This window comes from Aegilops tauschii, chromosome 5 (assembly GCF_002575655.3).
Source record: "Aegilops tauschii subsp. strangulata cultivar AL8/78 chromosome 5, Aet v6.0, whole genome shotgun sequence".
Lineage (NCBI taxonomy): Eukaryota > Viridiplantae > Streptophyta > Magnoliopsida > Poales > Poaceae > Aegilops > Aegilops tauschii.
In genome coordinates this window covers 91,071,219-91,143,307 of record NC_053039.3, presented here as the reverse complement: position 1 = coordinate 91,143,307, position 72,089 = coordinate 91,071,219, and the positions used below count along the sequence as shown (strand labels likewise).

General features: G+C 43.9%; 1 protein-coding gene and 4 long non-coding RNA genes across 13 annotated transcripts; 1 reads left to right on the top strand and 4 right to left on the bottom strand.

The window, feature by feature from the left end:
• Window positions 1-39,676: 39,676 nt before the first annotated feature.
• Window positions 39,677-40,405, bottom strand: LOC141022329 (uncharacterized). The gene is made up of 3 exons (XR_012183614.1): window positions 40,231-40,405; window positions 40,079-40,154; window positions 39,677-40,004 (listed from the first exon to the last, which is right to left on the bottom strand). It is a non-coding gene; the product is annotated as an uncharacterized lncRNA (long non-coding RNA).
• A 77-nt stretch (window positions 40,406-40,482) lies between these two features.
• Window positions 40,483-41,622, bottom strand: LOC141022330 (uncharacterized). Its single transcript, XR_012183615.1, has 3 exons — window positions 41,583-41,622; window positions 41,384-41,459; window positions 40,483-41,301 (listed from the first exon to the last, which is right to left on the bottom strand). It is a non-coding gene; the product is annotated as an uncharacterized lncRNA (long non-coding RNA).
• Window positions 41,623-42,261: 639 nt separating this feature from the next.
• Window positions 42,262-49,898, bottom strand: LOC120964576 (uncharacterized). Its single transcript, XM_040389356.2, has 15 exons — window positions 49,826-49,898; window positions 49,612-49,731; window positions 49,469-49,513; window positions 48,811-48,957; window positions 48,706-48,726; window positions 48,519-48,587; window positions 48,154-48,433; window positions 47,438-47,583; window positions 47,125-47,349; window positions 45,293-47,019; window positions 44,962-45,148; window positions 44,201-44,841; window positions 43,764-43,841; window positions 42,558-42,710; window positions 42,262-42,441 (listed from the first exon to the last, which is right to left on the bottom strand). The coding sequence occupies exons 1-15, from the start codon at window positions 49,896-49,898 to the stop codon at window positions 42,262-42,264; spliced, it is 4,092 nt and encodes a 1,363-aa protein (XP_040245290.2).
• Window positions 49,899-51,371: 1,473 nt separating this feature from the next.
• On the top strand, window positions 51,372-54,054 carry LOC120964368 (uncharacterized). Its single transcript, XR_005756350.3, has 3 exons — window positions 51,372-51,771; window positions 53,394-53,498; window positions 53,590-54,054. It is a non-coding gene; the product is annotated as an uncharacterized lncRNA (long non-coding RNA).
• Window positions 53,394-56,417, bottom strand: LOC120963868 (uncharacterized). Of its 9 annotated transcripts, none has more exons than XR_012184207.1 (4): window positions 56,292-56,417; window positions 56,118-56,194; window positions 55,249-55,403; window positions 53,394-54,746 (listed from the first exon to the last, which is right to left on the bottom strand). It is a non-coding gene; the product is annotated as an uncharacterized lncRNA (long non-coding RNA). The 9 variants fall into 9 exon arrangements; XR_012184211.1 differs by having other exon boundaries at window positions 55,249-55,394; XR_012184210.1 differs by having other exon boundaries at window positions 55,249-55,358; window positions 56,292-56,415.
• Between the last annotated feature and the right edge of the window lie 15,672 nt (window positions 56,418-72,089).

Here is a 72,089-nt window from a genome sequence, read left to right as displayed (position 1 = left end):
TTCCATAGAAAAGAGCTTCATTGACGGGATGTGAATGCCGCTTACCTAGCCTCCCTGACAACTATTCGAGGACTCTATTTTATTTAAAAACTTTCAGATATAAGTATTTTAATAAAACATCAAGCAAAATGACAATAAAATGACATTCTAAGAATAGCGCAACTCATGTGAAGAAGCAAAAACTTAGGCTCAACCGATACTAACCGATAATTGTTGAAGAAGAAAGGTGGGATGCCTACCGGGGCATCCCCAAGCTTAGATGCTTGAGACTTCTTAGAATATTATCTTGGGATGCCTTGGGTATCCTCAATGTTGAGCTTTTGTGTCTCCTTAATTCCTCTCATATCACGGTTTTCCTAAATCTCAAAAGCTTCATCCACACAAAACTCAACAAGAACTCGTGAGATAAGTTAGTATAAACCAATGCAAAAACCTTCCCATTATCTACTGTAGCAAATCACTAAAAATATTATTCAACATTGCATACTAAATGCCTCTGCATATTTAATACCCTATCCTCAAATAAAATCACTAAATAAGCAAACATATGCAAACAATGCCAACATAACAGCAATCTGCCAAAACAGTACAGTTTGTAAAGAATGCAAGAGTATCAATACTTCTTAAACTCCAAAGATTATGAAAATTTACCACACTGTAGAAAATTTATCAGAGCTTATATTGTAAAAAGTTTCAACATTTTATCACATTCTGAATTTTCTAGGGAATTTTTGCAACGGCGGCAAACTTTCTGTTTTCAAACAGCAACATGTAGACTTGTAAAATGAGCATTGTAAGGTTATCAATGCCACTTTTATTTAAATAAAAGATGCAAAACATTATTATAAATAACAGCAAGCAAATCCTAACAAAATAAATTGACGCTCCAAACAAAACACATATCATGTGACGAATGAAAACATAGCTCCAAGTGAGGTTACCGATAATGTTGGAGACGAAAGAGGGGATGCCTTCCGGGGCATCCCCAAGATTAGTTGCTTGGATCTTCCTTTGTGAGATAGGTTAGTATGATAAAGAGCAAACCATTTCACTTTGGTACTGTCAAAGACAAGATTCATAATTGTTCTCACACAATGCCTACTGTAGCATATCATTTCCACAATTTATATTGAGCAATATAAGCCATAGAAACTAGAAAAGAAGCAAACTATGCATTGAAAACAGAATTTGTCAAAAACAGAACAGTCTGTAGTAATCTGTACTCCAACCATACTTTTGCTACTCCAAAAATTCTGAAAAATTAGGAAAACCTGGGTAATTTGTATATTACTACTCTTCAAAAAGAATCAGCATTTTATCACACTTCTGCTAAAAATGAGAATTGTTTTCCTGAGCGCAAAAGTTTCTATTTTTTCAGCCAGATCAAATCAACTATCACCGTAAGCCATCCCAAAGGTCTTACTTGGCACTTTATTGAAACAAAAGCAATAAAAAATGATTACTACAGTAGCCTAATCATGTGAACACACAAAATAGTAGGTAAAAGTGTTGGGTTGTCTCCCAACAAGCGCTTTTCTTTAATGCCTTTTAGCTAGGCATGATGATTTCAATGATGCTCGCATAAAAGATAAGAATTGGAACATAAAGAGAGCATCATGAATCGCAAGTTCCTCTCTCATAATAATTTTAAGTAGAATCATGAGTAGATTCATCAATATAACTATCACACAAAGCATCCCTTTCATGGTCCATAAGCATAGTATTTTTATTACTCTCCACATAAGCAATTTTATTCTCATTCATAATAGTGGGAGTATCATACGAAACTCGAATACTATAAATTGTTCCCACATTAAAAGAGTAATGTTCAGTAAAAGGATATTCAAAATTATGATAATAATTATCACTACTTTTATAACATAAGTATCATCACAATAATCATCATAAGTGGGAGGCATGCAATCATCATAGCAAATTTGATCATTCAAAGTAAGGGGACTAAAAAGATCATATTCATTAAGCATAGCCTCCCCAAGCTTGGGACAAACATTAATTGCAGCAAATAAATTCTCAAACATGTCATTATCATCAAACATAGCATCGCCAAGCTTGTGGCTTGGCATATCATAAGCATGATCACTCTCATAATTAATAGTATGAAGAGCACCAACGGTATAACAATTGTTATCATCATAATTTCCCAAGTTGGTGCCAAAAAGATTTCCAAGATTATAAGAAGTATCATTATCTTCCCAATCATAATCATCACAACAAGCAATAGGCATAACAAAATCATTATCAATAGTGCTTTCAAACATTGTGCCATAAGACATAGAAGCAATATCATCATCAAGTGCATCATCTTCCACAACTATTTTTGATTCATTTTCATGAGGCACAACAATAATAGGAGCAACATTATTTGGGAGAGATACCGTTTTACCTCTATTCTTTCTTCTTTTCCTTTTCTTCTTCACCACCTCACATGTGGGTTTAATTAATTTTTTCAAACTTCTTATTGATGAGATGGGTTGAATAGGGAGCTCCTCCTTGTCACCTATTTCATCATGAGAGACAATAGGAGGGAAAGTGGAAATCTTTACCCTTTCATTAATATTCATTTTATATTCTATTGGTTTTCTCATCTTTCTTGGCAATATAAACATTCTCATTGCAATTTACCATGCAAAACATATAGATATTTTTTAGTTTAGTTTCAATGTCGTCCGTGAGAATGAATACGTCAAACCAACTATTTTATATGTCAATTCTTCACTCCCCAAGAATAAACAAAGTTCATTATAAAGTTCTAGGGTGATCAAGTTATTGCAATATTTGGACACGATTCGATCATGAAAAAGCATGCATTGGAAATTAAGATGACCAACCTTATTGCAAAGTTCACAAGTAATAGGACAAAGAGAACTTAATTTTGTAGCAAATTCGTCTACCACTTTGAGCAAAGAATTGGTTCTATCATGTTTATGCTTCTTGCAAAATCTATCTTCCCTATAAGGCACGTCTTCACAAACTTTATGCACTCCACAAAAATTGACATGCTTATAAGAAACATTTTTGTCATGACTTGTGCAATAATCATTAGCATTTTGGATATTCAAAGAATTCATACTAACAACATTGCAATCATGCTCATCATTCAAATATTTCGTGCCAAACATTTTATTGACTTCTTCTAACAATTGAGCACAATTTTCCAATCCATCATTTTCAAGAAATATATTATAATGATGATCAATAATATGATGCAACCTCAATTCCATTTTTTGTAGTTTTATTTTTATAAACCAAACTAGTGATAAAACAAGAAACTAAAAGATTCAATTGCAAGATCTAAATATATACCTTCAAGCACTCACGTCCCCGGCAACAGCGCTAGAAAAGAGCTTGATGTCTACTACGCATCTTTATTCTTGTAGACTCGTGTTGGGCCTCCAAGCGCAGAGTTTTGTAGGACAATATCAATTTTCCCTCAAGTGGATGACCTAAGGTTTATCAATCCGTGGGAGGCGTAGGATGAAGATGGTCTCTCTCAAACGACCCTGCAACCAAATACAAGAAATCTCTTGTGTCCCAACACACCCAATACAATGGCAAATTGTATAGGTGCACTAGTTCGGTGAAGAGATGGTGATAAAAGTGTAATATGGATGATAGAAATATATTTTTATAATCTGAATAAATAAAAACAGCAAGGTAGCTAATAGTAAATGGGCACAAAAACAGTATTGCAATGCTTGAAAATGAGGCCTAGGGTTCGTACTTTCACTAGTGCAACCTCTCAACAATGCTAATATAATTGGATCATATAACCACCCCTCAGAGTGCGAAGAAGAATCACTCCAAAGTTCCTATCTAGCGGAGAACATACTTAGAAATCGTTTGTAGGGTACGAAACCACCTCGAAGATATTCTTTCCGATCGATCTATCCAAGAGTTCGTACTAAAATAACACAAAATAATTTCAGATTCATAATACTCAATCCAACACAAAGAACCTCAAAGAGTGCCCCAAGATTTCTACCGGAGAAACAAAAGACGATAACGTGCATCAACCCCTATGCATAGATTACCCCAATGTCACCACGGGAATCCACAAGTTCAATGCCAAAACACATATCAAGTGAATCAATATGATATCCCATTGTCACCACGAGTATTCATATGCAAGACATATATCAAGTGCTCTCAAATCCATAAAAGTATTCAATCCGATAACAATGAGATCTCAAAGGGAAAAAAATCAATTCATCACAACAAGATAGAGAGAGGAAAACACCATATGATCCGACTATATTAACGAAGCCCGCGATACATCAAGATCGTGCCATCTTAAGAACACAAGAGAGAGAGAGATTAAACACATAGCTACTGGTACAAACCCTCAGCCCTGAGGGTGGACTACTCCCTCCTCATCATGGTGGCCGCCGAGATGATGAAGATGGCCACAGGAGATGATTCCCCCCTTCCGCAGGGTGCCGAAACGGGGTCTAGATTGGTTTTCGGTGGCTACAGAGGTCTGCTGCGGCGGAACTTATGATCTAGGTTAACCCCAAGGGTTTTTGGAATATTTGTGAATTTATAGGGTAAAGAGGGGGTGCGGGAGGCCACCGAGGTGGGCACAACCCACCTGGGCACGCCTGGGCCCCCAGGCGTGCCCTGGTGGGTTGTGCCCCCTCGGGGCACCCCCCAGGTGCTGCTCTGTCCCATCCTGGGTGTTCTGGTCCATAAAAATTCTTGAAAAAGTTTCGCGGTGTTTGGACTCCGTTTGATATTGATTTGCTGCGATGTAAAAAACAAGCAAAAACAGCAACTGACACTGGGCACTGGGTCAATAGGTTAGTCCCAAAAATGATATAAAGTTGCTATAAAATGATTGTAAAACATGCAAGAATGATAATATAACAGCATGAATACTGCATAAATTATAGATACGTTGGAGACGTATCAGGGTGTCTCGCGCACACACTCTCTATATATCTCCCTCTCTCTTTCTGACTACTATGTACCACTCTTTTCACTAATCTCAGTTGGAAAACACTATTTCTCTCACATGCATATATACACATGCACGATCTCTACTAGCCCTCTATTCGCACATATATGTGCCTACATGTCTCTCGCACACACATTGTCTTTAGGCCCCTCTGTCACACATTGCACCCCCAGACACCCCTCTCTCTTAGTAGTTGGTATAATATGATTCCATCAGATCATTCGGTAGGATATCCCTGACTGTTAGGCTGGATGGTAATACGAGGCAAAGTTTTACCCAAGTCTGGGCCCTTGCAGTTGAGGAAAAATCCTACTCCTGGTACTGTATATTAGTGATAGGGGTGTGTACAAAGTACACGTGAATACCAGGTATTGTGCGTGTGTGTATAATATCGACGAACTAGCCCCCGGGCTTCTATAACATACTCGGGGCCTAGGGTTACAAATCATATATAGTCGGCTTATCATCAGCGGGGATAGAGTCCTCCACGACTCTGGTAGCTTCGTCTTGTACGCCGAGTCCTCCACATGGGTCTTCGTATAATGCGTCTCGGTCCAACCTATGTGGCGCAGGATGGAACTGACTCATGAGTCCTCATGTTGACCCACCACAACTATAAATGATGTGCCCACCCCAACTAGAAATGATGTGCCCACCACACCACACACGCAATCGGCCACTAAGAAAATAAGCATATACAATAGTACAAATGTTATACATGAAAGTTAATTGCATGGTGCATCCAAAAATATTTGTTCTGCATTGTGAATTTTTATATTTTCTCCTAAAATATTAGTCACGGGAAAGAGAAACGAAGGGCATATCTCTCCTTGTCTCCACCGGACACCCCCTCTTTCTACGCCACTTTCACGTATGCACACAAACTATCTCTCGGCCCTCTAAAAGTATGCATGCCCTAACACATTCACGTGTGACGGTCACTGTATTTCAAGTGAAAGCACTATACGGTCACTGGACTTCAGAATATGCTCATTACGGTCACCGTATACATTCTCGTGGTGATCATACGGTATCTAGATCATGATATGTCTCCTTATTTTGTTGATGACACTGACGGACATTGTATTTGATGTGTGCTCCGTATTTTGTTGACGACACTTACGGTCATTGTATTTGAAGCGAAAGCACAATATGGTCACTTGACTTCAGAATAAGCTCATCACGGTCACCACATACATTTTGTGGTGCTAACCAACCTGTGGTTGGATAGTTAGGAGGACAGTGGTTTCTCGAGCCCACCAGGGTTAAAGTCCTGGTGCTCGCATTTATCCTGGGTTAATTTAAGTATTTTTCGGCGATGTGCGTTCAGTGGGAGGAGATGTTCCCCTCGACTATGAGGCACCTATGGTGACTTCTTAAAATCTCAAGATCATATGTTGGCTCACTCTCTTGAAGGTGCTCATAGGGGTAGGGTCTGCGTGTGTGCGCTTATTGCGGTGAGTGCTTGCGTGTATATATGAGCGCTTGCGTCTGTACCATGTTAAAAAAAATACATGTTGTGATTATACGGTCACTGGCTCACCCGTACAACTCCGTATTTTGCTGATGACACAATCAATTAACCAGTCAAACATTCCACGTGGCACAACTAGTGTTGCACCATCGGCGCGCGTAACTGTGGGGCCCACCTATCAGTGCATATATGAAAGAAAGAAATGGTAGTTTGAGTCTGTACTGTGTTAATAAAATACATTTTAGGGTGATCATTGATAACCCACAAGTATAGGGGATCAGTTGTAGCCTCTTTCGATAAGTAAGAGTGTCGAACTCAACGAGGAGCTAAAGGTAGAACAAATATTCCCTCAAGTTTTATCGACCACCGATACAACTCTACGCACGCTTGATGTTCGCTTTACCTAGAACAAGTATAAAACTAGAAGTACTTTGTAGGTGTAACATGATAGGTTTGCAAGAATATAAAGAGCACATAAAAAAACTAGGGGCTGTTTTAGGTAAAGAAGCAATAAAGTTAGTATAGCGAGTGTGGAAAACCGGTGGTAGGAGTTGCGAAATTGTCCCTAAGCAATTGACTACTTTACTAGACTGATAGCAAGTTTTATGTGGGAGAGGCCACTGTTAGCATGCCACCCCTGACTTGGAATTCTATGCACTTATGATTGGAACTATTAGCAAGCATCCGCAACTACTAACGTTCACTAAGGTAAAACCCAACCATAGCATTAAGATATATTGGCCCCCTTCAATCCCGTATGCATCAATTTCTATGCTAGGTTGAAGCTTCTGTCACTCTTGCCCTCCAATACATAGTCCTATCAACATACAACTAACCCTATGGTGTGATCCACGCGCACACTCATATGATGGGCACCAAAGGACATCAACATAACCACAAGCAAATTAAACCAATCATAGCAATTCACCAATTACCGATAGGACAACAAAAATCTACTCAGACATCATAGGATGGCAACACATCATTGGATAATAATATGAAGCATAAAGCACCATGTTCAAGTAGAGGGTTCATCGGGTTGCGGGAGAGTGGACCACTGTAGATAGATGGGGGAAGGTGATGAAGATGACGGAGGTGTTGGTGTAGATCGCCGTCACACGATGATGGCCCCGGTGGCGTTCCGGCGCCACCGGGAGAGAGGGGGAGAGAGCCCGCCTTCTTCTTCTTCTTCCTTGACCTTCTTCCTAGATGGGAGAAGGGTTTACCCCCTGGTCCATGGCTTCCATGGTGGCGGAGGGGCGAGAGCCCCTCCGAGATTGGATCTGTCTCTCTGTCTCTCTCTGTTTCTGCGTTCCAGATTCTGACCTTTCACCATTTCTTATATTCCCGGAGATCCGTAACTGCGATTGGGCTGAAATTTTAACACGATTTGTATCCGGATATTGGCTTTCTTGCGGCGAAAGAAGGGCACCAACCACCTTACAGGGTGGCCACGAGGGTCAGGGGCGCGCCCACCCCCCTGGGGCGCGCCCCCTGCCTCATGGCCCCCTCGGGCATCGTCTCGCGTTGATTCTTCTTCCCAAAAATCACATATATTCCAAAAAAATCTCCGTAAGTTTTTATCCCGTTTGGACTCTGTTTGATATGGATTTTCTACGAAACAAAAAAACACGCAACAAACAGGAACTGGCACTGGGCACTGGATCAATATGTTAGTCCCAAAAATAGTATAAAAAGTTGCCAAAAGTATATGAAAGTTGTATAATATTGGCATGGAACAATCAAAAATTATAGATACGACGGAGACGTATCAGCATCCCCAAGCTTAATTCCTGCTCGTCCTCGAGTAGGTAAATGATAAAAAAATATAATTTTTGATGTGGAATGCTACCTAGCATAATCTTGATCATGTAATCTAATGATGGCATGAATATTAAGACACGAGTGATTTAAAGCAATAGTCTATCATTTGACATTAACACAATAATACTTCAAGCATACTAATAAAGCAATCATGTCTTTTCAAAATAACATGGCCAAAGAAAGCTTATCCCTACAAAATCATATAGTCTGGCTATGCTCCATCTTAACCACACAAAATATTCAAATCATGCACAACCCCGATGACAAGCCACGCAATTGTTTCATACTTTTGATGTTCTCAAACCTTTTCAACTTTCACGCAATACATGAGCGTGAGCCATGGATATATCACTATAGGTGGAATAGAATATGATGGTGGAGGTTGTGTGGAGAAGACAAAAAGGGAGAAAGTCTCACATCAACGCGGCTAATCAACGGGCTATGGAGATGCCCATCAATTGATGTCAGTGCGAGGAGTAGGGATCGCCATGCAACAGATGCACTTGAGCTATAAGTGTATGAAAGCTCAAACTAAAACTAAGTGGGTGTGCATCCAACTTGCTTGCTCATGAAGACCTAGGGCACTTGAGGAAGCCCATGGTTGGAATGTACAAGCCAAGTTCTATAATGAAAATTCCCACTAGTATATGAAAGTGATAACTCAAGAGACTCTCTATATGAAAAACATGGTGCTACTCTGAAGCACAAGTGTGGTAAAAGGATAGTAGCATTGCCCCCTCTCTCTTTTTCTCTCATTTTTTTGTTTTGTTTTGTTTTTTTGGTGGGCTTCTTTGGCCTCTTTTTTTGTGGGCTTCTTTGGCCTCTTTTTTGTAAAGTTTGGAGACTCATCCGAACTTGCGAGGGAATCATAGCTTCCATCATCCCTTCCTCACATGGGACAATGCTCTAATAATGATGATCATCACACTTTTATTTACTTACAACTCAATATTACAAAGATACTAGAACAAAATACGACTCTATATGAATGCCTCCGACGGTGTACCGGGATGTGCAATGATCTAGCGTAGCAAAGATATCAAAAAACGGACAAGCCATGAAAACATCATTCTAGCTATCTTATTATCATGCAAAGCAATATGACAATAAATGCTCAAGTCATGTGTATGATGATGATGGAAGTTGCATGGCAATATATCTCGGAATGGCTATGGAAATGCCATGATAGGTAGGTATGGTGGCTGTTTTGAGGAAGATATAAGGAGGCTTATGTGTGATAGAGCGTATCATATCACGGGGTTTGGATGCACCGGCGAAGTTTGCACCAACTCTCGAGGTGAGAAAGAGCAATGCATGGTACCGAAGAGGCTAGCAATGATGGAAGGGTGAGAGTGCGTATAATCCATGGACTCAACATTAGTCGTAAAGAACTCACATACTTATTGCAAAAATCTATTAGTCATCGAAACAAAGTACTACGCGCATGCTCCTAGGGGGATAGATTGGTAGGAAAAGACCATCGCTCGTCCCCGATTGCCACTCATAAGGAAGACAATCAATAAATACCTCATGCTCCAACTTCGTGACATAACGGTTCACCATATGTGCATGCTACGGGAATCACAAACTTCAACACAAGTATTTCTACAATCCACAACTACCCACTAGCATGACTCTAATATCACCATCTTTATATCGCAAAACTATTGCAAGGAATCAAACATATCATATTCAGTGATCTACAAGTTTTATGTAGGATTTAATGACTAACCATGTGAATGACCAATTCCTGTCATCTCTCTAAATAGATATAAGTGAAGCAAGAGAGTTTAATTCTTTCTACAAAAGATATGCCCACGCTCTAACAAATATAAGTGAAGCAAAAGAGCATTCTACAAATGGCGGTTTTCTATGTGTAGGGAAACATGCCACTGGTGCGCGTCGGTCCTAAACAAACGGTTTTTAACCCCTTTTCGCGACGGCATATGGAACCGTCTCCAAGTGAGTGTGGGCGATAGGGGGGTCCTTCCCACACGACCCAGAAACCATCGGGGATAGGGAGCCTTGATGCATATAGTTGTCCTTGTATAACCGTTTCCGATATCTCGAATATTCCGAACGCTTCATCCTTGCTACCTGTTTGTGCTCGCATTGCCATCGCAGTCGGAGTTTTGTGGTTCTGCCTAAAACCAGGCAGATTCTAGGCACGGGAGCTTTCCAGGTAGATTCTAGGCAGATTCCAGGCACGGGAGATTTACGATGCTCGCACATCACAAACAGTTCATGATTATAAACCGTGTAAGATAGATAGACAATCACACACATTTAGTTTCCCTGCACCATATGTGATAGTGTCTGACATCACACACGCTTTGCGAACGGCAACTGTGTGCATGCTTGCACATGTTTCCTCTCTGTGAACCCTCTCGGATTATGGTGTATATCGCAAACGTTTGTGTTTTACCAATCGTGTGTGCCGTAATGACCCGCACAACGTAATTTCGCCCTAATTTAATTGCCGCTATTTAAATTGTACCTAATTTAAACTTGAAAGTAGGCTATAGCTTTATTCATATCCGTCAGGTTCAAACAACCAATGCATTATTCGATTCACAGGTACATACGTTTAAGAATTACAGAAGCACCAAATAAATAATGATGTACCAGGGTTCTATACGTGTACTATTACAGATGGTAAAGAAAGAGGCGACAGACATTCCAGTTGCTGAACAAGGTGAAGCGGAATGGCCCTATTGTGCTCTCCTGGATGCAGAAGGAATGCAGGACTCTAGTCCAACCCCTTGTGATGGCCGGCCGCCAATCATGTAGTTTGAGAGGTAATCTTGAGTAAACTGCTTCAGGATCCACTGCAAAAGAAAAAAGATTCAGATATTGTCATCTACACAACTCATTACGGGCAGTAAAAAGAAGGCTACAGGGTTCTTACTTACCATCCAGCAGTTCGCTGTTGTCTTGCATAAAGTGTAAACAAATAGTTCGATTGACATCTTTTGACCCATTTTAGTAACAATCTTTATCAGTTTCCTCACTTGATGCTGGTTCATGAATATCTCATTGCCCCATACGCAGAAAGGGTCGAAGTGTGGATCTTTGGCAATGATATATGTACCTAAAAGCACCAAGTTAATATTAGAAGCTAAACAACAATTGAAAAATGATGTAGTACAACACTCCATCCATCCCATTATATAAGATTTTATTACATGTATATCTAGACATCATCAAAACATTAAGGTAACACTCTTCCTTGTTGCTATGTAGCCTGGGATTCCATATTTAGTCATTCAGTACAATGCATGTTGCTAAACAACAATTGAAAAACGTAAAGGCATGTTAACTGCAATATCCTTAACAGCAACCAAATATCGTAATTCATAGTGGTATTGTTGAAACTGTTATTGATGAAATTGAACTGCACAGCAAATAGTTGCACATATAGAGCATCACATTGTGAAGAACTGAAATAAACAAGTCATAAGGACATCTCTAGGCGATCCTTAAAAAGTTAGAGGACTAAAACCCTTAGTGGATATATATATATATATATATATATATATATATATATATATATATATATATATATATATATATATATATATACTCCAGCAATTTTTGGCCTTTTCTAGTCGATCCCCTAAACTTAAGGTTGTAAACTTCAATTTGATCAAGTTCAAAGCAGGTTCAACTGAAAGTAGCATGCATTCAAACATAAACATAGATAGTTTTGCATAACCGAACATAAAACATAAATTTAAACTAAGCTAAACTACTTTCGGTCGAAGTAGAGGTCGAGCCAATCCTTCCTCGTCATGTACGGTGTGCTGCGAGCCGGGTCCGGGCCAGTACCGTCGTCGGGGTCGTTGGGGAAGGCACTCCTCCACTCGTCGACGTCGATCTCCTCATCCTCGGGGCCCACCTCGACGCCCTCCGCGCCGCCGTCGCCGCCGCCTTCGACCTCGTCATCAGAAGAGACCGCGATAACCTCGCCACCCTCCGCGCCGCCGTCCTTGCCGCCTTCGACCTTGTCATCGGAGGAGAGCGCGATAACCTCGCCGCCCTCCGTGCCGGCAAAGATCGCCCTCTCCGCCTCCATGAGCTCCGGGTGCTGCCGGCGGAGCTCTTGCATGTAGGCCTCGTCGGCGGCCTCGGCCTCGAGACGCTCCCACGCCTCGCAGTCCTCCCGCGCCATAGCCGAGCTCACCACCCCTGGCTCCGGCGGAATGAGGTGGACCGGACGTGTGCCAAAAAGGAAATTGTGCCTAGCCGCCGCGCCGTGGTAGCGGACCTGCCAAAGGTCGTACTCCATGGCCGCGAGCTCGGCTGTGTGGAAGCTATCGAGCCACCGGCGGGTGTGGGTCTCTCGATCTGTAATCTCGGCGACCCACGTCCCCCACCGCTGCTGCTGGACCCCGAGGTAGGACTTCGTCGGCTGCTGGGTCCGGGGGAGGACTGGGAAGTCCTCGAACCAGCATAGGGGCACGACGGCGGGCGGATCGGGGGACCAGCGATGGCGGATTGGGCTTGCGGAGGACGACGGGGACACCTCGGCGACCACCTCGCCGGCATCGGGTGAAAAGGTCGCGATAAACCTCTTTTTGGCCATTGGCTATTCGAGCTCCCCGGCACACAGGCAGAGGTTGAGGATGGAGGCGCCGGCAATGGCGGCGACCTACCAATGGTTTCGAGGGTTGTGTGTGTCTGTGTGAGCAGAGGTTGTGTTTGAGGAAATACTGCGGCAACTAAAACTTTTACTAGGCGGGAGTAACAAGGCGGGGCTACTAAAAATTTGGATCAAGGGCGAGCAGATATTTTTGAGATTGTGAGGGATGCCGAGGCGGGAGTAAAATGCCGGGGCTACTGAAAATTTGAACCAATTCACTACAGGAATCAGCTACTTTGCCGTCTGCCACGGCAGACGGCAAAGGCAAGGATGGCGGACAGCAAAGGCCTTTGGCGTCTGCCGCGGAAAGCAAAAGGCTATGGCAAAGTAGGCTACGGTAAAGAGCTTCTTTGCCGTCTGCTTTCTGAAGCGGACGGCAAAGGGGCCTTTGCCATCAGCGACGGACGACAAAGAAAGCCGACGGCAATAAATGTGCTATTAGTCCGTTAGGCGGCTAACGGCAGCTTTTGCCGTCCGCCGCCGACGGCAAAGAGCATCCGGCCTTTGCCGTCTGCCGAATGACGTCAGCTGGACGTCACTGCGGGACAAGTCTTTGCCGTTTGCCACTGTAGGCAAAGCCTTTGCCGTCTGCCGCTGTAGGCAAACTGACCAAATGGGTCAGCTCCCAGGGAGCACGGGTGGCCGCCGCGTGGCTTCTTTGCCGTCCGCGGCGGACGGCAAAGGCGCCTTTGCCATCAGCGGCTGACGGCAAAGGTGCCTCTTTTTTCTGTTTTTTTAAATCCAGCAATTTTCACAGCAAATATATGACATATATATATATATTTCACATGGCTATTTAACAGCAAACATATGACATATCCAGCACATAAGTTTCATCGTGCATACATATATAGTTCCATCCATTCATACATAGCAAGTTGCACATACACATTGTTCCATCCATACATATTACAATGCAAAGTTTCCAAGATAGCAAGTTCCATCATAGCAAGCTAGAAGAATACTAGAGGAGAATGAAAGAAAAAACAAGCACTCCATCATAGCAAGCTAGCTTCCGTGAAGTGAATGAAATCTACAAAAAGGCAAATAAGAAAGTTAGAAAAAGGTGACTAGAAGAAGAAGTATATGCCATTTATGAGCTAACTTAGGTGAAATGGATCATTTATGAGCTAACTTAGTTGAAATGGATCGTTTATGAGCTAACCTAGGTGAAATAGATCGTTTATGAGCTAACTTAGGTATAACGCATCATTTTAGAGCTAACCTAGGTAAGATGGGTCGTTTTGGAGCTAACCTAGGTGAAATGGATCGTTTTTGAGCTAAGTTAGGTGAAATGCATCGTTTATGAGCTAACCTAGGTGAAATAGATCGTTTATGAGCTAACTTTGGTAAAATGCATCATTTTAGATCTAACCTAGGTGTGATGGGTCATTTTGGAGCTAAACTAGGTAAAATGGATTGTTTGTGAGCTAACCTAGGTGAAATGGATCGTTTATGAGCTTTTCTAGGTAAAATGGGTCATTTTAGAGCTAACTTGGGTAAAATGCATCATTTTGGAGCTAACCTAGGTAAGATGGGTCATTTTGGAGCTAACCTAGGTAAAATGGGTCATTTTAGAGCTAACATAGGTAAAATGGATCATTTTGGAGTTAGTCTAGGTAAAATGGGTCATTTTAGAGCTAACTTGGGTAAAATGGATCATTTATGAGCTAACTAAGTTATAATGGGTGATTTTAGAGCTAACTTAGGTAAAATGGATTGTTTATGAGCTAACTAAGCTAATTATGCCATTTTTGACATAAGTAAGCTAAGTACATGTCATTATTGAGCAAACCTAGTTAACTAAGCATACTAGAGCTAACTTAGGTCATTTTGGAGGAAACAAAGCTAAGTATAGATCTTTTTAGAGCTAACTTAGGTAAAATGGATGGTTTTGGAAGTCAGCAAGCTTATTAAGTCATTTTGGAGGAAAAGAAGCTAACTCTAGGTCATTGTGGTAAGCATATTGGAGGAAATAAGGCTAAGTCTAGGTCTTTATGCATTTGTTAAGCAAAACACTAGAAGAAACTTACCAGCGCCCACCATCTTTCAACACCTGCCATGACAAAGAGTAAACAAAATTAGTACAACATAAAAAAATACCGACATGAATAATAATATGTATATCACTTAAGTGTATCATCATCAAGTACAACATAAAAAAATTATATACCTGACACTACTAATAATCTCGATCACTATCATCAATAAATGCATAATCATCATCATCACTATAATCAATGACGGGCTCATAGGGTTCAGTGGCATCAACATGTGGAAGGCCACCTTGACGTAATCGGTCAAGCATTAACAGGTCATCCGCAGCAGTAACCTCTTCTTGTTCCGGCTCTTCTTGTTCCTCCTCTGGGTTGATGTCAGATTCACTATCGCTGTCTACTTCAATATTTTGGGGTGAAGTATAGCGGTTCTTGAAACGCTTTTTGGAAAGACGTGTCTCTTGGAATAATTCTCCTTCATATGTGTCTAGGTTAATGTGAGGTTCATAATCCTCTTCCTTTGGGGGAGATAGTCTAGCACGTTGCGGCACTTCATAAACGACATCCCAACCTTTCAGATTTGGATTAGTTTGGCAGGCCCATGGTAGATAGAATACTTGGGTCGCCTGTTGAGCCGTAATATAGACATCAGGAACATCTAAATGGGTGCTTTGTTTGATTTCAACTAGCCCTATATGTTCATGAGTCCTTCTAGTCTCCTTCGGCTGAAACCAATAACATTTGAAGAGTACGACATTCGGTGGGTTGTCACCATAGAATATAAGTTCATAAATTGCTTCAACTCTCCCATAATACTCGGCACCACCTTCACCGATAGCAGATACACAATAATTTGTAGACTTTCGGTCGGCCATAGATAGCTCTTTGCCATAGGTACGAAAGCGATACCCGTTGATGTCGTATTTGTCAAATGAACGGACCTTATAGTCAAAACCATTAGCGACTTGTCTCAATTCGGCGTCCATAGACTCTGGATTAGCCTACAAGTTTAATACGAAAGGATTGTTGCATTAGGCAGAAATTAGCGAATGTAATGAAATGGTCTAATAGAAATTACCGTTTGTTTGAACCAAGAGATGAAACCGGGATAGCCACCTCCTTGCTTTGCGAGAAGCTCATACTCTTCGACGGAATCCTTCTGGATTACCGCTCCATACGAGAATATGGCGACGTATCGACTGTATGAAATATCCAGGAATAAGAGCAGTTCAAAGGAAATAGAAGTTGTGAAACAATGTACCGAGAAGTTACTCGATGTACGGACACACTTCTGTCAGGTTGTTGAAGATATACAACGTAATGGTCCGCCATTCTTCGTTATCCAAAGATACTGGTTTCGAACTACTGGCTGGTGCGAGATTCCCTTTGAGTAGGCTGAGGTTGGATCCACCCTTTTGAGGTTCGTCAGTATTGTACCGAGGCTTCGGATTATGCAAATGACGATTTTTGGCTTCGTAGTGTGCTGTCACGAAGTTTGCCGCCTCCTCAGTGATGAATGCCTCAGCCATCGATGCTTCAATTCTACGTTTATTTTTACATTTTTGTCGAAGCGTCTTCTGCATCCTCTCAGTTGGGTAGCACCAACGATTTTGCACGAGCCCCCCCAATCTTGCCTCGGTCGGGAGATGCAAAATCAAATGCTGCATTGGATTAAAGAAGCCCGGTGGAAAGATCTTCTCTAACTTGCAGATCAACTCCGGCGCCAACTCTTCCATTTCTTCTAGCACGCCAGGCGATAGTTCTTTCGCACAAAGAACATTGAAGAAATAGTTGAGTTCTGTCAGTACTAGCCATTCATCCTCATGGATGAAGCCAGGCAACATCACCGGCATTACCCGCTCAATCCATATGTGCCAATCATGACTCTTGAGACCAAATATCTTCAATTTATCAAGACTCGCTCCCCTCTTTAGATTCGCTGCATACCCATCGGGGAACATCAACTGCATTTTCACCCACAAGATAATTTCCCTCATAGCTGGCCTTCCAAGATTGAACCATGCCTTTGGCTTCGTCCAGTTCTGCTTTCCTTTCGGTTCTTTCATGTTTTGTAACGGCCTATCACATAGCGCCTCCAGATCGACTCTAGCCTTAGTATTATCCTTTGACTTCCCATCTATGCCGAACAATGTACCAAAAAGTGCCTTGGAGATATTCTTCTCAGTGTGCATCACGTCGATGTTGTGTGGGCAAAGGAGGTCTTTGAAGTAAGGCACATCCCATAAGCATGTCTTGTGAGTTCAGGTGTGCTTAGAATTATACCCCTTGAAGTACCCTGGACGCTCTGGATCTAGCTCGAGAGTGTTTAACTGATCCAGGGTCTGTTGGCCTGTCAACGCAGGTGGTGCAGAGTTTTTGACAACTCTACCTCTCATGAAGTTCTTCTTGTCTTTCCTGAACTTATGGCGAGGATCCAGGAACTGTCTATGCATGTCGAAGCAAGAAAACTTGCGACCGGCCTGAAGCCAACGAAACTCAAGAGCTCCCTTGCATGTGGGGCACGGGAACCTTCCATGCACACACCAGCCAACGAATAGCGCATACGCCGGCAAGTCATGCGTCGAGTACATGTACCAGACACGCATTATGAAGTTCCGTTTGCTATAGGCGTCGTATGTCTTGAACCATTATCCCAGGCTTCTCGCAATTCGTCCTTAAGCGCCTGCATGTACACATTCATATTTTTCCCCGGATAGTTGGGCCCTGGAATTATCAACGTCGGGAAAATGTTCTTTCTTTGCATAATTTGTCCGGGGGGGGGGGGAGATTGAGTGGAAAGACAAGTGCGGGCCAACAACTGTATTGGGCTGCCGTCATACCAAACACACTGAACCCATCCATGCTGATGCCGACTCGAGGATGCCTCGGATCTGCCGCTTTGTCAGCATGTAATCCATCAAACTTTTTCCACGCAACACTATCCGATGTGTGTACCATCATCAGATTCTCATCTGCATCTAGTTCGGTTCTTTTGCCTGTTTTGTGCCATGTCATCTGTCTGGCCGTCTCTTCGACCATGAAAAGACGTTGAAGTCTTGGTACGATTGGCATATACCGAAGAACACTAATGGGGATTTTGGTCTGTGTCTTCTCACCCATACCGTTGTCTACCACAACATACCTGGAAGACTTGCAAATGGGAAAATAGTTCAAGTCCGCATAGTCAAGCCTAAATAAGGCACATCCTTTCTCACAGGCATGTATCTTCTCATAGGGCATCTTCAGTGCACGGAGGATTTTGTCCGACTGGTACAAGTTTGCAGGCATTACATGGCCTTTGGGTAGAAAGCGTCCAAATACTATCATTATTGCGTCGTAGCATTCTCTGCCCAAGTTGAACTGAGCCTTCAGAGCCATTACTTGTGAGATGGCATCCAACTGACAAAGCTCAGTGTGCTCGTGGAGCGGACGTTTTGAAGAATCCAACATTTCATTGAAGGCCTTTGCAGATTCCTCCATCTCCTCGTCCGAATCCCGAGCATCATCATAGTCTTGCACCATGTTTTCCATCCCGGTACCATGCTCGTCGGTGCAACGACGATCCACCTCAGCTCTGTCACGTTGGGCAGACTCAGGGGGTCGGGGTGTCGTGTCGGCGTCGGGGTGTCGGGGTCAGGGGGCCGGGGTGTCGGGGTGTCGGGGTGTGGTGTCGGGGTTAGGGGGTCAGGGTGTGTTGTCGGGGTCGGGGTGTCGGGGTCAGGGGGTCGGGGTGTTTCCTTCTATCCTTCTTCTTCTTTCTTTCTCTTCTTCTTCTTCTTTCCTTTCTTCTTCTTCTTCTTTCATCTTTTTTCTACTTCTTTTACTTCTTTTCGTTTCTTCTTCTTCTATTTCTTCTACTTCTTTTCTTCTTCTTCTTTTTTCATCTTTTTTATACTTCTTTTCTTTTCTTCCTTTCTTCTTCTTCTACTTCTTTCTTCTTCTTCTTCTTCTTCTTCTTCTTCTTTTTTCATCTTTTTTCTACTTCTTTTCTTTTCTTCTTCTTCTACTTCTTCTACTTCTTTTCTTCTTCTTCTTCTTCTTCTTCTTCTTTTCTTCTACGTATTCTTTTTTCTTCTAGTTCTTTTCTTCTTTTCTTCTAACACCAACACTATATAACACATATCTAGCACTAAATCTATCACTAACAATTAAACAGCAAAAAATAATGAAAACAAAAAAAAGAAAAAAATAACTCACCGGAGCAATGGGACGGTCGGGGCAGTGGGGCGGGTGGGCCGGCGACGTGGTGGCACGCCGGGGCAATGGGACGGTCGGGGCAGTGGGGCGGGTGGGGCGGCGACGTGGTGGCACGCCGGGGTGCCGGGATGGTGGAGCGACGGGGCGTCAATGGGTGGGGTGGGGGCGGCGGGGTGGTGGGGCGACGGGGCAAGCAGGGGCGGGGGCGGCGCCGGGCTGCGGGATGGTGGGGCGACGGGGCGTCAGCGGGTGGGGTGGGGACGGCGGGGTGGTGGGACGACGAGGCAAGCGGGGGCGGGGGCGGCGCCGGGCGGCGGGGGCGGCGGTGGGTGGATCTGGTGGCGTGGCGTCGGGGAGGAGAGAGGGAGAGAAACAGAGAGGAGTAATGGGCGGGGGGGGGGGGGGGGGCGCTCGATCGGCCGTTAGTTAGGTTAGGTCAGTTAGCCTTTGCCGTCCGCTTTTTTTTATCTTTGCCGTCTGCTAGCAGACGGCAAAGAGGGGGGCCGTTAAGTTTTTTCTAATTGGCTCGTTAGTGGGGGCCACCTCTCTCTTTGCCGTTAGCCAGCTGACGGCAAAGAAGTGACAGATGGCAAAGACCTTCTTTGTCGTCTGCCAGTTGTTTGCCGTCTGCTTTTTGGTAGCTGATGGCAAAGACCTTCTTTGCCGTCTGCTAGCGCACGACAAAGAACTGGCAGACGGAAAAATCCCTGATTCCAGTAGTGCAAGGGACTGAAGCAAAGAGGGATGCAGAGGCGGGAGTTTTGGGGGAGCGAGCTAGTGTGCTTGACACGCCGGCTGTGGACTGTAGCCGATGCACCTTCTCGCCTAAGCCATAGGCGTACTATACACCGACGGTGCTCCAAGATATTTTGTACTACATCTCACACGGTTGGTGAGAATAAACTGTGTGAGATCTACTTGGTTTGAATTACAAAATGGGGTCACAGCGGCAATGGACGGTGTTTGAATTGCTAGACCTTTTATCTGCAATGAACATGCAACTGTATGTGTGTCATAAAAGAATTGGAATTATTCAGGGTTCGTTTGGACATTTCATACATTAAATTGGTTTTCTAGCCATTTCAGGTGCACAATTCAAAATTAAACTACATGCACATGCTCTGGTGCATACAAATTGGTTGAAAAATCAGATCTGTGTCCTTCAGTGCATGCTTAGGTCCCATGGAAGAAATGGGAATGAATTTTTCGGGGTTCGTTTGGCCTTTTTTATACATTAACTGGGTTTTCTAGGCATTTTATGTGCATAATTCAAATTTGAACTACAAGCACATGCTCCAATGCACTAAAGTTGGTTGAAAAATCACATGTGTGTCCTTGGGTGAATTTCTAGGTCCCATGCAAGAGATGGGAATGAATTTCAAACACCAGGGCACTGTTGATTGCCGGCAAAACATTGGGATACCTGGTTTTTAAATTCTAGTAAATCCAAAACTCGTCTGAAATTCATGAAACTTGGCATGCTATCATGGAGCGGCATCAACATGCCGTCGTGAAAATTTTGTCCCATTTGGGGCAGGTTTGGGTATAAGCTTCTCACAAACTAGAGCTTCTCACAACAAGCATGACGGTTTCGATAGGGAACGTACCATCTTTGGAGACGAGACGATATCTGTTGCCTCATTGCTTTCAAAAAAATTCTAGTGTCAACATAGCACAACAGGAGTGTTGTGTTCAATATTGGAATTTTACGGGGTTCGTTTGGCCTTTTTTATACATTAACTGGGTTTTCTAGGCATTTTATGTGCATAATTCAAATTTGAACTACAAGCACATGCTCCAATGCACCAAAGTTGGTTGAAAAATCACATGTGTGTCCTTGGGTCAATTTCTAGGTCCCATGCAAGAGATGGGAATGAATTTCAAACACCAGGGCACTGTTGATTGCCGGCAAAACGTTGAGATGCCTGGTTTTTAAATTATAGTAAATCCGAAACTCGTCTGAAATTCATGAAACTTGGCATGCTATCATGGAGCGGCATCCGCATGGCATGGTGAAAATTTTGTCCCATTTGGGGCAGGTTTGGGTATAAGCTTCTCACAAACTAGAGCTTCTCACAACAAGCATGATGGTTTCGATAGGGAACGTACCACCTTTGGAGACGAGATGATATCCGTTGCCTCTTATTGCTTTCAAAATAGTGTCAACATAGAACAACAGGAGTGTTGTGTTCAATCTTGGAATTTTTCGGGGTTCGTTTGGCCTTTTTTATACATTAACTGGGTTTTCTAGGCATTTTATGTGCATAATGCAAATTTGAACTACAAGCACACGCTCCAATGCACTAAAGTTGGTTGAAAAATCACATGTGTGTTCTTGGGTCAATTTCTAGGTCCCATGCAAGAGATGGGAATGAATTTCAAACACCAGGGCACTGTTGATTGCCGGCAAAACGTTGAGATGCTTGGTTTTTAAATTCTAGTAAATCCAAAACTCATGTGAAATTCATGAAACTTGGCATGCTATCATGCAGCGGCATCAACATGCCATGGTGAAAATTTTGTCCCATTTGGGGCAGGTTTGGGTATAAGCTTCTCACAAACTAGAGCTTCTCACAACAAGCATGATGGTTTCGATAGGGAACGTACCACCTTTGGAGACGAGACGATATCCGTTGCCTCTTATTGCTTTCAAAATAGTGTCAACATAGAACAACAGGAGTGTTGTGTTCAATCTTGGAATTTTTCGGGGTTCGATTGGCCTTTTTATACATTAACTGGGTTTTCTAGGCATTTTATGTGCATAATGCAAATTTGAACTACAAGCACATGCTCCAATGCACTAAAGTTGGTTGAAAAATCACATGTGTGTCCTTGGGTCAATTTCTAGGTCCCATGCAAGAGATGGGAATGAATTTCAAACACCAGGGCACTGTTGATTGCCGGCAAAACGTTGAGATGCCTGGTTTTTAAATTCTAGTAAATCCAAAACTCATGTGAAATTCATGAAACTTGGCATGCTATCATGCAGCGGCATCAACATGCCATGGTGAAAATTTTGTCCCATTTGGGGCAGGTTTGGGTATAAGCTTCTCACGAATCAGAGCTTCTCACGAATCAGAGCTTCTCACAACAAGCATGATGGTTTCGATAGGGAACGTACCACCTTTGGGGACGAGACGATATCCGTTGCCTCTTATTGCTTTCAAAATTTTCTAGTGTCAACATAGAACAACAGGAGTGTTGTGTTCAATCTTGGAATTTCCCGGGGTTTGTTTGGCCTTTTTTATACATTAACTGGGTTTTCTAGGCATTTTATGTGCATAATTCAAATTTGAACTACAAGCACAGGCTCCAATGCACCAAAGTTGGTTGAAAAATCACATGTGTGTCCTTGGGTGAATTTCTAGGTCCCATGCAAGAGATGGGAATGAAATTCAAACACCATGGAACTGTTGATTGCCGGCAAAACTTTGAGATGCCTGGTTTTGAAATTCTAGTAAATCCAAAACTCGTCTGAAATTCATGAAACTTGGCATGCTATCATGGAGCGGTATCAACCTGCCGTGGTGAAAATTTTGTCCCATTTGGGGCAGGTTCGGGTATAAGCTTCTCACAAACTAGAGCTTCTCACAACAAGCCTGATGGTTTCGATAGGGAACGTCCCACCTTTGGGGACGAAACAATATCCATTGCCTCTTATTGCTTTCAAATATTTTCTAGTGTCAACATAGAACAACAGGAGTGTTGTGTCAATTTTTGTGATTTTTCAGGGTTCGTTTGGACATTTTTATGCATTAACTGGGTTTTCTAGGCATTTTATGTGCATAATTCAAATTTGAACTACAAGCACATGCTCCAATGCACTAAGGTTGGTTGAAAAATCTAATATGTGTCCTTGGGTGAATTTCTAGGTCCATGCAAGAGATGGGGATGAAATTCAAACACCAGGGCACTGTTGATTGCCGACAAAATATTGAGATGCCTGGGTTTTAAATTCTAGTAAATACAAAACTCGTCTGAAATTCATGAAACTTGGCATGCTATCATGGAGCGGCATCAACATGCCTTGTTAAAAAAATTGTCCCATTTGGGGCAGGTTCGGGTATATGCTTCTCACAAACCAGAGCTTCTCACAACAAGCATGATGGTTTCGGTAGGGAACGTCCCACCTTTGGGGACGAAACGATATCCATTGCCTCTTATTGCTTTCAAAAAAATTCTCATGTCAACATAGAACAACAGGAGTGTTGTGTCAATTTTTGGGATTTTTCGGGGTTCGTTTGGACATTTTTATGCATTAACTGAGTTTTCAATGCATTTATGTGCATAATTCAAATTTGAACTACATGCACATGCTCCAGTGCATATAAATTGCTTAAAAAATCAAATCTATGTCCTTGGGTGCATGCTTAGGTCCCATGCAAGAAATGGGAATGAATTTCAAACACCAGGGCACCGTTGATTGCCGGCAAAACATTGAGATGCCTCATTTTTAAATTCTAGTAAATCCAAAACTCGTCTGAATTCATGAAACTTGGCATGCTTTCATGGAGCGACATCAACATGTCGTGGTAAATTTTTTGTCCCGTTTGGGGCAGGTTTGGGTATATGCTTCTCACGACAAGCATCATGGTTTCGGTAGGGAACATCCCACCTTTGGGGACGAAACGATATCCACTGCCTCTTATTGCTTCCAAAAAATTTCTCCTGTCAACATAGAGCAAAAGGAGTGTTGAGTCAATTTTTTTATTTTTGGGGGTTCTTTTGGACATTTTTATGCATTAACTGAGTTTTCAATGCATTTATGTGCATAATTCAAATTTGAACTACATGCACATGCTCCAGTGCATATAAATTGGTTGAAAAATCAAATCTGTGTCCTTGGGTGCATGCTTAGGTCCCATGCAATAAATGGGAATGCATTTCAAACACCAGGGCACCGTTGATTGCCGACAAAACATTGAGATGCCTGGTTTTTAAATTCTAGTAAATCCAAAACTCGTCTGAAATTCATGAAATTTGGCATGCTATCATGGAATGGCGCCCGACATGATGTGGTATCTTTCGTGTCCATTTTGAGAGAAGGCGCACTCGAATAATGACAGACAACAAAGGCATTTTGAAAAAATAGCTGCCAATTAATATCTCAAATGTTTGTATAATTCAAAACGTGTGCATTCTGTTAACCATTGACGTGACGCCACGTGTCTTGGTTTTAATGGTTGTAGGAGGTGCCGTGCGGACAGCTGCTTGACCTTGATTGAACTGCAGGCGTGCGAGCGCAGTCCGGTGCGCTGGCTGTCCGAGAGGCGTGCAAGCTGTCCTCCAATGTGCAGGCTCACTGGGAAGCGTGCAAGCTTTACGCTGCGTAGGGTCACTTGGAAGCGAGCCCTTTGACTTCCATGGCCGGCCGCCTTCCTCTCCATTAATGGCGCCCGAGCCGCTGTTTAATATGGGCGGCCTTACTGTTCGCGTCCCATTCCCCTCCCCCCGTAGACCTCCACCGCCATGGTGCAGAATGATCATCTGCCACTAGTCTTCAAGTTTGGTAAAGTCGACTCCGAGCCAGAGGAGATAGAAAATAAGGAGGAATGGGGCCTCATGGACATGGCCCAGAACGAGCTGGCCGCGGCGATTGCTGCCCCCGCTCCCGTCCCAGCTCCCATCCACGCGCCCGAGCCAGCGACCATCCCTGTAGCATTGACGGGCTAGTCGCCGAGCACCATCGCAGAGCTGGAAGCCGCGGGCGTCAGCGAGGTCTCCGCGGACCCGCGCGAGCTCATGTACATGCCAGCACCCGTGCCCGTGACCGTGTGCGCCCCTCCACCCACCGTGCCGCCGATCCCCGTGCATTTGGATGCATCCGCCGCGCCAGTGCGCGCCCCTCCACCCACTGCGGCGCCTGTCCCCGTGCGTTTGGCTGCACCCGCCGCGCCCATGCCCGTGCGCGCCCCTCCCCCTCAGCGGCATGGGACGCTGCCGTCGACCGCTACCTCTCAGTGGCGCTAGTTGTCGTCCTCCCGCGCCCCGCCCGTCGATCGCGCGACGACATGATGTTTGATTTACATGTGAAGAACATTTTGTGCTGCCTTGAAGACTTCAACAACAGCGTCCCGGAGGACGACAACCACTACAAAAAAATACACTTCCGTGATGATACGTGTTTGTCACAGTAGGTCACGTTTTCTGTCATGCATGTATATCCATGACAAATTTATGACAGAATCAAGATAGTCATACCTGTGCTGTCGTAGAAGTGTTCCATGACATTAACAAAATTATCATCACGGAAGTGTCCACTTCCATGACGATAAATCGCGCGTCACAGAAGTGCTTTCGTCAAGGATGACCGACACGTGGCATCCACCGTAACGGAACGCCGTTAAGCTACCGGGTCTGATTTTGGATCCGATAACCCGTTAACAGCCCTGACCAATGGGGATTTTCCACATGTAAAATCATCATTGGCTGGAGGAAACACGTGTCGGCTCACCATTGGGACAGATGTCATCCACTCATTGGACCCAAAGCGCCTATGATACGTCGACACGTGGCACGGCCCAACAGAGGCCCATATAGGTTAAAAAGGCCGGCCCAGTCAAAGGCCCGTAGTACTTACTCAGGTACTAGTGGGCCAGCCCAATAACGACCTGCTTAATAAAGGTCCATTTACGGCCCGAAGATAGATCTGGCCCGTTAATTGTTCGCTGAATATTTGGGCCCAATTACAGCCCAGTGACTTTCGGCCTATTAGAGGCCCGATGTAGACATGGGCCCATTTCAGCCCGTGTGACTTTCGGCCTGGGAATGGCCCGTGCTGCCCATGGGCCGTATATGGTCCGACGGGACATCGGGCCCACTAACGCCCCGTGATAAAGGTGGAAACAGTTAAGCCCAACGTGACTTTGGGCCTGTTAAAGGCCTGTCGCATAATTCGGCCTGTTGATGTTTGTACTAAGCTTTCGGCCTCTTAAAGGCCCATGATATCAGTGGGCCAACTAAGGCCCGAGATATGTTTCAGCCTGGTAACTGCCCGTGATATAACTGGGCCCAAAAAGGCCCGGTCTACATTTCAGCCTGCTGAAGGCCCGTCGATGACTAGTGAAAATTGAGGCCCAATATGCATTTCGACCTGCTAAAGGCCCATGGTTTCATCTCGGCCGTAACAGGCCAGTACAATATTCAGCCTGTTAATGGCCCAACGCTACCCGGGCCAAACTAAAAGCTGGGTCCACAAAAGGCCCAACTAAAATATAGGCCGGTGTAAGTTGTGGGCTTCACGCAAAGTGTGAAGGACCCAATCATTAGGGCTCAAGAAAGATGCAGGCCGGCCCAATTGTGGCTCGTTAAACACTAGGCCCGTTAGAGGCGAATGTTTCGGCCCGGTCGACTACATCTGATTTTTTTCAGATAGCGAATGATGGCAGTAACTAGTAGGAATTAAGAACAAACCTACTCTATACAATAAAGAAATTACGGCATAGTAACTAAGAATAAACCTACACTATACAATAAAGGATTTATGGTATATTACATCCACTGGGCATCGAAGTTCGCCACCAGTGATCATAAAGCACAACAAAGAAGCAGATTGCAAAAACTGGGCACCATTGCAGCGTAACAAAATAATACTGAACCAAGACCACTTCCAAGACAGTTCAAGAAAGGTTAGCCTTGCGCGGGAACTGCTGCGCAAGCTACTGAGCAAGGTTGTGAGACCGGCCTAGCATGTTGGTCATAGCTTCCAGCTGTAGCTGTTTAGCGATGAGGTTCTCATTGGTGTTCTCTGCAATCTTTCTTAGAGATAGGACTTCAAGTCAAAGTTGAGTTGCAGAATGCCTTTCTGCTAGAACTTGGGACTGAAGAAGTCGAACTGATTCAGACAACGAATTCTGTGAGCTTGTCTGACTGCTAGTCTCAAGTAACTTGAACACTGCATCAAGATAAGACTTTGGGGTTGTCTCGCTATCTTCAAGATGTTTTGCCTTCTTTGCTGCAATATATGTTGGGTTTGTCTCACAGCCTTCAGCATACTTGTGCATGCCATCAGGCATATCACCCTGAAACAAAGCAGAGAGATGACAGGTTTTGCACGTGTATAAACAAAGATGATAACGGTGCTATCAATTCCATCCAATTTCAAATTAGAAAATAAAGAGTAAGTTCAAAATATCAATAGCATAATTTGGCATTGTTCATAATGCGGGGAGCTTCACCACACTACTGGATTACCATGTCAACATAACAAGCATATATGAAGGGCAAAGAAAATCATTGTATCTATTTTGGTTAATGCGCATGGCATGTTGTTCATATCATCAGCCACATCAGTAAGATAAAACAGTAGATGACAAGGTGCAAACGTGGGCTGCTTCACCACACACTGGATTATAGATCCACAAAAACAAGCATACATATAGGGAGTATTGAGTAATGTGCATGGTATGAATAAGGAATTTGGTTTTACAAGTAAAAATTAGAACTTACGGTTCTTGCGAACATGCATTTTGGTAGAAACAACAAACTAAACAGCAGTAAACGATAGGGAGTATGAGCAAATTAAACAACAGTTGAGGATAAAGGCTTTAGAAGGACTGACTTACAATAACAGTTAACACCGGCTTTATAATGCCCTTCTCCATGTCAAGGGAAGGATAACTCAAGAATTTCAGCACAGAATCTTCTTCATAAGCATTGCCCGTACTCTACATTTTGTAGAGAGTAATTATAGATATGATAATACTGGAAGGGATAGAGGATAATGAAGATAAGATGCATATTGATGCTACATAATCAACTACCAATCCCTGGAAGTACAAGCATTACAGGACAAAATGTATTGACAAGAGCAATGGGCTACACTTCTGCACTGGCATTGTCTGTGTATTCTACTTTTTGGTAAGATTAAATATAGATCTAATCTTTTTTAGTAAATGGTGGGCGAGGGAGATAAGATGCAGAATGCTACAAAATGAACCAATCCCTCTTCCCATAATACAAGAGTGCTCGAACACTGGTGTATTGTACAAAACGTTCTTATATTATGGGATAAGTACAGTGATAGATGACGTTCAGTCCTTACAAGAGGACTATAGAGCTAAACCTCTTCAAAAGCATTGGGTTGATTCTAAATTTATGTAAGAGTCCATACGGATCTTATAATGTCCACCAAATGGACGATAACGAGGCTAACATGTGCAGTGATGCTACATACTCAAACAGCTATGAAAGTAAGTATGGTCATACAGGGCAAGAGGTACTCACAAGAGCAATGCAGTGTGCAGTACAGTTGCGAGATTCTGTGGTCCCTTGAGAATGAATGTTCTTCTGCTAACAGTTTTCGTACAAGTGAGACGTTAAGGCAAATGCAGAAATGTAGTTCAAATTGTGATGTGATATCATAGATAGTACCTTACGCTACAGCCGAGACCAATGTGTAACAAGATTATTCCAGTCACCGTCGGATAAACGTTGCACCGGAGACTTTACAGAAATTTTGTTTAGAGGCTTGCCATCGAAGTGCGCTTGCCTCAGGTAGGAACGATACTTCATCAACGAGTGCTTGAAAAGCGCAACCAACCCTTGCTCGTCTTCACAATCCAGTTTGGTCCTCGCCCATTTAAAAGAATGAAATCTTGTGTCTTCTGTCAGCAGAAACATATGCAGTAATGACCATGAATAACATTAGTACATTACTTACGCGTAAGTTGCGGAGGAAGACTGGAAATTGTTCTGTGTCTGCGGTATAATCTTTCCATGAAGGAAAGATGCGCACAAATTTCCTGACAACAATATAAGCTTTGTCTTCTAAACTGGAAAGAAATGGAACATTGGTCCTATTTGCTGCAATTGGGGCTCTCTCTGGTTCAAAAAGGGATTTGGCAACTGGATTTGGTGTACTCTTTGCTAGAATGGGGGTTTTGCGTCATAGAGCTGGTGCTATGTCAACTGGCATAATCATAATGTTTGTTGCAGTTTGGGTGTGCTGAGTTGGGGCATCAGAAATGACCAGTGTAGTAGGGCTAGAGTCTGCTAGAGTTGGGGTGTTTTGTGGGTCAGGTGATATTGCAACTACACCTAATGGGCTATTTGATTTATCAGGTGCCACTACCTTTTCCAAATACTTTGCTTGTGCTCTTCCACGATCAGCAATCGCCCTCTTCCTTTTGAACATCTGATACACAAGAACAACATTTGAATGGATAAATATGGTATGATGACAGATGGAATATGTACTAAAAATGGATAGGCAGGGCGTATTCACATAGACGATGTGTAAACTAAGCTAATGGCAGTTCAACAAAGTAGAAGCAATGCAAAGCATCAGTTGCAAGATATGTGCGACAAATATAACCTTGGAAAGTTAGAGCAAGCACCTTGATGGGTGAATAAGATAGGGCATCTTCCTCTGACTCCTCCACTAGGGAGCTACATTGACTTAGGTCTCCCTCTAGCTCAGAATCACTGTTAGGATCATATTCTGAGCATGAATCTGTAGGTGGATAGCGTTTGCATTGCATTGCATCCAGACTTGATTTCAGTCCCTTAATGCCAAGTTTGACAGTCATGGCATTGTTCTGCTTTATTCTTTTCATGCGCGCAAGCTCATAATCATTATGATGCTGTTCAGAATCTGAGATTCATGAAAACATAAAAAGTAGTCAGATTATCTATGGAATGCATTGCGGATTCAACTTGAAGAGTGTCTCCCTATAAACCCCTGCATATGGAAAGTTCACCCCCCAACTGTGCTGACCAGACCACACATAGAAATACAAACCCCTTATGTCTCTATAACAGGCAGACACACATTTCAAAACTGAAGTAGGAACATTAGAACCATATGAAATTCGTATTTGAACAAATAAACTAAGGAATTACGAGTGGCATAATGTTTAGCTTCAAGGGTGGAGTGTTGGTAGTGCGACACAAAGCAAGTAGGCAGATTGTATTCCATGTAAAAGATCGAAGCCTATGTAGAAGCCGGAAATGACACTTTCTTTCTATAAAATGCAGTGTTCGTTGCCCACACATGATGGAAGAGATCACATAGAGAAATACTATTCACTCATGTCTACGGTTGCAGTATCTAGAAACAGGGTGGTCCACCCTAAAAGAATATTGACAGCAAATATGAAAAGGCAAGCATAGATGTAGTGAATCAATCATTTACTTGTGAGCTCACTAGGACAAGTATGCAGAATTGCAACTGCAGTAAGAGACCGTCCAAAATCTAAATCAAGAAGTTTGTCTAGCACTTATTGTTTGCAACTAATCGACATGAATAATTGGATATTATATCGAATGAGTAAGAAAGACAAGTAAAATTTTCAACAAACCTGGCTTGCAGTAGTAATCTGGGTCAATGTCACTACAACCAACAATCCAAAATGACTAGTGTCTGTTCCTAGGGCCAGAATTTTGAAAACCCTGTGAACTTTACAGGTACTAAAGATTACCGAAATACATCTAAACCATTAAGTGTAGGTAGCACTGAGCACACAGCAAACCCTAATGACAGTCCTGCCTAATGAGTAATGAATCAATTAGAAAATGGGTGATGAGGAGTGGATGTTGAGTGTTGAGGACTTATCTCAGGATAAATCGGGTTGGCTTAGTGGGTGCTGCACGCCTGAGCCCTGAACAGACTGGGAAGGTAGGCACGGCGGCGCGCCCGGGCAGCAGTGACGCTGTTGGGCGAGTGGCTCCTGACCTCCTGTTAGTCCGGCGTCTCCTCCTAGAGTCATGCCGTCCGGGGACGGCAAGTCGCCGGCAAGGCAGGCGGCTGGGGGCGAGTAGAGATCGGAAGCGCGCAGCAGAACAGAGGGGAATCGGGGCCTAGGACGACCCGAAATCCCAGGGTGCGCCGGCCCACTGTGGGCACCCTGTAGAGATACACACCCGAGCGGCGAACATGCATTTTCGAAACTAATTTACGAACATTTAGCTGACCAATTAAACGAATCTATTTTAATAATATCAGATTCGTATTTGAACAACTAAGCTTGTTTAGCTTGATGGGTCGAGCAGTGCTATTATGACACGAAGCACGTATTCTGATCGTATAGTGATCATAAAAGGGGGAAACCGGAGAAATGATATTTAGCAGCCATTTTTTGCTTCGAACTAAGAACTAAATTCTAAGAGCTGAAAAGAAAGTAGAGTAACTAAGTTAAGATCTATTTTCTGGTTGAGATCAAAAAGTTGAGGAGATATGAAGTACCACCTCTCTTGCGGCGCCGTGTTGGCATCGGGGGTGCGATGGCTGTCGGTGGCGTTGAAGCAGATCTGCGATGGTAGACGGGTGCATCGGGGGATAAATCCCGTTGCGGTGGAAGAGAAGGTCGTGTGAGCGACCCCGGCAAAGAGGACGACAGCGCCGATGAAGCAGGAGGATGTGATGCAAGGCTCTTGGTTCGTCGCCGTGGATGAGAAACGTCCATCTCTAGCAGTGGACAACGCGGTCTTGGTAGGCGCTCCGGCATGGTGGAGGACGGTGGCAATGGATGTGGTGGAGGACGATGGCGATGGATGTGGTGGAGGACGGCGGTGATGGATGGGGTGGCGGACGGAGGCTGGTGTGGGGATGGTGTTCTAGCGCGGACGGTGTATGAATGGGAAAATGGAGGGAGAGGTACGGGGAACCATGTTTTTGGGACGCGCCTGTCTGAAATATGGGAAAGTTACGAACTTAGCCCCCATTTAAAATTTGGACGTCTCGTCGGTTGGGGATACGACGGTAATCTCGCATCTCGCCAATATTTGCCCAGAGCGATTTCGGGCAAGGAGAGGGTGGTTGGCGCCCACGGTGTATGAACGGGGCTGGCAGGTAGGGCGGTTGTGTCACGTCTGAGTGAAGTTACAAACCTGCCCCTATTGAAAATATTTGCCTACATCGATTTCGGCCGAGTCGAGTTTGTTTTGCCGCCCACCGTGTATGAATGGGGAAATGGAGGGAGAAACAGAGGTCTTTCGGACGAGCTTGAATCAAATGTGTTTTGCCGCCCATGTTTGGTGCCCACCGTGTTGGAATGGGCTCAGAGGCGGTCGTGTCACGTCTTATTGAAGTTACTATCCTACCCCTATTTAGAGCCGTGGAAATCGGGCCGATGGATTGTCCGTGTAATGGGTAGACAGTAATTTCCATCTCCCAAACACTCGGCTTTGGGCAGCCAACGTGGGAGTGGACATTTTGCCGCTTCTTTCGAATTTTGGGACAATAAGCATCCACGTTTACCCTGGCAACTAAATTCGAATCCATTTTGTATTCCTATACGAATCTTTAAATCATTCTATGTGTTTTTATATATCTTCAAAAGGACGACAAAGATGTATTCCACTGTCATATATGAATATGGTTTACAAATGCCGATACTCAAATTCAGAAGCTAGAATCCAGTTTAAGGTGAATTTGAATATTTGGAACACTTCATGTCCAACTCAAATGTCACACGCAGCATAATGTGTACTCCCATTTATATATGTACACAAGCGATGTATCAAGATTCAAATACCCAGTGAATCAACCAAGAATGTACAGAACTAACGGACATATAAACACTTATAGAGTATATGGATCAATAATATCAACTAACATACATAAGCAAGGCCGCTATACTTTTCTTTGCTACAACAGCATCCTTTTTTTAGCCAAGCTACTACAGCATCTTGGCCCTTTCCGATGCGTGCCACTTATGGTCCATCTATACTACTATTATTGCTGAATGCACATTCAGCCTGATTGGCATATTTGTAGGTCTGGCACAGCAATCAAAATGAAATGTCTCCGAGTCTTATCAATTAATACAGACTTGTGCTCAAATAAAATTACAAACCAAAAAACAAAAAAACAAAAAACATTTATTACATGATCTCTAAAACAAATGGTTTGATTGATTACATGAACAAACAACACAAAGGTTATTCAACGATGGAAAGAACATTTCACCTATGATTTACCAAGTGGGAATTTAATTTCCTTTTTTCCTTCAGGACCTTAACAATGTGGTCAGTCTCAGCTTGCTTCGTTTTGAAATCCACCAAATATTTAATGGTTGTCTTGTGTACTGCTACTGATTGTGTTGTTTGCTTCCTCAACATGTCAACTTCATCTCTAAGTGCAGAAGCAGAATCTCTTTCTACCACTAGTTTGGCCTCTAGAGCATCAGCAGTTGGCAATTCATAATGCACGATTGGGCCGGTACCACTACTGTGGGATGATACAACGTCCATGGGGCCTCGGTCTTTGATCTTGGGCTAACCTATTTTGCCATTAAAGTTTCAATTGGATTCAGAAAAGTTGAAGTTAGCAAAACATCTCAACTGGGAGTTATAATAGCAAACCAGTTAAACAAACAAGGAATTAAAGAGTTTCAATTCGATGCTGAAAAGTAGTTATTAACATCATTGTAACCCGTTGTTGCAGCAACAAAGCAGTTGAACAAACAAGTAGCTATTTAAGTTCAGGCAAATAGGTAATTCTTAACAGTAAGTATCAAACACATAGATAGGTGCAGCCTATAATAGGATTAACAGGCTGTGGCATTATGTAATCAGTAGCAAACTAAATTAAGCCAAGCAATGTAATTGAATAATTTTGCAATAAGTGGCTAACTAAAATTCCGAGAAGCACGTAACTGAACTTATGCTAGTTCTTTGTACAGGCACACTACAACTTCTTTTTCGCTTACAAGGTTGTACGAAGGAGTCCATGGCATCAATTTCTTGGATACGCAGTCCCAATACTTCTTTCTTCCCACACTGCATTGGTAAGTCGAATGGTTAATCTGGTAAGATGGTGCGTCCTTGATATGTTATATGAGGACGTGTAGTCAGACTAGTTGTAGCCACACACATCACACTGGCTTTTACTGTATATTTCATGCGATTACTTTTGGCATATCGAGATCTAAGCAATCTACAATAGGATGAAAAGACTGTCATCCTTTACATTATTGGCGAACTCAGTTCATAGAAACAAGCAATTCAACCATTCTGTGGGTAAATCAAAAGCGCCACTGGAATATTTTTCACTACCCCTATCATACACGCAAAAAGGGGCGACGCCACCATAGGGGCTAGTATGGGCGGCCGCCTCGGGTGGCTCAAAAGTGTGCACCTAGTTTGAGTCGTCCAGGTTGGCCCAGGCTAGTTTTGTTCGTCACAATGCACGAGTAGGCAATGTAAAAAATGAAGAAAAATGTTTCAATTTGAATAGGCCAATAACATAAGTGCAAGGCAGGCCCTATAGCAGGCTCGCGGCCCAAACGAGCACCTCCCATATCGATCGACAACAGGAAAAATCCCAATTCATCCGCTCCAGCCTCCAGTCTGGTTTGCTCCTAACCTAGCCGCCGCTGGACAGACTGACACAACACTTCCTCGCGCCCTCGTTGGAGGGCGGTCGCCGGGCTTCAAGCGAACGGAAGGACAAGAAGATGAAGATCCAACCCTGGGTGTAGCCTGCGTGGGAGGCAGCGGTGGCAGCACGGGCATGGCATCGAGCTTGCGCAAACGGACAGTCGCAGCTTGCAAGAGTAGCATGCGCAACGAGCAGGTACATCACATCCTTGATTATATCTAATTCAACTCTTCAATTTCTAGCCAATAGTTAAACCTGACGGTGTTGTAAAACTGCTTGTATGTAGGGAATCTATGAGAAAATGAAACCAATTTCTACTTATTTTATAACTCCCCCAATCAATACTGAACGGACTGAATCTGATGTATCTAATCAAGTTTCCGGTGCAAACATCCAAGCTCATGTTGTTCCTGAGCCTGAAGTGTCTAATGAACAGACTGCTAATGAAGGATTTGATGCAAACATTTTACATGCTCCTGGTGATGAACATATAGTGTCTAATGAGGCATCTAATGAAAGCATTTTGCAAGCTCCCATTGAAGGATTTAGTGTCTAATGATGATCTGCTATGTTGAGAGAGACATAGAGATTTGCAGGCATTGATGACAAGAAAATTATAGTGCATTTTCATGCCTTGAGGAAACGTCGAGTCCATCTACCAGAAAGTCCCCGTATCATGACAACATAGCATAAATACTTTTCTAATCTGTTGTTTGAAACTATTGGCATACTTGTGCAGGATAGATATATTGATATGCAGTTTGCGCACTGGTTATAGGTGCAATTACACTTCGATATTTTCAGCCAGAGAACGAATAATTCAAGCAGGTACAAACCATGTTTGTAGTCCTTGTACACCATGTTGCATTTTATGTTTTTTGGTGCTTGCATCATTTAGTGTTTATAATCTGAACTACTTTGGATCATTAGCTGGTTTTCAAAGTGCATGTAGCTTCACATTTCTCAAGTTATGTTGATTTCCGGAGTGCAAGTGCCTTCGTATTTTTTAAGTTAAATGTTCGCCCCTGGTAACTTGAATTCCTGGATCCGCCACTGCACACAAATCATACATGAATGCCAGTACGAATTAAATGAAATGCAGGGACTTACGCTAGCTCGTTGTACAAGCTCACTGCAGCTCTGCTTGCGCTTGGGATGTTCCATGTACAAGTCCATGTTACCACTTGCTTGGATGTGCAGGCCTTGTGCTCCTTGCACCCCCTCTGCATTTTTGACACGGCGAATGGCTGATCAAATAAGAGGAATCGACCTTGCTGTTGTACCGGAGCACAGATACTTACAAGGTTATACGGGTGTGCAGGATGTGTACCAGATCCCGTAGCGCCGTCATGCTTCGCTAAAAAATGGATTTGCTTGTTTCAGATGATATCTCCAGAAGAAATAAGAGTTAAAGTCAGAGTTGGATAGGCGTGTAAGCTAAGAGACCAGTGAAAGGATATCCAAACATCGTTGGAACAGTGCACAAGGGAGTGATGTGTGGATACCTAGTTCGGGCCGGCGTTTGGGCATGCTCGCCTAGCTAGAGTGCGGGTCACTTCAGAGCCGTTGAGGGTGATGCGCTGGCGTTGGCTGGCCACGCACGGATGCAGATCTTGAGTGGCAGCAGAGCGCTACGATGCGGTGGACGAGACCGTTGGTGAAGCCCCAGCGGCCTCGGGGGGCGGAGGCGCGACGATGTGCTCGGTGAAGTATCCCCGGTGAGCTGGGAGATGGCGTTGGTGAAGCGCACCTGATGCGGTGGAAGTCGGTGTCTGTGAGGCACGTCGGTTGCGGCGGCCGACGTTGTCGGTGGACCACCCGGTGCGGTGGACGAGGGCGTAGATGAGGTAGCTCCGGTGCGGTGGTGAAGCGCGACCGTCGTCTTCGTCGTCGTCGTCCGGCACAGAGGTGGGGAAAGAGACGAGACGAGGGGTGATTCAAACTTTGCTTGGGTTGGCGGCGAATTAGGGATTTGAGCAATCTAGGCACGGAAGGGGACGGTGGAGAAGGGAGATTTCGCAGGGCTAGAATTGGGGCCGCCAGATATATCAATCCGAAACGTGGAAGCGCGAACTTATTTTGTCGTCGTCCTTTTGGGGGGGGGGAGGGGGGAGGGAGGGAGGGGGGTGGGTGGCTGGGTGCTACGCGTCCGTCCGACACACGCGACCACCACGACACGACCCTGGTCTACCTGGTGCGCCTACATTTGAGAATGCAAACGAATCTTCTTTCATTTGCAAACGAATCTGTATGTATTACCATGCCCGTGTTTTCCTTGCAATAATTAGTCATTCGAAACGAGATACTATAAATTAATTAATGAGGAGTTATTTGAAAAAAAATCGAGACGGTATCCACGGTAACGTGGATTAGAGTGTGTGTCACATAATTAGTTATTTGAATTAGAGTGTGTGTCACATAGCGATCTCCAATTCTAACGTGGATTTTGCATTCACTGTATCCACGCTACTTTTTTAATACAAATTCATATGTATATGATGAACACCATGGCAGTGAGAAAACTTTTGGATGGATTCAAAGATATGACCTACAAAATAGCACAACAAATCGAGTCAATGTCAACTTTTCGAAACCTAGTATGGCACAAATACGAAATAATTACCCATATGCATGGTCCTCAGTTCAAATCTTACAATGTACACCGAATTGAAACATCGATATTAAGTCTCGTACTATCTACATTCAAATGTTGTTTTTAGCCCCCCCCGCACACACACTACATACTTCCTGTATCGGTCAATCTTCCTCTCCTAACCACCTTAGGAAGCTATCGGTTTCCAACACACATCCATTCTTTCTCTCCATGTTTCGATCTCTAACTCTCTCAACTACACAACCCCTTTTTCCACTCTGTTACAAAATGTATTTACCTCACACACCCACCATTGCACCCCATGCCGAGCTCTCCCTCTCCCTCTCCCTCTCACCCTCTTGCGCTAAATACATGCATTGCCTATCTAGCCCCCCAACCTCTTGTGCGCACGCACGCACGTTGTCTATCTAGGTCACTCCCTCGAGACCGTCTCACTCTTTCTTCCGCACGGTGGGCCACACTCGCTCAATCTCGCTCTCTTTATTTGAGTCTCGTTTAACCTCGTTTTCTTTCACACACAAATGATATATCTCCCTGTTCGGGCCTCGATCGACACACTCTATACTCTCTCACACAGATTGTCTATCTAGGTCAGTCCATCGAAGCCGCCCCCACTCTTTCGACCTCATGGCGGGCCACGCTCTCTCTCTCTCTCTTTCTCTCTCTCTCTGTATGTCTCAATTGACCTCGCACTTTCTCGGACAAAAAAATTATATCACCATGTTTGAGCCCAATTCGACTTATTCACATTGTATACTCTCTCACGCACATTGTCTATCTAGATCACTCTCTCCAACCCGTCTCACTCTTTCGATCGCACGACGACCCTATGTGATCGATTGACCTTGCTTCCTCCCACGCACAAAAGATATCTACACGTCTGTGACTGGATCATCTCTCAAGCTCTATCTTACAGCCCTCACCCTTGTCAAAAGCTCAATCGGACAATATCTCTCCAGAGAATATATATTTGTTCAATGAATGTCGGACCACACTCACTTTGTCTCTCTATCTATATGTCTCTCGATTGACCTCGCTTTCTCACGTCATATCTTCCACACATTGAAGCTACCTCTCCATCCCTCGCAAAGCCGGAGCTATTTACATTGCGAGGGGCACTCCAACCTTGGATTAATTTGTGTAGGCATTTATTCCGGTCGGTTTAGATTATATTTTCGTAGCATTCGGAACTCCCCTAGTTGATTTCCCTCTGGCTCGGTCATCGCTCTCTCACACGTACTTTCTCGCCTTCAACGTCGTACCATGGTATTATTGCAAAAAACTCTGCTGTTCTCTTTAATTATTATAAATAAGCTACAAAACTACACACCGATAGTCCACTTGGAATGGAACAAAATTTGGACCCACAAATTAAAGTGCTACAAACTACACACCGAGGGGCCCATATGTCATGAAACAAATTTGGACCCATATACAAATTAAAAAAATAAAGGACGAGGATCGAACATGCGACCAGGGCCTTCAAGCCGCACGTCAATAGGCAACATACGTAGAACAACAATGTTTGTTGTACCTCCCTTTGTTCACATAATGTTTTTATATTACCACGGCCTATTTAATTGATAACATGTAATATTATTTTTAGTACTACTAGTTAAATGCCCGTGCATTGCAACGGGAAAACATCAGTTATGTGAAACATCATTCACATCCGGCCAATTCTTACATGGCATTTGGTTTTCTTTTGTGAGCATATATGTTCAGAGTTTGGCGCATCTTAAGATAGTGTAAGGCGGAAGTGATTAATACATATGTATCTTCCTTTCCCCGTTTCCAGCAGCGCACAACAATCCCTCAAAATCCCTAAACAAAACAATCCCTCAAAAAAAAGCAGCGCACAACATCCTCTCGGCCTCTCCCCATCTCAGCCGCTGACCAGGGAGAGGGAGGGGGGCACCACCGGCCACCATAGCGACCTGCCCTCCGAGGAGCAGCCGCCGCCCGCCGGGATCTGGCGTCGGCTTAAGTTGTCATCTCGCCCTCGCGGTTCTTGCATCGCGCAGCCAGGGGCCACCCCCTGCCCTGCTCCCTCCCCCTAGAGATCGGCGACGACTGCCTGTGCGGCCGCGCCGTTATGTTGCCGGCCAACTGCCCTGCGTCTCCACTCCTCCAAGGCTCCAACACCCCTTCGTTGACCCCCTGCCTGCCGGGTTGCCGGACAGAATTTTGTTGAGGCCAACCACATCACAAACGGCACACAGGTAAACTAACATCTTCCGCCAAATTCCCCATTTACTAAGTAGTAGCCTTATTTTGTTTAGTTGCTTACATCTCGTGATAAGTAGTAGCCTGATCTTGCGTAAATTGCAAGGAAAATCATAGTCAGAGAAGAATTGGTCTAGGACTTATTAATATTGGTGAGTCATGCATGTACATGTGTCTATATTTGTGGATCTCAGACATCAGTCTTCAGGCGTTCATATATGTTTGTGCCTGCAGTCTTTCATTTAGCTCCGGATGCTATGAAAAATCATCGTAGATTTATACTGTGCCATGTGCACAATGTCAAAATGTTTCTAATAGCCGAAGTTATTTTCTGCTACTTAGTCTAGTTTTGATGCACCCAGAATTTCATTATAATTACCAAAATATTGCAGGTGTCGATGGAGGAACAGGTGGTAATGTCATTCTTGGTTTCTCAAGATCTGTCTGGGATTTCAGTAACTTGCAACATCACACGGTATGCTTTTGGTAATTAAACTTACATTTTGCTCCAGCAATGCATCTTACTGAAACCTTATAATAACCAATATCCTCAAGCGCCTTAATTGATCATCGCTGTTGTCATAAAATAACACATATGATTCTCCGACTAAAAAAAGTTTATCCCAATTCTCTTCACCAAATCACGCACGACTTGTGGAATATTTTCTACGCATTCATTGTCCTTGTACGACAGCAAGTGTACCAACACCTGATTCCGTAGGTCATAATCGTCCTGCACGTGAATTATGCTGTCATGCAAGGCTCACATCTAAAAGGACACATGAATGGTGAATGTAGAGTACTCACCGGGACAACTGGTAATCCATGTTCATGATCATGCCACGTGCGCATAATCTTTAAAACTAAAAACCCAGACATATTGCTGCATAGGAGTAAATGTTATTAGCAATATGATAGATGAAAATATGGTCAAATAATTGGAATGTTAAGGTTATAACCTGTTTGGGTTTTTTGGAACTCCAATTGGTATGATGCGACGCCATCTAAAAACATCATCATTCCAGCCAGGAATTGCATCTTGTAATGCTATGTTTAGATGGAATGAAATACATTGAATCTTAAATATGTCCTTCTGTGAAGGATTCTTTTTTCCATGCATCCAATAGGGGAAGAGGGTCGAGTATAGTGATTGTTCTATCCAATAGGTCGAACAAGAAGAGGATGAAGCGACCGGTTGTACAAAACGACAACAAAATCTGTGTGAAGTAGGCTTTAGAAATAAAATATGGGGGGTGAAAAGCACACACAGAGATGGGAAGTATGATTACCAACTTGCACACCGAGACGTCAAAGCACATATCAGGCCAACAATGAAATAGTTTTGCAATAATGTAGCGTTGGGCATCAAATGGTAAACGGAGTTTTGGATCTTGTGTAGAGTCATTTAGTTTCATCTGAGAGGAAAGTAAAGGATTATTAACATTCTATGCGTTTATGGTTGCAATTATATGTGCTCGTCGCCGTAAAAAATAAGTATTATTAGATTTTAATAACTTACAGAAAATCTGAGATCCATATAGTGATACGGAGTGTCTTTAGCCCATTGAATGTCGTCTGTAGCATTTACTCGAACAACCATGTTAAAAATGTCGACATCAATAGCCCGTGTATTCTTTAGTAAGTCTTGTAGTTGTCTAAGACTTATACTTAGTGGGTAGGGCTTGGAGCTACGGATCCATTCTTTCCTATCAAATAAACCATAGCATCAACGATATAGTGAAAAAATAATATACATAAATGCAGATATTGTTATTTTGAAAGTTGACTTACTCTCGGGAATCTGCATTATGAATGGACATGATATGACCTCGAAGTTTGAAAAGTAGCTCATTTTTATTAAGTGGCATTCTCAGAACAACCACGGCAGGTGGCGGGTCCAATATTTCAACACCGTCAGTATCTATTATATCGTCTGCTGGATTATGGTACTCAGGAGTTCCTTTTATATCGTTCAGATCTGATTCATGGAGAATGATTGCTACTTTTTGCCTGAAGGGTTTGACATCTTCCTGCAAAAAAAGTAATTAGAATCAATATATTACAACATTGAATTAGATATGCAATACACTTTTGTCGTCCTTCACGAATTACCTGTGTAACAGGATGTGACAGTTTGTGTCCTGTCCAGTATTCAATGAATTGTAGCATGAACAAGCCGCAAGATGATCTATTGGTTAAAAATATTGGGCACATTAGTAATAAGCAAACATAAGGAATTGTTGAATAATAATCAATAATTGTTACTGCTGCTCTCATTTCGCATTTTCTCATGTGATGATTTCAAACATACCCATCAGATTGAATTCGATCTTGAATATACCCTTTTATAGTCCATCTAGTTACATCAATATCTGGCCAAGTACCTAGGTTAAACCCATTCATCTTAGAAGCAATCTTTAAATGCGCCTCAAGCCCCTGAAGCTGTTAAATAGAAAAAAGAGTATGATAATATAGGTGAAACTAAATGCATGAATTCCAAGTACAGATATAGTAAAATCATACCGTAAGTTGTAGATCAGCTCGGCTCATTCGAGAACCAAAAGAATCGAGTACTTGTATCTCGCGTTGTTCGATATTGACAACAGATAGATACCAATGCGTTTGGTTCATATTGATTGGAATGAACAACTGACACATAATATACAAGTCGTTGCCCCGGCTAGGTAAACAAATTGATAACAAATGATAGAACCATAGGTAGGAAAATTAGTCTAACCATGCCATGTTGTAGATACTTAAGCACCTTTTCAACGATGTGGTGATGACTCTCAAGGCTTATAGGAATTTCACCATCTCGCTTAAGTATTCCTGAATCATATGTAGTTTCCAAGAATACACGTGCACCCGCTGTACAAAATTTATCCTGGACTCTTAGACAGTAAATATATGCATTTATGACCTATAGTAGAAAAAGTAACAAATAAATTAGACATTCTTGAAGTGTGTAAGTATGATCATCGGAATATATTTTAGCTGACCTCGCTCTCCACCCATATCTCATCTTCTAAAAGACATTCCAAATCTCGACGTGTCAAGGTTGTGTCATGGATATTCACTAACTTGGTTTTGCTAGGGAAGGACATGATGTATTCCTTCCTTTCAGTAAAATTAATAGCACATGCATTTTCTTTTATCTCATTCAGATCCATCTGAAACAACATAGACATAAGTAAAGCTTAATTGAATAAAAAATGTGGTGGTTGTTTGTATAGCGCCTGTGGAAGCTGATCCGCTTGTTGCTAATACGTGAATGCAAGGAGCTCACCTCGGCGGGTGCGACGGACATGGCGAGTGGAGCGCAGAGGCAACGGCGGCCGTAGCGCAGCGTCACCGAGAGGACGGCCTTGAAGTGCTTTACACCGGTGAGCCCGTCCCGGCTGCCGTCGTTTCCCCAACGTATACAGGTTCTCTTCCACGACTGATGAACGTGCCCACAAAGGATCGGCCAGAGAGAGAAGAAAGAGACCTATGCAGGGCGTCAATGGGGTAGTGCGAGCAGCCTTGCTTTATTATTTATACTTCCCTTCCGCTGAACTTGGGAATTTCTTCCTGCATGTGACGCGCGGCCTTAACTGCCCTGCAATCTCGGCGACTATCTTCCCTACATAGGGCAATCTCCGCGATTATCTTCCCTACATAAACATGATTGCTTCCATCTGATTTGTTTACCGATAGGGATCAAGAAAATCGCCAGAGATATCGCTCCGTTTTATTGTCTCGTATACTCTTACTCTGAGTGGAAACATCCCATCCAGCGACAAATTTGGCTAGTCTATGGCGGATAAGATGGAAACACAAAGCAGTGCATTTTTTAAGTCTTCTGATGATATTCGTTTTGCTACCAGGAGAGCAAACGTTGATACTCATGACTGTGCGTGAGTGGCGCAGAAGCACGTTGGCTGGATCATAGCCCTCATTTTATTCTACATAGTCTATGAGCTGATAACATATTATGGTTCCAGTTAAATGAAATTCAGAGAGGCCGTCCCTCTTTAAAAAAATAAATGTAAAGCTGATAGTAAGAACATTATCTTTGGTTGAATGAAGCGCACATATTTTTCTACTAAAAAAAAGTTAAAGCCATATACACCTTACATTTTCGAATTTTCAAAAAACCTAATGCACATAATAATTTGTAATGTAAAGCATATTTCAAAAATTATAGCCCTAATTTACAAGTCGCATCTAGGCCTCAAATACAATGTACAAATACTTCATCATCATTTCAGCAAGCTACCTTGGAAAGTATATACATCAACTACATTGAAAATATTATGCATGATTTTACATATCAGAAAAGAGTGAAGCGAAATAAAATATCGAATTAGTGAGATGTCAAGAAGCTTGCAGGTAGGTGATTTGCTTGGACATGAACCATCTTCCTCTACTCAAGATAAAACATATCAAAAGACAAGCATAATTTTCACTTCAGCTCTGGTATTCATGCACTCAACAATTTATACTTAGGTACACTGGTCCGGTTTCTCTCAGTAACACATGATAACAAGATGCAAGTTATTAACACAAATGACTCCAGGACAGAGGTGACCTGCACAAAATAAATCTCAGATAAATTAAAAACTATTTCATTATCTAATTTTATTGTGAAATAAAAATATTGCCATACGTAATAAAATGATAGAGTGGAAATATAACTGCCAAATTTCTCACCTATGATGTAAGGATCTCTTTATAGACAATGTTCTTCGTGTAAGTACCAACAAGATAATCGCAGCTCTCGTTTTTGCTGCAAGTTGAACTCTTCTTTTTGCTGTCATTTGAGTTTCTTTTCTTATTACCAGCATCAGGGACGGCAAGAATCTTGACATTCTTTCTAGCGGTGGATCTAGATAGTGCAACATACAACTGCCCGTGAGAGAACACTGGCTCGGGCAAGTAAATACTGACATTCGGGATAGTTTGCCCCTGTGCCTTGTTAACCGTCATGGCGAAGCTGAGCCTTATTGGAAATTGCTTCCTCTTGAACTGAAAAGGAAACATCTCATCATCAGAGGGGCAAAGGGGAATCCTTGGCAAGAAGATCCTTTTTCCAGCATGTTGGCCAAGGACAATTTCTGCATCGATGACATTCCTTTGGAATCCTCGAACCACCAGCCTCGTGCCATTGCAAAGTCCGTTCGCGGGGTCAATGTTCCTGAGCAATATGACAGGGCAGTTAATCTTGAGCTTCAACACATGCGGGGGCAGCCCATTAGGGGTCAATGTGTTAAGGAATTCAGGAGGATAGTAGTTATGAGGGTCGTCAACCGCACAATCAAAACTATGGTACACCATCTCATCTCCTTGGAATCGACTGATCATCTTCAAATTAATCCTATCCACGGAATCATTCCGTGTCGACAAGATTGCTCTGGAGGTGATGTAGTCTGGGCCTGACGTGTTAGCATCGAGGCTAGGAAAAGTATTGTCTATCAGTGTATCAAGGTCAGTGTCCTTCCCAGTTCTTGACACACATATCTCGTCTGGAAGGCGGACCTCGCCATCTCGATTTGTCACCTCCTTACCATCACCAATGCGCAATAGATATTCTGCAAACCATGGGTCACTATGTGCCCTCATATTGCGTACCAACTTAAGGTGACGCATGGAATCCCAAAGGTAAGACCTACGCAGCGATGAATTAATTATCTGAGCCCTAGACCCCTTACGGACAACAGTGAGGACCTGTCTGAAATCTCCACCGAACACAACTGTCTTTCCTCCGAACGGCAGGTCTGGTCGGCTCATCACGTCGCGCATACTGTTGTCCAACGCCTCCACTGCCTGCCTCTTTGTCATGGAAGCCTCATCCCAAATAATGAGAGAAGCTGTCTGTAGGAGCTTTGCAGTCCCGCTCTATTTTGTAAAGCTACAACACCCACCATCATCAATGCCTAACGGTATCTTGAACCGTGAATGAGCTGTTCTCCCTCCTGGCATTATGGAAGCAGCAACACTGGACGTAGCTGTCGCTATAGCAATTTTTTTCTGCCCACGTACCATTGCGAGTAGTGCTCTGTACAAAAAAGTCTTTCCGGTGCCTCCAGGCCCATCCACAAAGAAGACACCACCCTCATCACAATCAATAGCAGACATAATTTCATCGTATGCGGCCCTCTGATCTGAATTAAGTGAATCTGATAGATATGTGTCCTCAACATTGAGCTCTATGGTGGATTCCTCGAAGATCTCCCTTGTCACACCGATGGAAGTGTCATATTCTTCCTGGATATCGGGAAGAGGGAATGACTCTATCTCCTTGCCCATTGATTGTAGCATATTCCTGATATCTATTAGAACCAATTGCTCAGCTGCAACTTTGGATGGATTGCTACGACGATAGTCTTCTGACATTGCATCCAGGTGCTTCTCCCAGAGTCCGCGCACATCGCTTGGCTCACAAAAAACCAGTATCGTTGCAAAGAGCCACCGTAGAGATGATGGCATCTCATATAATGTGGATTCAGTGAGGGACTCATCCAGTGTGTTGTCTCCTTCGATCAATCCCCTTCTCTCGGCAGCTTCACGAAAGGTTGGTAGGATCTCACCATTAACTGTCCTTAGGTCCTCATAAGAGGTGGCGCCAGTGACATGGTTTAGGAGGACCCGCAAGTAATAGCGTTCCCCCTCGGCAGGATGAGCGGACACAATTCTTCCAATTTGTCCACCGGTATCTCGTACCCTTTTTCTCCAATATTTATTATTCTGACTTTTCTGCCAGGTGTACCACTCGGGGAAGTCCCTGTACAAGATAGAACGAGCATCCTCATGTAACCTGTTTGCCTCAAAATACTCCGTAAGCATTGACTTCTCAACACCTTCATGGTTAACTACTCGTTCAATATTTTGGGCCGCTTGGAATGACACCATGTGCATGTTTGGCAAATGGAGTTGTAGCTGCTTCACGGGTGGTGAGTTCTTACTCAATTCAAATCCATATATCCTCCACAATGCTTTTGGAGGAGTCACCCACCTAGCATCTCTATACTGTTTGATCTCATCTATGTCTCCATTTTTGTCAGCCTCACTTACAACAATAGATGCTCGATCATGGCCCTTGTATATGTATTTGAACAGGTATTTAACGGCTTTTATGCTGCCGCATGCCTCAACATTGATGTGACAGTTGAAGTAGCGCAAGAGGTGTGGGTTGTATGGGACAACCCACCTATTATCTAGCCATTCCTTTCGAACCATTGCTTTACATCCGTCTTCACGTCGTTTGTATAGCGGGTAGGAGTCCTTGCCTTGTAAGGTAGCCGCGTGGAAAGGCCGCGGATAGTGATTCTTGCAAGAAGGACGACCCTTTGTGCAAGGGCATTCAGGATTCAAATTCAAAGCACCACAAGGTCCATGCATCATATGTTTCACGACCAACTTGTACAGTTCTGGGTACTTCTTCTTGTTGGGGAGTTCGGCTGAGATAAGGCGATCATACTGCTCGGGGCATGTGAGCTTGTATCGGCCCTCCATGATGAGCAGGAAGTGCGCATGAGGCAGGCCCCTCTTTTGGAACTCCACCACATACACATAAGCCCTCACCTTGCCCAAGATATCCTTTTTAAGTAGCTTATTTTTGAGTTCTTCCAACTTAGCCCTGAAAACACGAACGACGAGATCTGGACGATCTTGAGGTGTCTGGCCAGGGTAGAGCTCCTGCCTAATCTCATCCCAGTTTGGGTTGCATGTCATTGTGAGGAAGATGTCTGGCTTTCCATACCTCCTAACTAAGGCCATAGCATCCATGTAGCGATGCCTCATGTCTCATGGACCACCGATAAATGACGTAGCTAGAACTGTGCGTTTTCCAACAGAATCTGCCCTACCCTCACCAGCATGTAAGCTATCCACCAAGCCTTGGTACAGGTCCGCCCTTATTTTATCTTGATGACCCCATATATAGTCCAACCGGGAGTTCTCAATCTTGATGTATGTGTCGACCGCGAACTGCTGAAAAAGACGCTTGCCAAAGAGGATCGGGTTGAATATCCCTGGATGCATCTGGAATTTGTAGCAGTAGTAGTCCCTCATAGATACACATAGCCTGCCTCCAGAAGCTGCATACAAAATTGAAAATCGATGGTGATGTTGATTCAGAGCACACCTCAAATGGACGGTGATGTAACAACTTATTGCAACACTAACCTTCATCATCATCGGCGTTGTCACTGATTGAGGGATTGGAGGACCTATTATTGTGGCCACGAGCTAGACGAGCTGCACGAGCTGCCATCACAGCTTCATAGGGCACACCTTCCTTCGGGATATCAGTATGCCACCCAAGTTCACCTCTAGGGAAGAAAAGAGGGTACGACAACGCATCATAGCATCCATGGTAGGACTTGATGCCATATATATCTCTATTATTACCTTGCAGGATGACGCTATTTTCGAATTGTCTTTGACGTTCACTACCCTCCACCCACACAGCAGCTACCTCTGAAGTGGTCGGCGTGTTATATCTTCTTTGATCCATCCGTTGGTCAAGGTTAAGTGTTATGTGATAGTCATCAACATCATCAACATGGCCCATACTCCGGAGGTGTTCAGAGTATGGGTTGCCATGAAGTATGTTGACCAATTGTGTGATTACTTCTTTGTCTTTCTGGCACTGCTCTTTACGGCAACTGCGATACCTGTGTTCTAAACTGGGGTCATCATCATAGAAGTAGAGCTCCAAGTGACTACGATCCAAACCATCTTGTTTGCCGAATGACCGTATGTTGTGGTACATTTGGCCATGGGCACGAAATGTATAGATAGGGTGCTTTGATATGTTGGTGGTATCACTATAAAGGTGACAATATAGTGAGGTGAATGAGAAGTGGCCGTTGAAAAACCTGATATTGTCACAAAAATACCTGGAATCAGAGTCTGCACTTGTCCATAGCCTCATGAGCTCGGGTGGCGTATTTGGGTTGGCCAGTTTGATCTTCCCCTTCCGGCAGCAAAAACCCATGGACTCACGCTCGAACTTCTTTGCATAGCAGTGTTTGCAGTCCTCCACCGACTTCAGCTTGTGTGTGTTGGTTGGGAGTTTGCTATAAACCATATCGTAGGGATCTGGAACGATTGAAATGGAAGTAGTGTCGTCGTCATCGTCAACATCCTCCATTTTAACATCCTCGTCGTTGTCCTCCTCTGAAATTGTGCAATGCACTAACAATATGAGTACAAAAACATGCATATGATATACACGAGACGTCATGAAACATGATTAAAATACCCATCCCAGCGAACATGTAGCCTTCCTCGTCTTCCGAGTCGTCCTCCAATATGACACCATCTCCATCACCTATCCCAAAATTATTTATGAGGCTAATGTCTCCAATAAATCATCGTGCATGAATTTAATAAAAAAAGCTTACCATCGTCATTGGCTCGTGAGTGTGTTGTATGTTCTTGCAACGCACAGGTAATTGGAGATGTATTCTCTATGAATACAACATAAAAGTATAATCAATATGATTATGAACGACTTATCTTATAATGTTCAAACAATTAAGAGAAAACATTACCATTATTGACAAGGACAGATTGTGCAGGAAGTTCAAAACCATTGACACCTTCCACCGTCATTGTTGGATGTTGATCTAACGATGCATTCACATCATTGTTGGGTGCTAGATGTATTTCGCTAGGCTCACACAATGGCGATGTACTTTCTATTAATAGAATATAAAAATTTCAGTGAATAATTCTAGAGAATGAGAATACCGAAGTTAAGAACATTACCATTGTTAATGGCTCCCGATTGTGTTGGATGTTCAAACACATTTACGTCGTCTAGCGCAATCGACGTGTTTTCATCGATCGATGTGTGTCTATTCTTCCTACCACTTGCATGAAAAGCTTGGTTCCTACGATCCATCAAAGCTTGCCTTTCCCCGGGTGTCACATGTTTTCTCCGTGGCTCCATACTGACATCCATATCTGGTGTCTCCACACACGATATATCCTCAGAAGCGGACTGGATATAAATAGGGGAACCCGTGAGCTCGGGAATAGACCAATCACGTCTGACTACGGAGCCATCGAGGCCAAATGAACTTGCATTTTTGCGAACTATCTTGGGGATGTAACATGGGTTCTCCATGGCCAAGGAATCTTGGTTGAGAGTGTTGCGCAAAGACGTGCGGCGAGCGCTCTTTGCATGTTTTTTCTCATGAGTCATACTGGCATACCGCTCCCTATCATTAGCACGTTTACTTTCCATTTTCTCTGTTGAAATCAAATGATAAGTATAACACCATAAGAGTACTGTTTGTGTGATGTCGGCTATTAGGGAACAATTATGATTTGTGTTGTGCAATTATTACCTGTCGAAGATTTTGTCTGCTGATAGGCTTCACGCTTACTTTCTAGCAGTGCATCTTTCTTGTTGTTATCCATGTGAGCATACCGTTCCCTATCATTAGCACGTGTATCGTTGACTTTCTCTGTTGAATCACATGAAAGCGGCAACATTTTCAGAGTGCTGGTTTGTTACATGCAACGAATGTACAATTTTGACTGGTCTGGCGCAAATTTTACCTGTCGATGATTTTGTTTTTTGATAGGCTTCACGTTGTCTTTTCAACAGTGCTTCTTTTTTATTGCTCTCCATGTTCGCATATCGTTCCCTATCTTGTTGCCTCCTTCGCTCTTTGGGATCTATGGGTTGTGGCTGAATATGGGATGATGTGGGACTAACAGTACTGCAACTGTTGAAGTCCATAATATCTACAGAATAATGAATCATTACATACGTAGAACAATGAGTAATGAATTATCAACATATATAGTAAGATTTATTGGTTGTATTTATACTAGTCATATGGTTTTCTTTGTTTTAAACCGGCAATTCAATCAATTGCCTCCTGTACGTGTCATTTCTTCTTAGCCAGTCATTATCTTCACGAGGAACCATATTTTCCTTGTTGCAAGAAGTGTCTTCTTGTTCTAACGACGGCACGTCAGGTTTAGTTGCTTAGAAACATGGAAAAATGAAATTGATATATTTGCAAGTAACGATATGCCTACTATTTAGCACCTTTAACATCTGACATGTGTGGACCTGATCGTGTCTCTTGGGAATTAACCAATAGTCGAGCTTTCTTATCTTGATAGGCTTCACGACGCTTCTTAAGTAGTTCATTTTTTTCTCTTCACCCATCTGCGCGTATCGTTCCCTAGCACGTTGCCGCTTGCGCTATTTCGCATCCATAGGTTCCGCTCCATTACTAATATCAACGACACCTAAACAACAAAACAATAACAGTAATATTTCATGAGGTTTTGTACACTTACACAACATTAGATCATTAAATAGTACTTTTGCTAATAGAGTTCGACATGATAAATATTACTTTGGTTCATAGATATCGTCATGTCTTTAAAGGGAGTACGATCACTCGATCGTGCTGGAGACTTCATCTGCAAGCAAGACGGTGTCAAAAAAAGTTATAATTATGTTGCCACCGTCCATTTTTCTTTATAGTTAGCTTGTATAGTGCACGCTTATTCTACATCATACTTCATATAAATTTCACGCTTATTGTACATGATGAATGACTTTAAAGTTATTCATGCTTGCCGCTATTTGCCAAAAGTATTCAACAGTAGTGAAATGCAGTTGATATTAGTATACCTGAACATGATAAATTATAATTTATTGCCATGAAAACTGATTTTACATGGTGATACATATTTTACTTCCGTAACACTAATAGCAACTGGGAATATATACAAACATATTGTTCACATCTTGCTGTTTACATTTCATCAGACAATCACATAAGGATTGTTTACATGTGACCATGTATTGTAAACATGCGAAAATATAATTAATTTCGGCCCAGTTGCACAAGAGAGAACACGAAGCTTATTATGACATTTGGCCCGCGTGCGAGATCTAATTTATTATGACAACTAAGATGGGCCGTTCTGAATTGGCCCAACTTGGGCCTGCCACCACAGCTGTGCCATGATGCGCACCGTACCGCCCGATCCTCTGGACGGCACAGATCAACCCCCGGATCACAAAACCAGATCCGGTCGAAACCCTACGCAAAATATCCCCCAATTATCGCCGACAATCATGGAAAGGAAGGAGATAGCGGCGGCTGACGGCGCCGAAATCCATGCCGCTGCGGTGGGCAATTTGGGACGCTCGTCGGCGATGTCGCGTCCGGCAGCGCTCTACCTTGCTCTGCTCGTTGAGGATGTGCGGGCCGCCGTCCTTGAAGGCAGACGTTCTGGCCACGGTGATGGGGGCTACGTGTGCCGTCGGCCGTGATGGCAGGCGCGGTGGTCGGGAAATGGTGGGTGAGCGTGATACGGTGACGGCGGGTCGGGAGACGGCGTCTGCGCGTAAGACGGAGGCTGAGCTGCCTCTGTGTGCTGGAGCTTGTTCCCGCGGCATGGAGAGGAGCTACAGCCCGCACATCGCAAGGGGATGGAGGCCCCCCTCTCCCGGTCCATCCAGCTGCTGATTTTATGTGGGTATTGTGTCCTTCTGCAACCTCACGTATTAGTTTGAATCATACTATTGTATTCTGCTCGAAGCCCAAATAGCAAACAGGACGCATTTTGCTCAGAGTCGATGCTCACAAACATGGGGCTAATTACAAACTATAAACATGAATAAATCATAGGACTTATCGAAGCAAATTAGACTGGAGTCTGTGTGCGTTTATCTTAGCGGCGTGGCACCCAGGAAATCAGCTTGCAAGGCAGGGGAACAATTTTTTGAAACCAATGGCACGGAGTGTGCATGAGGTTTGTATGCTTATAACACTGTGCGTGGAATTTAGGCTTATATGCAATGCACGGGATAGGAAGGTGATCCCGTATTAATTAATTAAAGTTAATGCGCAGATTCTACGCAGGGGATAGGAAGGAATTAATAGGGAAGGCAATGACCCGGAAAGAACATAGATATAGCAGTTGATCCTGGACAGATTCTCGTCTTTATTTATTTGTTTTATTTCAATACCAGCTGGATTTACAACGACGACAACACGTATAAAAGCTGGATTATATATGAAGCTGTTTTAGAGGCGACGAATCACTATGTGGCAGATCATTATAGAGCATTTCAGTGTAGTTTGCATCACACTTGAACCCTCCTCATTCGTTGAACGTGAACATGGCTCAGTCGTTGGACGATCAAGCTGGCCCGGTTCTGCAAGAACCCAACCGCATCTCCTAGTGCGGCACGGCAGGCCTCCAGCTCGTAGGATTGCTGGTTGTCTGGTTCAAAGACAAGCTAGCTCATGTATGTCGTTTTCAGAAACCCTACAAAATAGGTTTAATCAAACAATATAAATCAATGTTAAACTTTCTTTGTTAACGCAAGGACTCACGTTTTGCTCTGTTGACCTCAAGCAGTGTGGCACCTAAAGTCCAGAGCCCCTGCTTCGCTAGTCCCCACCGTCTCAAGTGGCGTGACACATGCTGGTCCCAGACGCGTAGGTAGATAAACTCCCTCCTGTTTGAGCAATGAAATGTTAGCCCTGTGACACAGTAAAATGTATTATACATGAACCACTTGGATGAAGTACTTACCGACTGTCCGTTAGCACCACATGTCGGTATGGCGTGGTACGGTCGGATGACCTGTGTAACATTATGCGGCTGACATGCATCACTATACCAATGACATCTGGGCAAAAAATGTTCAGAATTTATTAACAAAGCCTGGCTCAACCACATGTCAGCATAATTAATCGTGAAATGATACAAAGCACCTGCAAGCATCCTGTCTCTGAGGCTGAAGACATTTATAAAATCTATGAATAGTGGCGGCAACGTAGTGATGTTAATGCTGGCCCTTGCAAGACGTATTTCAGTGCGCGAGTGGAGGGTGATGTAAAAGTCACATGGCAGCCACAAAGCAACTGGTAGATGCACACCTGCTGGTTCGAAACCAACTTTACTGAAAAAGTATACTGAGCCGGCACGTAGGTTGTCCATGAAGCGATATGCGATAGGTTGAAACGGATCGAATGCAATTGCATCCATTTTGACCCTTGTGAAATTTATTGCATACATTAGCAGCATGTTGCTTCCATTTTGACCCCCCAATGAAATTTACTGTATACATTTTGAATTCTTACAGTCTGGTCGATGAGGATGGCGTGAAAGACGGCAGTTCCACTCCGAGTATGTTTGATGCGAGCACACAAAACCTTTGCCGTTGCGTCCCAATCTCTACTGTATATGTGTAGGTTCTCTATTTCGTTGAACCTTACATGCCTGCAATTGGTCAGCATTGAGAAAGAGAACAATAATGCAGATTATACTTATGCAAACAGCTAAAAGCAGGAATGGAACTAATGTTGCCTGTTGATCGGAGGGGGAGAGCCAACGGGAGCGGGGACGAAGTTCACAGGTGGTGGTGCCATGATCCTCTTAGAGCCAGGACAGCCCATCTTTGCCAAGACCCGATTTCTGTTCTACACGACTCATGGTCAGAACGCTGCATGACTTTTATAGCATGGCATTAGAGATATGGCGGGAAGAGAAGCGCTCCTCATTTTGTATTGGCGCCAGCTAAAAAGACATAATTTGGCTGATACGACTTTCTCAATATCAATTGGCGCCAGCTAAACCATGGTGATAGTCAAAGAAGGAAAAATATTGACCACAGTATCAATGAAAGAAGGAAGGAGAGATTGATCACCGTTTGTTTGAAAGAAGGAAGGTGATTGAATGAATTGATTGCGTTAGGATTAATCATGTCTGGTTACCTTATGTGAAATGATTGCGTTTGGAATGATTGCCTCTGGTTACCTTATGTGATTGATTGCCTGCTAGTACAAATGCCCTGTGCGATCTAGCAGCATTTGTGCAATAGGAATGTAATGACTGAAATAAGGCAACTTGCAAAAAGTAAGGCTCGACAATGTTTTTATCTGTGGTGACGGCCGACCCTGTTTGGCCTTCCTAGGTAGAGACAACAGGACAACCCTGAACAAATTATCGAATGCTGATAGCCATTACAAATACTTTTTAACAGAGATTCCGTCGATTTTCATCACTGCCCACATTTAGCTGAGTATGCAAGGCAAGATGCATAGCAACCCCTAAGAACATACAAAACCTCCCGGATCTCTCGCAAAAAAAAGGATACAAAACCTCGCATATATAGGAGATCTCCTGCCAACCAGACATAGAGTATATAGAACCAGCATACACATACATTCTCCATAGACTAAAAAACAGAAGTACGAACGATTGATGCACGACAATGAAATCTAGCCACACATGCATGTGTATAGGGAAGCCATGGCCGTCGGATTCTTAATCGTCCTGGCATCGTCTACTGTTTTGTCGTCTGTAGAGCAGTTTCGGTATCTTTTTCTCCGTCATCATTCACCAGAGCATGGCTGAAAGACTACAGTGCGGCGATGAGGACAGAGGAAGCTTCTTCTGTGTCCATTGTATCGTCATCTTCAGTTTCTGATTCATCCTGTGACAAAGTGTGATTTCAGTGCGAGCTCGGAATTGAAGTATAATATATTTATAGACAAAAAAAACTGAGCAAGGCTACAGATTCTGATGATACTACATCAATTTAGAGCCTTACTGAGCAAGGCTACAGATTCTGATTCTCTCTGAAATTTGTGGCTCAGTACTAAATGGACATTTTAGAAGAAAATTCTGGAGAATATGTAGGTGCTAGCACGTTGCATAAGGTACTAACCTTACAGCTCGCACTTTAGCAAATACCAAAAATCATATAACCGCACAACTATGGTTCACAGAATTACAGAAATAATTGAGAAGAGCTTAAGCAACGGGGTTGAGAAGAGCAACGGAATTACAGAAGAAGAGCTTCCAACCACGAAAGCAAAAAATGCAAACCTGAGTAGCCCTAAGAAGGGGCGAAAGATGTGAGCTACCTAAACAACCTTTACATCAGATGCATAGCTATATCAAACTCATAGGTAAAGTAGAGATATGTATTGTACCGATATCTCTTCTCTGCACCTCAAGGCCGTCCTCCCGGTGATGCTGCGCCACGGCTGCCATTGCTTCGCACTCCATTCGCCATGTCCATCGCACCAGCCGAGGTGAGCTCCTTGTATTCACGTATTAGCATCAGGCGGATTAGCTTCTACATGCGCTATACAAACTGTTAAATGAGCTCCTTTGCTAAATTGCCATCTACTTACTGGAATTCTCACAAATAGAAGTGCAGTCAGAAGGTAACAAGGATGGTATGGTGTGTCTCCATTCACATGGTGTGCAAAAAAATGGTAATTATATTACTAAACTGTTAATGATGCTTTGTGTTATTCTGCAGACTTGAATTTAGTTCCTATGGTTCTCTTTTTCTGTTCATAGACGAGAGTATAGTCTGAAGGGAAAAAATGGTCTGCTCTCAAGGGTGTGCAAGAACAGTGAGATTTGCTCTCAGTTTTTATTATTGGCAGGTGATTCTTGGTGATAATTCTTCGTAGAGAAACATGTTTGGTAAGTGCATTGTAATATTGACTCCCACCTTTTTATTTACATATAAAGAGGACCACTTGGAAATTATAAATTTAAATGTAAATCTAACTTCTTATGGGGAATAACATCATGTCGTTCAGATAATTTGATTTCCCTCTGTGATATTCTTTGGCTTTAGTATATCTCAGGTCAAAGTTGTCAGAAGTTCTATGCTTCATAACTAAAACATAATCTCCTTTTTGTTATTTTATCGGCATCATGATGTGTGCCCGTATGCTCCCGTGTCGCGTTAAAGAAAAAATTCAACTCCCGGTGCAACGCACGGGCGTATACCTAGTGGAATTTAAAGAATTGCGGTAGTGGAGAAAAGGTGAGAGCAAGGTACCATTTCGATTAATTGAAGCTGAGTTTTGTTCAACTGTTCAGCGCCGCGCTCCTACTGTATGCCTCCAGTACAGACTCCTGTCAAACTCGTTAGGCTGGAATAACAAAATTTTGGTGTTCACAAAGAAAAGCGTGAACAAGTTCGTCCTAACCAGATGGTTCAATAATCACTGACCTTGTGAAACTTGATACACCTGCATATAGCAGCAACACATCAAGATGTAAAATTTCAGAGATGAGGTTGAATATAGCAACAACAAAAAGAATTGGACATCAGGAGGAGGCCATGGCATGGGACGGCGGTGGCTGCACGCGGCGCCGGCGCTCGGGAAGACGGAGGACCATGGAGGCGCGCGGAGCGAGGCGCAGAGGAACGGATCTGGTCGCGCAGAGGCCCACTTGCGGGAGAGGCAGGGAGGCGGCCATGGCAGGTCGTTTTGGAGGGAGGCTTCCATGGCATGGGACGGCGGCGGCTGAGCTCAGCGCCGACGCTCGAGAAGACGGCGGACCATGGAGGCGCGCGGATCGAGGCGGAGACGCACGGATCGATGCGGAGACGCACGGATCTGGCCGCTCCCAGGTCAGATCTGGCCGCAGTGGAGCTCCACATCGGGATCCATGGTGCTCCATCGGGATCCATGGGCCAGAGACAAGGTTTGTGAGAGAGAGGTCGGGAAGGGAGAAGGGAGAAGAAGAAAGATAGGGCGCGCGGGAGGAGTTACAGGACGAAGGCTGGAGGTCGGTAGCGGTGGCGCTGGACGCCGGCGTGAGATGCAAGCCAGAGGGAGAAAACCGTGAGGGAGAAAACCGGGAGGGGGGAAAGAAAATCAGTGGGACGAGAGGTGGGTCAGGACGGGAGGAAAGAAAATCGGGAGCGAGGGGGTCGTACGAAAGGCTTGACGAACGGAAGAGGGGAAACGGAACACTACGTTTCTTTTAGATAGTAGAGATTCGCCTTCACTTACTGGTGGGTTCCATGTGCTCTCTCTCTCTCTCTCTCTCTCTCTCTCTCTCTCTCTCTCCTCCCCTTCTGCGTTTAGACGCACGGGCAAACACGAAGAACTCGCGGGCGATGTTGCCATTGACCATATCTGGACGCATTCACAAGTTACGGCACCTGTTTCACGTGCTAGCAGCACTAGTCAGTGTGTACGTGCAATGCACGTTAATTTGGAAGTATATTAAGTGCATGCGGATATTAAGTTGGATATTATTTGCGTGTTATTATGTGATTAGCACTATTTTTGGCATAAAATTAACTGCACGCTAAACGTGTTGAGCGCTCGACATTGAAGCAGTCTAGGTCGTTGGATGACAAGGAATACATGTGGCTTGATGACGTTTTATATTTAATTTGATACGGCTCTAGCAGAACATTCAATCGATCAAACCATAGATTTCGTTCAGTCTGACTCCAACTTTAAATTATACGATGATCGATCTAAAATAAACAGAAATGATAAACGTTCGGATTTTAAGCATGGCAATCCGAACATTTTTCATGGCAAATTTAGATTACGCGGCGGCGGCGGGGGCGTCTTGCAGTGGGAAGCGGCTCCTCTGCCGTGCTCTGTGTGTCGTCGGGCCACTGACCGACGGCAACGGCGGCGCCTTGCGCCGTTGTTGGCATACTCCTGGACGTAGGCCTAGCTTCAAGGAAGGCCAAAATGTTCTGGACTTCGGAGCAAGTCAACTGGCGGGAGGAGGCGACTGGCGTTGGTGCAAGGAAGCGGTCGACGGCGGCCATCCATGCCGCTGAGGGGGGCACTGGCACCCGCGCGGGGACAGGCGCTATCAACGGCGCGGCGGAGACATTCGTGTGCACGGGCACCGGCACGGGCGCGCACGTCAGTGCACGCGCAGGCGCATGTGTTGGAAGGTGCACATGCACCGGCACGGGCGTGCGCGTCAGTGCACGCATAGGCGCATGCGCTGGCAGGTGCACGGGCGTGTGAAAGTCGATGGGGACCTCGTGGAACCCCGTGGCATCAAGCTCGGCGACAATGTGCGGCTCCCATCCCATCAATGCCACGGGGATGGGCGCTGGCGCAGTCGGGGCGACGGGAGCTGGAACGGGAGCGGGGACAGGCGCGGCGTCTTCCCGCAAGGCCAGTTCAAGCTCGTCCCAAAGCGCCTTATGTTCTTGAGACTCCGGCTGGGTGTCTTCCTCAGGAAACTGGAAGACTAAGGGCAGACCGTCGTGATGCGGCATGGCGTACGTTTAGGTCAGGCTGGTTGGAGGTAGATGACAGGAGAATCGGAGAGGAAGAGAGAAGATTGTAGCAATACCGGGTAGTGCGGGGTTGATTTTAAATTGCGGCGCCGGCGACATTAAAAGTGGGAGCAGTTGGGACGAAGGTGGGCGGCGAAGCCTGGTCAAAGGGCTCGCCTCCCGGTGAGCCTGCACAACGGTCTGCTCGCACGCCTCCCCGTCTGCCGGCGTAGCGGTCTGCTCGCACGCCTCCCGTCGACTCACACGCTTGCTCGGACGACACCTGCCGATGAGAAGCGGGACTCGTGGCGGCACGTAAACGCCCACGGTTTCAATAGTAAAAGCGTTCGCCTTAACATGATAGGTCTTTGTTCCAAAATACCTTGGCTCTTCATTTGTGCAACTTGTCATAAGCAGCTTGTCTCAAATTGAAGAAAAAAATTACGAAGTAATATTTGTGCCATATCACGTGACCATGCTCGGTTTCAAGAATTTATGGTCACTTTTGGATTTTCTGAAATTTAAGATCCAGGATTTGAAACAATATCATAACCTGCATCATGCAATAAATTTTCAAGCCATACATCTGTCCTGTTGTATTTCTTAAGAAAGGATTTGGTCAAACATTTTGCTTAGTTAGACTTCAGACAAGTTATATATGCAGAGCAAAAGAATAATCCCTCCGTACCAGTGCATTGCCTGATATATTAACTCAAGTACTAGGCACGAACAAACGGGCTCAATTCTGTGCTCATCCTGGTGTAGTAGTAGTAGTACTAGGCAATGTAGTTGACGGGTGACCTTGGCGAGCGGCGACCGAGGGAATTGAACCGTGCTCGGAACGGTAGGTAACGTTGTCTAGTTACTAAAGCATCCCGGCCTCCGTTGTTCATCGGTAGTCATTATGGAACGTGGACATGAGGGGAATTTCCTAGGGCTGGAATTCTGGCCGCTAGATATTTCGACTCGAAACGTGGAGGCTCGAATGGTTGGGGTTGCCTAATGTGCGTACCACGCACGCCACCAGAAGGACACGAGCCCAGTTTTTATATTTTTTATTTTTTTAGGATCAACACGAGCCAAGGTCTGGCTGGTATGCAGTTGGGTCCTACCATTCGAGAATACAAAAGGAACCTTTTAAATTGCCGAACGAATCTATGTGTATTACAACGCCCGTATTTTCCTTGCAAATACTAATCTCTACCTGGTAATTGATTTATGACGAGTTGCTGAATTAGAGTGAGTTTGTGATATAGTGATCTCAACGTGGATTTCACATTTCATGATATCCCTGCTAAGTTTTTCAATGCAAATTCAAATTTAAAATATGAACAATATGGAGGTGAGAAAACTTTGTATGTATCAAGCATATGACCACACACACACACAGACACCCACACACGAACACAACAACAATCCAATAAGTATAGTGCATCTATTTTTCCAAATCATGCATGTATGACACGAATTCAAAAATACTCCTTCTGTTCCTAAATATTAGTCTTTTAGAGATATCAACAAGCGACTACATACGGAGCAAAATGAGTGAATCTACACTCTAAAATATGTCTATATACATCCGTATGTGCCAGTCCACTTGAAATCTCTAAAAAGACTAATATTTAGGAACGAAGGGAGTAAAATGTAAGACATGCATGGTCCTCAATTCAATATTTAAAACGAACATGAAATTGAAACATGAATATTAAGTCTAGTACTATAGTACATGCAAATGTTGTGTTTAATTAGGCGGAGCTATGATTGTCGGGGGTCACCCCCTCGACCTTAGATAAAATTGTGAAGCTCTGTTTAGGGTTGTTTAGATTATATTTGTCCCCACTCTCCCAACCACCGATTGGTTGTGCACCCCCCACCCCTCCTCCCCGGGAGAATATCATGTGCCCCCATACCTTAGATGCTATATGCCGATACGAGTTTCTTGGAGCTTGTAGATCTGAGATATAGCAGCTCACATGATGTCTTAATATTTTTACAGGAAACCTTGATGAGTTTGAGAATTGCACACAATTTGTACAAAAACTACTCAGATGCCCTTGGATCCCATATCCAACGACCTCGAAGCTCATATCACTGTAGCATCTAAGATGAAGGAGGACATCATATTCTCCTGTATGTAAGAATATCATGTGCTACCACACCTTAGATGCTTTGGTGATACAAGCTCTTCGGAGCCGTTGGATTTGTGACCCAACACCTCAGTGGTTCGAATGGTTTTTTGCAGAAAAGCCCCCAAAGAGTTCGGCCACTGCTTACAAGCACAAAGACTGCTCAGATGCCCTTGGATCTCAGATCAAACGACCTCGAAGCTCGTATCACCATAGCATCCAAGCTGTGAGAGCACCATATGTTTTCTCGCATGGGAGAATATGAGGTGCTCCCGCACCGTAGATTCTATGGTGATACGAGTTCACGGAGATCTAACAGCCCACAGTAGGAGGTTTGAATGTTTTTGCAATATACGGCAGAGAGAGTTTGGGAATTGCGCAGAAAGTACAAGTACTACGCATGTGCCATCTGATCACTGATCATACGACCTAGATGCTCATATCATCGTAGCGGGTAATTAAGCTACGGGGAGCACCTAATATGAGCAACGAGGAGCCGTTGGATCCAAGATGCAGCGACACACACGAGGCCTGAATGTTTTATTTGCAAAAAAAACCTTTGGGGAGTTTGGAAATTGCGCATAATTACAAAGACTACTCCCAAGCCATTGGATCTCACTTCCAACGGTGTGAAAACTCGTATCACCATAGCATCTAAGCTGCGGGGTGGATGTGATATTCTATGCCGCTGTCATTTTTGTTCGTAAACTTGCAAAATACGTGTAACTTGTGCCATTACTTGTCTAACCGCGCAAAGTGTTTGTTCAAAAAAACCATCCTACACTGAAATATCGGAACAACACACGGGGGTCACACTTGTCATTAATCAAATTTGGACCTAAAACTAACAAATTTGAAAGACGAGATTCGAACTGGCAACCTAGACTACAAAGCGTAAGTCGATGGCCTGAAACAACAACGATTGTTGGCTTTGTCCCATAACTTGATTTTATACAGTATTACGTTGAGTAGAGTAGAGGGAGTGCCTCGTCTACACGTGCATGACCGTTGACTCACTTACTGGTGGGTCCCAGGTCTGCGATCTCTCTCTTCTCTCCATCGTCTAACCTTTGCACGGGCACACACGAAGAGCGGCGCTAGCTTGCCGTGGTGTTATTACAACTAAAAAAAAGCTTGGAAAATGGAAGAATCGCCTAGAACAAGAGACGTTGTGGCTGGTCGAGACAGAGCTAACCACACCTATCCTCCGTGCCATGTTAGCATGATGAAGCTGTGTGGCTAGTGGGGTGTTTTCGACCGACTGGCTGGGTCCCGAGGTCGAGCCATAGGTACTACGTCTGATACAGTAAATTTTTAGACGCACATTTTTCCTCCGTGCCGAGACATGGCACACCCTACCGCGCGGTTTCGGGTTCCTCCCGGGTGGTGCACGCATATATTCTTCCTGACGTGGGATGCCCTACCACGCGTTTTCGCCGAAGCAAGTAAATAAAGGAGTCGTCAAATCATGAAAGACCACTTTTCCCGCCGAGTACATGTCACGCCCAAGATGCGACCCTATCCTAAAGGAACACGAAGGTCCCACCAAGGATAGAAGCGCATCTTGAAGACGCTTTTGCAAGGTGGATATCATTACATCAACATTACATAATATTTGGGGATACATAGAAGGTATACACATGCCGCAAGAATACAACAATACATCATACATAAGCTCAACATCCGACTACGGATGAAACATAAACAGAAGATCAAACGACATCCACCCTGCTAGCCCAGGCTGCTGACCTGGAACCTATCCCCTGATCGAAGAAGAAGCAAAAGAAGAACTCCAAAACAAGTAACATCGCTCTCGCGTCATGATCATCGCATAACCTGTACCCGCAACTGGTGTTGTAGTAATCTGTGAGCCACGAGGACTCAGCAATCCCATTACCATGGGTATCAAGACTAGCAAAGCTTAATGGGAAAGGAAAGGATAAGGTGGTGAGGTTGCAGCAGCGACTAAGCATGTATGGTGGCTAACTTACGCAAATAAGAGCGAGAAGAGAAGAAAGGAACGGTCGTGAAACTAGCAATGATCAAGAAGTGACCCTGAACTCCTACTTACGTCAAACATAACCCAGAAACCGTGTTCACTTCCTGGACTCCACCGAGAAGAGACCATCACGGCTACACACGCGGTTGATGCGTTTTAATTAAGGTCAAGTGTCGAGTTCTCTACAACCGGATATTAACAAATTCCCATCTGCCACATAACCGCGGGCACGGCTTTCGAAAAATAATACCCTGCAGGGGTGTCCCAACTTAGCCCATTATAAGCTCTCACGGTCAACAAAGGATATTCCTTCTCCCGGGAAGACCCGATCAGTCTCGGAATCCCGGTTACAAGACATTTCGACAATGGTAAAACAAGACCAGCAAGACCGCCCGATGCGCCGACATCCTGATAGGACCTGCACATATCTCGTTCTCAGGGCAACACCGGATGAACACTACGTACAACTAAAACCAGCCCTCAAGTTTCCCCGAGGTGGCGCTGCAAGTGGCTCTGGTTCAGACCAACACTTAGACAAGCATTGGCCCAGGGGGGCTAAATAAAGATGACCCTCGAGAGCGCGACTCCCAAGGGAAAAAGGCTAGGTGAGGCAAATGTAAAAACCAAGGTTGGGCCTTGCTGGAAGAGTTTTATTCAAGGTGAACTGTCAAGGGGGTCCCATATATCACCCAACCGTGTAAGTAACGCAAACTCCGGGAACATAACACCGGTATGACGGAAACTAGGGCGGCAAGGGTGGAACAAAAGATAAGGCCGAGCCTTCCACCCTTTACCAAGTATATAGATGCATTAATAATATAAGAGATATTGTGATATCCCAACATAAACATAATCCAACATGGAGCAATCTTCATCTTCACCTGCAGCTAGCAACGCTATAAGAGGGGCTGAGCAAAGCGGTAACATAGCCAAACAACGGTTTGCTAGGAAGGGTGACAAAGGTTAGAGATTCATGGCAATTTGGGAGGCTTGAAGAGCAAGTGAATAGGGCAAGCGATAGGTAGCGCAACATAGCGATAGAACGAAGCAACTAGCATAGCAATGATAGTAATGAGATCCAAGGTGACGGTCATCTTGCCTGAAATCCCGATAGGAAGAAGAAGGAGTCCATGAAGAAGATGAAGCCACGAAGACGAACGAATCCTCACGATCGCAACGACACGGGAACTATCGAGAAGAAGCACACAACATAGTAAACACACCACACATGAACAAGGCATGATGCTCAACCAAGTATGATGCATGACAAGGCTATATGAAGCTACTCATGACGAGAGATGATGCATACAAGAACAACACATCAAGGCAAGTTTAAATGAGACCGGAAACAACATATAACAATTCCGGTAAGTCCTCATATGCAAATTTCGAAATTGGTCCAGAACTGAACAAGCATTAAGTTGAAGTTGTTAAACAGCAAGTTAAAGAGCACCATGATGATCTACAAGAAATTCTAGTCAAGTTACATATAAAGTTCATTAGATTCGGAGCTACGGTCTAGAAGATATGAGCAAAACAGGTTAAACATGGCATTGATGCAAAATGCATACAAACATCAAGCAAACACCTCAAAACAAGGATGCAACATGATAATATGGAACTACATGCAAATCTAAGCAAGTTTCATATAGAGCATGCTCAAAACGGAGCAACGGTGCAACACACACTCCAAACAATATATAGCAACAATCTGTACAAAACAGCAATTAGGCAACTTGTAAGCATCAAAACAATATGCTACAGCACCTCAACATGAAAACAAAAGGCATGGACATGATGTACAGGTAAAGCACAACAAAATATGAACACTGAGCTATCTCCAGAAATCACTAGAACATGCTCAAAAGGACATGGCAAGATTGCAAAATAATAATAGATTCACAGACTTGGCAGAAATACTGGACATGACAGAAACAGCATCAGGTAGCAATGTTCAGAGCACGAAATCAACATGCTAAAGAACTGAACATGGCAAAACAAGGCTTGACATGAATCTACTAAATTCATATGACAGAAGTCCCTTACTGACCATAAGCCAAAAAGGACCAGAAGATATGATGGCACCCATGTAAACATAGCAAATTTCGTTAACAGGTTTCAGACTTGGCAGAAAACAGAGCATGGCAGAAACTACAATATGAAGGCATGTTGGTGAGCTTGATGCACTCACCACAAGGCAATTCATGACAAAACAAGAATACCTACAGCAAGATGGAATGTTTATGAAACTATCCATGGCAAGAGCAAATACATAGCGTATATGGATCAACTACAACAAGCTTGGCAAAAATGAATATCATGTTAAGAATCTGCCAGAAATATTTTATAGCAAAAGTAGAGCAAGATTGAGTCATGCTACGGCACTCCATAATTGCAAACAAGGGCAGGAATGGATCAAATACAACAATATCTACAAAACATCCTTACTGAACATCTCCAAAATATGCATGGAACTCTCTGTAGCATCAAGTTTACATGACAACAAAATAACAGCAGACAAACAGAAATCACTGTCTCTGAAATCAGAAACATTACGGGGCCTAGTTTGCATGCTTGTGCTAGTAACCACAGAGATCAAAAAAAATACATGGCATACACCTCTGGAAGGATGGCATGGCATACAACAAAACACATGTAGAGCTCATACTCATAAGATGCACATATTAAATGATACAAAAATAACAAATCTCCAAGTTCTGATAAGAACCAGCAGATAACAACAACTAGCACTCTTGCAACAGAGATTTGGGCATCAAGATGGACTCTAATTAACATGGTGTAATGGAACAAAATCTGGAGCATCACGAGGCGAACAATTTGACATATTACACGCGCGAAACGGAGCTATATGCAGAGAGTTATGCAATGATGAACCTGGGCACTTATCGTACAAATTCAAGGACTTGGCAATATTTGGGGTCTCGGGAAAAGTCAACCTTCGAGGAACTTCTCCAGATCCGATCGGCTAGGGGCTCGAGGCGGCGGCGCGTCTCGCCGGAGATGAGGCCGGAGGAGGCAGCGGGGCGAGGGAGAGCTGGAGGGGAGGCCGGAGGAGCTCGGGCTCCGGCTGGCGAGGCGCCATGGCACGGGCGGCGCGGGAGGTGGTCGACGGGGCGAGGCGGCGTGGAGCTCCGGCGTGGTGGCGCGCTCCGGCGGCGGGCGGCCGCGGCGGAGGAGGCGACGGCTGGGGCGGCGTGGCGGCGAGCGGGAGGCGAGGCGCGGGCGGCGGAGCACGGGCACGCCGGCGACGGGCGGCGGCGCGGGCCTGGGCGGGCCGCGCCTGGGCCCGGCGGGCCGCGGCGGCGGGGACGGTGGCCAGGACAGGTGGCGGCGTGCGATTCGCGGAGGGGCGGTGGCTGGACGTGTCCGACGTCGGCGCGGACGCCTCCGGTGGCGCGGAGGAGGGAAGAATCTAGGGTTAGGGTGGATTCATCCGCAAATTTCGGGGGAGGGTGTGTTTATATAAGTAGAGGGAGCTAGGAGAGTCCAAACAAGGTGCGGTTTTCGCCCACGCGATTGTCATCGAACGACCGAGAGCATGGCGGAGATTTAGAGGTGTTTTGGGGCTGTTAGAAGGGGGGTTTTGCTGCAACACACAAACGGACTTTGCGGATGCCCGATTAACCGTTGGAGTACCAAACGACCTCCAAATGGAACGAAACTTGACCAGTGTCTACCGGTGGTATACCAAGGCCACTTGACAAGCCTCGGTCCATTCCGAGAAGGTTTAACACCCGCTCACGAAAAGAAACAAGAGGGGTGCGCCGGAGGAGGTGGGAGTGCCGGATTGCAAAACGGACAACGGGGAAAATGCTCGGATGCAAGAGACGAACACGTATGCAAATGCGATGCACATGATGACATGATATGAAATGCAGATGATGACATGGCAAAATGCAACACGCAAGCAAATGACATGGCAACGACGGCGAATAACTGGCAGACACCTGGCGCATCGGATCCGGGGCGTTACAACACTCCTCCACTAACAAGATATCTGGTCCCGAGATCTTAGGACCGAGACGGAAGGGAAAAGGATGAGGTGAAAACAAGAACAAAACAGTGAGGATGAACAGAGTCAAGAACACTCTAGTAGGAAAGAGTAATGTTGAATGAGACAAGAAGCAAAATCTCAAGGAATAAGACTGAATTTGGAACCACTCCGGTTAGGACAAGATAGAAAAGGAATAATAACGAAGGAATTTATGCAGCACTCCGGCTGAACAAGGAAAGAATAGAACATGAACTTGAGCAATGGAACGATACTTGACTTGAGGAACAACACAAAACTTCCGGAAAGAATTGAAAGAGTTGAATGAAAAGAACGGAGAAGAAAATGATAACTTGTGGCACGAATGAAATAGAAGGCAACCTTAGAAGAAAGGATTCAACGGAGTTGTTGGAAATTCGGCAACAAAAGAATAAGTTTGTTGTGGTCTTATAGGTAACATCTCAAGATCATAAGGTGATAACCGGCCACAAACGGAAAAGATTAAACAGCTGAGGAGAACAAAGAAATGCAAAACTCCACTTCAATAGAATACGGAGAATTAATTGCACCTCGAGAAGCAAGAAGGAATGATACTAGAACTCCTTCAACAAGAATCTTGATGAACACTTGAAGAATGGATTAAATCATGACGAGCCACCGTGAAGAACTCCGGTACCAAAAGGATGACGAGATAAAATTGAAGGACAAAAAGGGACAATATTAAATCCTTGCGATGATTTGGATGGAAGTTCGTGACGAAATCGGCGAGAAGCTTAGAACTCCGGGAAAGAAAAGATGAAAAACTCTTGGAACTAGAATTTATTCATCAAGAACAAACTCCGAAGAAGGGGATTAATCACTTAGAGGAAATAAGAATAAGATTTATTATATGCTTATCCTTCATCAAAACAAATTGATGACTAACAATGGATTTCACATACTACTTATTCTCGTTGGAAAGATTAAGGGGAAGATATAGCGCAAAACTTGCGAAAGTCTTCGTGAACCACCGGTAGGATTAGGAAAGAACGAATTAATTGATATGATAACAACAGAAAGAAATCTTGAGTGAGCCACCGTAGGAATTCAAAATTGACTGACGAAGGAGGATGACTCACCGGGAAAAATAGGAAAAGCACGAATATCCATGAGGGAATCAAGATGCAATTGAAAGAAAAGATCGCCAGCTGATTGACGCATACTTGAACGCAGCACCAGAAGAATATGGAGACGAACGAAGAGGCATGAATATATAATAATCGAAGAACGGATTTGAAAACTTAGAACGAGGAAATATTTCGAAAAGATGACCTCCGGATAATTGAGACGGATAACAACTCCTGAAATACTCCGGATGGATGAAAAATAATTGCACGACTTGTAACAATTTGAGTGGATAGCATCAAGCTAGCGACATGAATCTCCGGGAGGACGGACAAGATTTAAGAGAAATTCTTCTTCGGTTCTCAAAAGTTGAGAATGACGACGAGAAAGAACACCAAAATTGTTGAGATACTCCGGGAGAAAATGTTGGCTCGATCATGAAAGAATTTTGAAAGCGATCTTGGAGAAACATCTGGCTGATGAAATTCGTACTTGCGTCAACTTCGAAAAGGATTTGAGAATAGCTACGGAAAAAATTAGAAGAGTCAGGTAAGATCCTGGGAAAAGACCTGTGGGTTAGGGCCCACTAAAAGAAACACCGTTGGAAAGATTGTTGACGAGATAGATGATGCACCGGAACAATTGAAATATTTGAATAAGGTGACAACCTCGAATTAATTCGAACACAGACGAAACTCCTGAGATGTCTTCATCACTCTGGAACGATTAAATGACGAGAGGAGAACGAGCAACGGGAAACATTTGAGCCGAGGAAAGAATATAATTACTACCGAAAATTGGAATTGGATCCACCGGAGAAGAAAACAAGACGAATCAAGGATGAACTTGACAAGAATTCACCGGTTGAAAAGATTGAGGAAAAACTAAAGATACTCCGCATGAATGAAATTGATGCTCGAAAAGAGGCTCAGACTCCGGGAATAAAAGGGTGGGAGGGCGGGAAAAACAACGGCAACTTGGAAGGGGAAATCGACGAATAGCTTTGAAGAGAAAAGCATTGGTTGAAAACATTGAGGAAAGAATGCAAAGACTTCGCACGAGCAGGATGGATACTCGACTACGAACTCCGGTTCCGAGAAGAAGAAGGGTGTGCGGGTGGGAAAAAAACAAGGACAACTTCGGACAGGGAAACAACATCGGAAGAGAAATCACTGAGGACTGATCTCGCAAAATTTGACGAGGGCCGAAAACACTCGAAGAGAAATGCGCCGGATGGAAAAAGGGGATGGACAACGAACGAAAACTAACCGCGAAATCCTAAAGAAAAATTTGAAGGGGAAGAGAAGTAAGTCGAAACACCTACGTCAAGATTTCTCACCAGAGCGACGAAGGGCAGAGGAGTAAAAGAAATTCCTACTCTCCGATATAACTAGACTCAGTAAAAATTTCTTCTAGACTCAACAACGGCCAAACTACACGATCAAACAAGGGGGGCTCCTAGGGTCGGTCGAGGCTCTGATACCAACTTGTCACGCCCAAGATGCGACCCTATCCTAAAGGAACACGAAGGTCCCACCAAGGATAGAAGCGCATCTTGAAGACGCTTTTGCAAGGTGGATATCATTACATCAACATTACATAATATTTGGGGATACATACAAGGCACACACATGCCGCAAGAATACAAGAATACATCATACATAAGCTCAACATCCGACTATGGATGAAACATAAACAGAAGATCAAATGACATCCACCCTGCTAGCCAAGGCTGCCGACCTGGAACCTATCCCCTGATCGAAGAAGAAGCAAAAGAAGAACTCCAAAACAAGTAACATCGCTCTCGCGTCATGATCATCGCATAACCTGTACCTGCAACTGGTGTTGTAGTAATCTGTGAGCCACGAGGACTCAGCAATCTCATTACCATGGGTATCAAGACTAGCAAAGCTTAATGGGAAAGGAAAGGATAAGGTGGTGAGGTTGCAGCAGCGACTAAGCATGTATGGTGGTTAACTTACGCAAATAAGAGCGAGAAGAGAAGGAAAGGAACGGTCGTGAAACTAGCAATGATCAAGAAGTGATCCTGAACTCCTACTTACGTCAAACATAACCCAGAAACCGTGTTCACTTCCCGGATTCCGCCGAGAAGAGACCATCAGGGCTACACACGCGGTTGATGCGTTTTAATTAAGGTCAAGTGTCGAGTTCTCTACAACCGGATATTAACAAATTCCCATCTGCCACATAACCGCGGGCACGACTTTCGAAAAATAATACCCTGTAGGGGTGTCCCAATTTAGCCCATTATAAGCTCTCACGGTCAACGAAGGATATTCCTTCTCCCGGGAAGACCCGATCAGTCTCGGAATCCCGGTTACAAGACATTTAGACAATGGTAAAACAAGACCAGCAAGACCGCCCGATGCGCCGACATCCTGATAGGAGCTGCACATATCTCGTTCTCAGGGCAACACCGGATGAACACTACGTACAACTAAAACCAGCCCTCAAGTTTCCCCGAGGTGGCGCTGCAAGTGGCTCTGGTTCGGACCAACACTTAGACAAGCATTGGCCCAGGGGGGCTAAATAAAGATGACCCTCGAGAGCGCGACTCCCAAGGGAAAAAGGCTAGGTGAGGCAAATGTAAAAACCAAGGTTGGGCCTTGCTGGAAGAGTTTTATTCAAGGCGAACTGTCAAGGGGGTCCCATAAATCACCCAACCGTGTAAGGAACGCAAACTCCGAGAACATAACACCGGTATGACGGAAACTAGGGCGGCAAGAGTGGAACAAAACACCATGCATAAGGCCGAGCCTTCCACCCTTTACCAAGTATATAGATGCATTAATAATATAAGAGATGTTGTGATATCCCAACATAAACATAATCCAACATTGAGCAATCTTCATCTTCACCTACAGCTAGCAACGCTATAAGAGGGGCTGAGCAAAGCGGTAACATAGCCAAACAACGGTTTGCTAGGAAGGGTGACAAAGGTTAGAGGTTGATGGCAATTTGGGAGGCTTGAAGAGCAAGTGAATAGGGCAAGCGATAGGTAGCGCAGCATAGCGATAGAACGAAGCAACTAGCATAGCAATGATAGTAATGAGATCCAAGGTGACGGTCATCTTGCCTGAAATCCCGATAGGAAGAAGAAGGAGTCCATGAAGAAGATGAAGCCACGAAGACGAACGAATCCTCACGATCGCAACGACACGGGAACTATCGAGAAGAAGCACACAACATAGTAAACACACCACACATGAACAAGGCATGATGCTCAACCAAGTATGATGCATGACAAGGCTATATGAAGCTACTCATGACGAGAGATGATGCATACAAGAACAACACATCAAGGCAAGTTTAAATGAGACCGGAAACAACATATAACAATTTCGGTAAGTCCTCATATGCAAATTTCGAAATTGGTCTAGAACTGAACAAGCATTAAGTTGAAGTTGTTAAACAGCAAGTTAAAGAGCACCATGATGATCTACAAGAAATTCTAGTCAAGTTACATATAAAGTTCATTAGATTCGGAGCTACGGTCTAGAAGATATGAGCAAAACAGGTTAAACATGGCATTGATGCAAAATGCATACAAACATCAAGCAAACACCTCAAAACAATGATGCAACATGATAATATGGAGCTGCATGCAAATCTAAGCAAGTTTCATATAGAGCATGCTCAAAACGGAGCAACGGTGCAACACATACACTCCAAACAATATATAGCAACAATCTGTCCAAAACAGCAACTAGGCAACGTGCAAGCATCAAAACAATATGCTACCACAACTCAACATGAAAAAAAAAGCATGGACATGATGTACTGGTAAAGCACAACAAAACATGAACACTGAGCTATCTCCAGCAATCACTAGAACATGCTCAAAAGGACATGGCAAGATTGCAAAATAATAATAGATTCACAGACTTAGCAGAAATACTGGACATGACAGAAACAGCATCAGGTAGCAATGTTTAGAGCACTAAATCAACATGCTACAGGAACTTAACATGGCAAAACAAGGCATGAAATGAATCTACTAAATGCATATGACAGAAGTCCCTTACTGACCATAAGCCAAAAAGGAACAGAAGATATGATGGCACCCATGTAAACATAGCAAGTTTCGTTAACAGGTTTCAGACTTAGCAGAAAACAGAGCATGGCAGAAACTATAATATGAAGGCATGTTGGTGAGTTTGATGCACTCACCACAAGGCAATGCATGACAAAATAAGAATACCTACAGCAAGATGGCATGTTTATGAAGCTATCCATGGCAAGAGCAAATACATAGCATGTATGGATCAACTACAACAAGCTTGGCAAAAATGAATATCATGTTAAGAATCTGCCAGAAATATTTTATAGCAAAAGTAGAGCAAGATTGAGTCATGCTACGGCACTCCATAATTGCAAACAAGGGCAGGAATGGATCAATTACAACAATAGCTACAAAACACCCTTAATGAACATCTCCAAAATATGCATGGAACTCTCTGTAGCATCAAGTTTACATGGCAACAAAATAACAGCAGACA

Bases quoted from the DNA above. Each gene is read 5' to 3' on its own strand.
- LOC120964576 (XM_040389356.2), bottom strand. From the start codon at position 49,898: ATGGAGAGCAATAAAAAAGAAGCACTGTTGAAAAGACAACGTGAAGCC. The intron at 49,514-49,611 runs GTAATAATTGCA...TGATTTCAACAG, and splicing joins GCAGACAAAATCTTCGACAG to AGAAAATGGAAAGTAAACGT. The intron at 48,588-48,705 runs GTGCGTTGCAAG...ATTTTGGGATAG, and splicing joins GAATACATCTCCAATTACCT to GTGATGGAGATGGTGTCATA.